Source organism: Coregonus clupeaformis, unplaced genomic scaffold, assembly GCF_020615455.1.
Source record: "Coregonus clupeaformis isolate EN_2021a unplaced genomic scaffold, ASM2061545v1 scaf0276, whole genome shotgun sequence".
NCBI classification, from domain to species: Eukaryota; Metazoa; Chordata; class Actinopteri; order Salmoniformes; family Salmonidae; genus Coregonus; species Coregonus clupeaformis.
In genome coordinates, this window is record NW_025533731.1 from 30,123 (window position 1) to 102,211 (window position 72,089).

The following is a 72,089-nucleotide window of genomic DNA, read 5'->3' on the forward strand; positions in this document are numbered from 1 at the left end:
CTGATGACTTCCTTACCTCCACACACTCCCAGTCTGCCGACTTCCTTACCTCCACACACTCCCAGTCTGCCGACTTCCTTACCTCCACACACTCCCAGAGTCTGCTGACTTCCTTACCTCCACACACTCCCAGAGTCTGACTTCCTTACCTCCACACACTCCCAGAGTCTGCCGACTTCCTTTTGGTCATTCATTTTAAATCAGAGAAATATCCAATAAACCAAACTGTTGCTTTAACTGTGGAATGTACTTTATTGCACACAATCCTCAAATAAAATGGAGCATACATAAAATAAACAATGTATTTACATTGGGTCTAATGTGTGTGTGCGAGTGAGAAAGGGAGGCATGTTTTTCAACTCAGAAAAAATGCACACAGAATTTCCTGTACAAATTAAGCAATACTCTTTTACAATATTATCAATCATACTTTGATTTGATAGATATTTAGAGTAATTATGTAGATATTGATAATGGATATGTAGGCGTAGATATCTCCAATCCTCAAATAAACGGAGCATACATAAAATAAACAATGTATTTACATTGGGGATAATGTGTGTGTGAGAGAGAGTGTGCATGTTGTTTTATTTTTCCTTGTCAGCCACCCCATCTCTGCTTTGTCAGTCTTGATAGGCCCAGTGTATCCACTTCTGGGTGAGGCAGATCTGAAAGAGAGATACACAACGAGACAGTAAGTATACAGCTCAACAACATGTTTGTGTGCTGTATATCTGTTGGTGTGAGTGACTGAGCATATGTGTCTGTAATATCATTCTGAATGACCTGTATCCATCTGGGAATCCTCAAACGTTTCTCCCTTCACGGCCAGTGTAGTAGGAACTGGTGCAGCCGGTGAATGAAATACCACAGCAGAGGACTGCTGTGACTGCAGCTGAACTGCTAGGGGGTGGCAGATCTAAAAGAGAGAGAGGCACCATTTTCTTAACTGACAACAATCATACAACTAAACAGACTGAATGAGTGTAAGGCCTAGATTCAATCAGATCAAGCGTTAACCGGTGATAGCTGACACCCGCATAGCTGATGTTTTGGCGGCGTCCGAGGTGCAGCTGCATTGGACCTGTCAAGTCGGTAAGCAGCTGCTCTTGATCACTGTCATGAAGTTACACCCGTCCTACTGGCGTTACAAGTTCAGAACGAGAAAGTGTCGGCCATCTAGAAAACGTACGCTCAAATTAAAAAAATCATTAAAAACGAAATCATCAGCCTAATCGAGGTGTAGATTACATCATCTCAAATTCCAGTGTTCAAACTTATAAACAACGCTGCATGAGATTTCTGTTAATGCGACTCCGTGCAGCCAATGGCAACGTCCGCTTTAGGTATAACTCCAGGAGCCGCTTGTGGGTTTGACTGCTCTAACTCAGTTCCACCTCTGACCCCGCCAAAACAACAGGCTGAAGCGGATGTGATTGAATAGAGCCCAGAGTGAGGGGGAGTATGCATGTATGTGATTATTACCTGTATCACCTGTCACCGCCGGTGTAGCAGGTGCAGGGGCAGACGAATGCAGCTGTGAGGGCTGTGGTTGAGCTAATAGGGGTGTCAGATCTAAAAGGGGAGAGGAACTTTTCTTAAGTGAAAATAATTGGCAGGAACTAATGGGGATCCATAATAAACCCCAGGAAGAGTAGCTGCTGCCTTGGCAGGAACTAATGGGGATCCATAATAAACCCCAGGAAGAGTAGCTGCTGCCTTGGCAGGAACTAATGGGGGTCCATAATAAACCCCAGGAAGAGTAGCTGCTGCCTTGGCATCAACTAATGGGGATCCATAATAAACCCCAGGAAGAGTAGCTGCTGCCTTGGCATCAACTAATGGGGATCCATAATAAACCCCAGGAAGAGTAGCTGCTGCCTTGGCATCAACTAATGGGGATCCATAATAAACCCCAGGAAGAGTAGCTGCTGCCTTGGCAGGAACTAATGGGGGTCCATAATAAACCCCAGGAAGAGTAGCTGCTGCCTTGACAGGAACTAATGGGGGTCCTTAATAAACCCCAGGAAGAGTAGCTGCTGCCTTGGCATCAACTAATGGGGATCCATAATAAACCCCAGGAAGAGTAGCTGCTGCCTTGGCATCAACTAATGGGGATCCATAATAAACCCCAGGAAGAGTAGCTGCTGCCTTGGCAGGAACTAATGGGGATCCATAATAAACCCCAGGAAGAGTAGCTGCTGCCTTGGCAGGAACTAATGGGGATCCATAATAAACCCCAGGAAGAGTAGCTGCTGCCTTGGCAGGAACTAATGGGGATCCATAATAAACCCCAGGAAGAGTAGCTGCTGCCTTGGCAGGAACTAATGGGGATCCATAATAAACCCCAGGAAGAGTAGCTGCTGCCTTGGCAGGAACTAATGGGGATCCATAATAAACCCCAGGAAGAGTAGCTGCTGCCTTGGCATCAACTAATGGGGATCCATAATAAACCCCAGGAAGAGTAGCTGCTGCCTTGGCAGGAACTAATGGGGATCCATAATAAACCCCAGGAAGAGTAGCTGCTGCCTTGACAGGAACTAATGGGGGTCCTTAATAAACCCCAGGAAGAGTAGCTGCTGCCTTGGCATCAACTAATGGGGATCCATAATAAACCCCAGGAAGAGTAGCTGCTGCCTTGGCATCAACTAATGGGGATCCATAATAAACCCCAGGAAGAGTAGCTGCTGCCTTGGCAGGAACTAATGGGGATCCATAATAAACCCCAGGAAGAGTAGCTGCTGCCTTGGCAGGAACTAATGGGGATCCATAATAAACCCCAGGAAGAGTAGCTGCTGCCTTGGCAGGAACTAATGGGGATCCATAATAAACCCCAGGAAGAGTAGCTGCTGCCTTGGCAGGAACTAATGGGGATCCATAATAAACCCCAGGAAGAGTAGCTGCTGCCTTGGCAGGAACTAATGGGGATCCTTAATAAACCCCAGGAAGAGTAGCTGCTGCCTTGGCAGGAACTAATGGGGATCCATAATAAACCCCAGGAAGAGTAGCTGCTGCCTTGGCAGGAACTAATGGGGATCCATAATAAACCCCAGGAAGAGTAGCTGCTGCCTTGGCATCAACTAATGGGGATCCATAATAAACCCCAGGAAGAGTAGCTGCTGCCTTGGCAGGAACTAATGGGGATCCATAATAAACCCCAGGAAGAGTAGCTGCTGCCTTGGCAGGAACTAATGGGGATCCATAATAAACCCCAGGAAGAGTAGCTGCTGCCTTGGCAGGAACTAATGGGGATCCATAATAAACCCCAGGAAGAGTAGCTGCTGCCTTGGCAGGAACTAATGGGGATCCTTAATAAACCCCAGGAAGAGTAGCTGCTGCCTTGGCAGGAACTAATGGGGATCCATAATAAACCCCAGGAAGAGTAGCTGCTGCCTTGGCAGGAACTAATGGGGATCCATAATAAACCCCAGGAAGAGTAGCTGCTGCCTTGGCATCAACTAATGGGGATCCATAATAAACCCCAGGAAGAGTAGCTGCTGCCTTGGCAGGAACTAATGGGGATCCATAATAAACCCCAGGAAGAGTAGCTGCTGCCTTGGCAGGAACTAATGGGGATCCATAATAAACCCCAGGAAGAGTAGCTGCTGCCTTGGCAGGAACTAATGGGGATCCATAATAAACCCCAGGAAGAGTAGCTGCTGCCTTGGCATCAACTAATGGGGATGGATCCACATAGGAGGTTAGCTAGCGCCATTAATCGTTACCATTAGCCAGCTAGCATCTTAGCTATAAAACTATCTATCCAGCAAGATCGTCGAGGTCAAAAACGAAAGCAACTATGTTAAGCCATGCTGATTTAGTGAGATAAATCCAATCGGACTGAAATAATTAACAGGCTGAAAATACATTTCTGTGGCTCACTAGCTAACTTTGGCTTGCTAGCTCAGTGACTGCTGCTGGGCGAAGAAATATGCACCTCTTCCTGTTTACAGTGTTCCCCAGACTAGCGCTACAAAACCAACCAGTGGCCAGAATTATATTACACCCAGGTTGGTTTAGAAACCCCCTTGACAATGCATGGGAAATGGTTTAGGGCTGTTTAGCCAAAGCGCTGGGGGGCCAGGGGTTGTCGACGTTGGTCTGCGAACCCACAACCTTATGGCCCGCAGCCCTGTGCGCTATCAACATTACCATTTGATGCTTACAGGCCATGTAATCTGTCCAAGAAGTGAGGGTAAACGTTAGCCATGTTCTCTGCTATACACTTTGTTTTCATTATTATATTGGGTATAGGGGAGGAGGGTTCAGGGAGGGTTTAGGTGAAATATGTTTTACTGAAGGGAGGGCCATCCGTTTTCATTTCAGAGAGGTCCGATTTTCTCCATGTAACCCTTACCATGAATAACGTTCACTTCCTAACTGTAACACGAGTCAATGACAAAGTAATGCTGTGTGTGTACGTGATGCTGTGGGGGTGTATGTGTGTGTGTATATACATGATGTTTCAGTTCATTTCAGTACATTCAGTTCTGTCTCCTGTAGTACCCCATCTACAACGTTCAGTTCTGTCTCCTGTAGTACCCCATCTACAACGTTCAGTTCTGTCTCCTGTAGTACCCCATCTACAACGTTCAGTCTCCTGTAGTACCCCATCTACAACGTTCAGTTCTGTCTCCTGTAGTACCCCATCTACAACGTTCAGTTCTGTCTCCTGTAGTACCCCATCTACAACGTTCTGTCTCCTGTAGTACCCCCATCTACAACGTTCTATCTCCTGTAGTACCCCATCTACAACGTTCAGTTCTGTCTCCTGTAGTACCCCATCTACAACGTTCTGTCTCCTGTAGTACCCCATCTACAACGTTCAGTTCTGTCTCCTGTAGTACCCCATCTACAACGTTCAGTTCTGTCTCCTGTAGTACCCCATCTACAACGTTCAGTTCTATCTCCTGTAGTACCCCATCTACAACGTTCAGTTCTGTCTCCTGTAGTATCCCATCTACAACGTTCAGTTCTGTCTCCTGTAGTACCCCATCTACAATGTTCAGTTCTGTCTTCTGTAGTACCCCATCTACAACGTTCAGTTCAGTCTCCTGTAGTACCCCATCTACAACGTTCAGTTCTGTCTCCTGTAGTACCCCATCTACAACATTAAGTTCTGTCTCCTGTAGTACCCCATCTACAACGTTCAGTTCTGTCTCCTGTAGTACCCCATCTACAACGTTCAGTTCTGTCTCCTGTAGTACCCCATCTACAACGTTCAGTTCTGTCTCCTGTAGTACCCCATCTACAACGTTCAGTTCTGTCTCCTGTAGTACCCCATCTACAACGTTCAGTTCTGTCTCCTGTAGTACCCCATCTACAACGTTCAGTTCTGTCTCCTGTAGTACCCCATCTACAACGTTCAGTTCTATCTCCTATAGTACCCCATCTTCAACGTTCAGTTCTGTCTCCTGTAGTACCCCATCTACAACGTTCTGTCTCCTGTAGTACCCCATCTACAACGTTCAGTCTCCTGTAGTACCCCATCTACAACGTTCTGTCTCCTGTAGTACCCCATCTACAACGTTCAGTTCAGTCTCCTGTAGTACCCCATCTACAACGTTCAGTTCTGTCTCCTGTAGTACCCCATCTACAACGTTCAGTTCAGTCTCCTGTAGTACCCCATCTACAACGTTCTGTCTCCTGTAGTACCCCATCTACAACGTTCAGTCTCCTGTAGTACCCCATCTACAACGTTCAGTTCTGTCTCCTGTAGTACCCCATCTACAACGTTCAGTTCAGTCTCCTGTAGTACCCCGTCTACAACGTTCAGTTCTGTCTCCTGTAGTACCCCGTCTACAACGTTCAGTTCTGTCTCCTGTAGTACCCCATCTACAACGTTCTGTCTCCTGTAGTACCCCATCTACAAAGTTCTGTCTCCTGTAGTACCCCATCTACAACGTTCAGTTCTGTCTCCTGTAGTACCCCATCTACAACGTTCAGTTCTGTCTCCTGTAGTACCCCATCTACAACGTTCTGTCTCCTGTAGTACCCCATCTACAACGTTCAGTCTCCTGTAGTACCCCATCTACAACGTTCTGTCTCCTGTAGTACCCCATCTACAACGTTCAGTTCTGTCTCCTGTAGTACCCCATCTACAACGTTCTGTCTCCTGTAGTACCCCATCTACAACGTTCAGTTCTGTCTCCTGTAGTACCCCATCTACAACGTTCAGTTCTATCTCCTGTAGTACCCCATCTACAACGTTCAGTTCTGTCTCCTGTAGTACCCCATCTACAACGTTCAGTTCTATCTCCTATAGTACCCCATCTACAACGTTCAGTTCTGTCTCCTGTAGTACCCCATCTACAACGTTCAGTTCTGTCTCCTGTAGTACCCCATCTACAACGTACAGTTCTGTCTCCTGTAGTACCCCATCTACAACGTTCAGTTCTGTCTCCTGTAGTACCCCATCTACAACGTTCAGTCTCCTGTAGTACCCCATCTACAACGTTCAGTTCTGTCTCCTGTAGTACCCCATCTACAACGTTCAGTTCTTGTCTCCTGTAGTACCCCATCTACAACGTTCAGTTCTGTCTCCTGTAGTACCCCATCTACAACGTTCAGTTCTGTCTCCTGTAGTACCCCATCTACAACGTTCAGTTCTGTCTCCTGTAGTACCCCATCTACAACGTTCAGTTCTGTCTCCTGTAGTACCCCATCTACAACGTTCAGTTCTGTCTCCTGTAGTACCCCATCTACAACGTTCAGTTCAGTCTCCTGTAGTACCCCATCTACAACGTTCAGTTCTGTCTCCTGTAGTACCCCATCTACAACGTTCAGTTCTATCTCCTGTAGTACCCCATCTACAACGTTCAGTTCTGTCTCCTGTAGTACCCCATCTACAACGTTCAGTTCTGTCTCCTGTAGTACCCCATCTACAACGTTCAGTTCTGTCTCCTGTAGTACCCCATCTACAACATTAAGTTCTGTCTCCTGTAGTACCCCATCTACAACGTTCAGTTCTGTCTCCTGTAGTACCCCATCTACAACGTTCAGTTCAGTCTCCTGTAGTACCCCATCTTCAACGTTCAGTTCTGTCTCCTGTAGTACCCCATCTACAACGTTCAGTCTCCTGTAGTACCCCATCTACAACGTTCAGTCTCCTGTAGTACCCCATCTACAACGTTCTGTCTCCTGTAGTACCCCATCTACAACGTTCAGTTCTGTCTCCTGTAGTACCCCATCTACAACGTTCAGTTCTGTCTCCTGTAGTACCCCATCTACAACGTTCTGTCTCCTGTAGTACCCCATCTACAACGTTCTGTCTCCTGTAGTACCCCATCTACAACGTTCTGTCTCCTGTAGTACCCCATCTACAACGTTCTGTCTCCTGTAGTACCCCATCTTCAACGTTCAGTTCTGTCTCCTGTAGTACCCCATCTACAACGTTCAGTTCTGTCTCCTGTAGTACCCCATCTTCAACGTTCAGTTCTGTCTCCTGTAGTACCCCATCTTCAACGTTCACTCCCCTAACTGTAACACGAGTCAATGACAAGGTAATGCTGTGTGGTCCTCTGTAGCTCAGCTGGTAGAGCACGGCGCTTGTAACGCCAAGGTAGTGGGTTCGATCCCCGGGACCACCCATACACAAAAATGTATGCACGCATGACTGTAAGTCGCTTTGGATAAAAGCGTCTGCTAAATGGCATATTATTATTATTTATTATTACATGATGCTGTGTGGGTGTATGTGTGTGTGTACATTCAGTTCTATCTCCTGTAGTACCCCATCTACAACGTTCAGTCTTCTATAGTACCCCATCTACAACGTTCAGTCTCCTGTAGTACCCCATCTACAACGTTCAGTTCTGTCTCCTGTAGTACCCCATCTACAACGTTCAGTTCTGTCTCCCTGTAGTACCCCATCTACAACGTTCAGTTCAGTCTCCTATAGTACCCCATCTACAACGTTCAGTTCAGTCTCCTGTAGTACCCCATCTTCAACGTTCAGTTCTGTCTCATGTAGTACCCCATCTACAACGTTCAGTTCAGTCTCCTGTAGTACCCCATCTACAACGTTCAGTCTCCTGTAGTACCCCATCTACAACGTTCAGTTCAGTCTCCTGTAGTACCCCATCTACAACGTTCAGTCTCCTGTAGTACCCCATCTACAACGTTCAGTTCTGTCTCCTGTAGTACCCCATCTACAACGTTCAGTCTCCTGTAGTACCCCATCTACAACGTTCAGTTCAGTCTCCTGTAGTACCCCATCTACAACGTTAAGTTCTGTCTCCTGTAGTATCCCATCTACAACGTTCAGTTCTGTCTCCTGTAGTACCCCATCTACAATGTTCAGTTCTGTCTTCTGTAGTACCCCATCTACAACGTTCAGTTCAGTCTCCTGTAGTACCCCATCTACAACGTTCAGTTCTGTCTCCTGTAGTACCCCATCTACAACGTTCAGTTCTGTCTCTTGTAGTACCCCATCTACAACGTTCAGTTCAGTCTCCTGTAGTACCCCATCTACAACGTTCAGTTCAGTCTCCTGTAGTACCCCATCTTCAACGTTCAGTTCTGTCTCCTGTAGTACCCCATCTACAACGTTCAGTCTCCTGTAGTACCCCATCTACAACGTTCAGTCTCCTGTAGTACCCCATCTACAACGTTCTGTCTCCTGTAGTACCCCATCTACAACGTTCAGTTCTGTCTCCTGTAGTACCCCATCTACAACGTTCAGTTCTGTCTCCTGTAGTACCCCATCTACAACGTTCTGTCTCCTGTAGTACCCCATCTACAACGTTCTGTCTCCTGTAGTATCCCATCTACAACGTTCTGTCTCCTGTAGTACCCCATCTACAACGTTCTGTCTCCTGTAGTACCCCATCTTCAACGTTCAGTTCTGTCTCCTGTAGTACCCCATCTACAACGTTCAGTTCTGTCTCCTGTAGTACCCCATCTTCAACGTTCAGTTCTGTCTCCTGTAGTACCCCATCTTCAACGTTCACTCCCTAACTGTAACACGAGTCAATGACAAGGTAATGCTGTGTGGTCCTCTGTAGCTCAGCTGGTAGAGCACGGCGCTTGTAACGCCAAGGTAGTGGGTTCGATCCCCGGGACCACCCATACACAAAAATGTATGCACGCATGACTGTAAGTCGCTTTGGATAAAAGCGTCTGCTAAATGGCATATTATTATTATTTATTATTACATGATGCTGTGTGGGTGTATGTGTGTGTGTACATTCAGTTCTATCTCCTGTAGTACCCCATCTACAACGTTCAGTCTTCTATAGTACCCCATCTACAACGTTCAGTCTCCTGTAGTACCCCATCTACAACGTTCAGTTCTGTCTCCTGTAGTACCCCATCTACAACGTTCAGTTCTGTCTCCCTGTAGTACCCCATCTACAACGTTCAGTTCAGTCTCCTATAGTACCCCATCTACAACGTTCAGTTCAGTCTCCTGTAGTACCCCATCTTCAACGTTCAGTTCTGTCTCATGTAGTACCCCATCTACAACGTTCAGTTCAGTCTCCTGTAGTACCCCATCTACAACGTTCAGTCTCCTGTAGTACCCCATCTACAACGTTCAGTTCAGTCTCCTGTAGTACCCCATCTACAACGTTCAGTCTCCTGTAGTACCCCATCTACAACGTTCAGTTCTGTCTCCTGTAGTACCCCATCTACAACGTTCAGTCTCCTGTAGTACCCCATCTACAACGTTCAGTTCAGTCTCCTGTAGTACCCCATCTACAACGTTAAGTTCTGTCTCCTGTAGTATCCCATCTACAACGTTCAGTTCTGTCTCCTGTAGTACCCCATCTACAATGTTCAGTTCTGTCTTCTGTAGTACCCCATCTACAACGTTCAGTTCAGTCTCCTGTAGTACCCCATCTACAACGTTCAGTTCTGTCTCCTGTAGTACCCCATCTACAACGTTCAGTTCTGTCTCTTGTAGTACCCCATCTACAACGTTCAGTTCAGTCTCCTGTAGTACCCCATCTACAACGTTCAGTTCTGTCTCCTGTAGTACCCCATCTACAATGTTCAGTTCTGTCTCCTGTAGTACCCCATCTACAACGTTCTGTCTCCTGTAGTACCCCATCTACAACGTTCAGTTCTGTCTCCTGTAGTACCCCATCTACAACGTTCAGTTCAGTCTCCTGTAGTACCCCATCTACAACGTTCAGTTCTGTCTCCTGTAGTACCCCATCTACAACGTTCAGATCTGTCTCCTGTAGTACCCCATCTACACCGTTCAGTTCTGTCTCCTGTAGTACCCCATCTACAACGTTCAGTTCTGTCTCCTGTAGTACCCCATCTACAACGTTCAGTTCTGTCTCCTGTAGTACCCCATCTACAACGTTCAGTTCTGTCTCCTGTAGTACCCCATCTACAACGTTCAGTTCTGTCTCCTGTAGTACCCCATCTACAACGTTCAGTCTCCTGTAGTACCCCATCTACAACGTTCAGTTCTGTCTCCTGTAGTACCCCATCTACAACGTTCAGTTCTGTCTCCTGTAGTACCCCATCTACAACGTTCTGTCTCCTGTAGTACCCCATCTACAACGTTCTATCTCCTGTAGTACCCCATCTACAACGTTCAGTTCTGTCTCCTGTAGTACCCCATCTACAACGTTCTGTCTCCTGTAGTACCCCATCTACAACGTTCAGTTCTGTCTCCTGTAGTACCCCATCTACAACGTTCAGTTCTGTCTCCTGTAGTACCCCATCTACAACGTTCAGTTCTATCTCCTGTAGTACCCCATCTACAACGTTCAGTTCTGTCTCCTGTAGTATCCCATCTACAACGTTCAGTTCTGTCTCCTGTAGTACCCCATCTACAATGTTCAGTTCTGTCTTCTGTAGTACCCCATCTACAACGTTCAGTTCAGTCTCCTGTAGACCCCATCTACAACGTTCAGTTCTGTCTCCTGTAGTACCCCATCTACAACATTAAGTTCTGTCTCCTGTAGTACCCCATCTACAACGTTCAGTTCTGTCTCCTGTAGTACCCCATCTACAACGTTCAGTTCTGTCTCCTGTAGTACCCCATCTACAACGTTCAGTTCTGTCTCCTGTAGTACCCCATCTACAACGTTCAGTTCTGTCTCCTGTAGTACCCCATCTACAACGTTCAGTTCTGTCTCCTGTAGTACCCCATCTACAACGTTCAGTTCTGTCTCCTGTAGTACCCCATCTACAACGTTCAGTTCTGTCTCCTGTAGTACCCCATCTACAACGTTCAGTTCTGTCTCCTGTAGTACCCCATCTACAACATTAAGTTCTGTCTCCTGTAGTACCCCATCTACAACGTTCAGTTCTGTCTCCTGTAGTACCCCATCTACAACGTTCAGTTCAGTCTCCTGTAGTACCCCATCTTCAACGTTCAGTTCTGTCTCCTGTAGTACCCCATCTACAACGTTCAGTCTCCTGTAGTACCCCATCTACAACGTTCAGTCTCCTGTAGTACCCCATCTACAACGTTCTGTCTCCTGTAGTACCCCATCTACAACGTTCAGTTCTGTCTCCTGTAGTACCCCATCTACAACGTTCAGTTCTGTCTCCTGTAGTACCCCATCTACAACGTTCTGTCTCCTGTAGTACCCCATCTACAACGTTCTGTCTCCTGTAGTACCCCATCTACAACGTTCTGTCTCCTGTAGTACCCCATCTACAACGTTCTGTCTCCTGTAGTACCCCATCTTCAACGTTCAGTTCTGTCTCCTGTAGTACCCCATCTACAACGTTCAGTTCTGTCTCCTGTAGTACCCCATCTTCAACGTTCAGTTCTGTCTCCTGTAGTACCCCATCTTCAACGTTCACTCCCTAACTGTAACACGAGTCAATGACAAGGTAATGCTGTGTGGTCCTCTGTAGCTCAGCTGGTAGAGCACGGCGCTTGTAACGCCAAGGTAGTGGGTTCGATCCCCGGGACCACCCATACACAAAATGTATGCACGCATGACTGTAAGTCGCTTTGGATAAAAGCGTCTGCTAAATGGCATATTATTATTATTTATTATTACATGATGCTGTGTGGGTGTATGTGTGTGTGTACATTCAGTTCTATCTCCTGTAGTACCCCATCTACAACGTTCAGTCTTCTATAGTACCCCATCTACAACGTTCAGTCTCCTGTAGTACCCCATCTACAACGTTCAGTTCTGTCTCCTGTAGTACCCCATCTACAACGTTCAGTTCTGTCTCCTGTAGTACCCCATCTACAACGTTCAGTTCAGTCTCCTATAGTACCCCATCTACAACGTTCAGTTCAGTCTCCTGTAGTACCCCATCTTCAACGTTCAGTTCTGTCTCATGTAGTACCCCATCTACAACGTTCAGTTCAGTCTCCTGTAGTACCCCATCTACAACGTTCAGTCTCCTGTAGTACCCCATCTACAACGTTCAGTTCAGTCTCCTGTAGTACCCCATCTACAACGTTCAGTCTCCTGTAGTACCCCATCTACAACGTTCAGTTCTGTCTCCTGTAGTACCCCATCTACAACGTTCAGTCTCCTGTAGTACCCCATCTACAACGTTCAGTTCAGTCTCCTGTAGTACCCCATCTACAACGTTAAGTTCTGTCTCCTGTAGTACCCCATCTACAACGTTCAGTTCTGTCTCCTGTAGTACCCCATTTACAACGTTCAGTTCTGTCTCCTGTAGTACCCCATCTACAACGTTCAGTTCTGTCTCCTGTAGTATCCCATCTACAACGTTCAGTTCTGTCTCCTGTAGTACCCCATCTACAATGTTCAGTTCTGTCTTCTGTAGTACCCCCATCTACAACGTTCAGTTCAGTCTCCTGTAGTACCCCATCTACAACGTTCAGTTCTGTCTCCTGTAGTACCCCATCTACAACGTTCAGTTCTGTCTCCTGTAGTACCCCATCTACAACGTTCAGTTCAGTCTCCTGTAGTACCCCATCTACAACGTTCAGTTCTGTCTCCTGTAGTACCCCATCTACAATGTTCAGTTCTGTCTCCTGTAGTACCCCATCTACAACGTTCTGTCTCCTGTAGTACCCCATCTACAACGTTCAGTTCTGTCTCCTGTAGTACCCCATCTACAACGTTCAGTTCAGTCTCCTGTAGTACCCCATCTACAACGTTCAGTTCTGTCTCCTGTAGTACCCCATCTACAACGTTCAGATCTGTCTCCTGTAGTACCCCATCTACACCGTTCAGTTCTGTCTCCTGTAGTACCCCATCTACAACGTTCAGTTCTGTCTCCTGTAGTACCCCATCTACAACGTTCAGTTCTGTCTCCTGTAGTACCCCATCTACAACGTTCAGTTCTGTCTCCTGTAGTACCCCATCTACAACGTTCAGTTCTGTCTCCTGTAGTACCCCATCTACAACGTTCAGTCTCCTGTAGTACCCCATCTACAACGTTCAGTTCTGTCTCCTGTAGTACCCCATCTACAACGTTCAGTTCTGTCTCCTGTAGTACCCCATCTACAACGTTCTGTCTCCTGTAGTACCCCATCTACAACGTTCTATCTCCTGTAGTACCCCATCTACAACGTTCAGTTCTGTCTCCTGTAGTACCCCATCTACAACGTTCTGTCTCCTGTAGTACCCCATCTACAACGTTCAGTTCTGTCTCCTGTAGTACCCCATCTACAACGTTCAGTTCTGTCTCCTGTAGTACCCCATCTACAACGTTCAGTTCTATCTCCTGTAGTACCCCATCTACAACGTTCAGTTCTGTCTCCTGTAGTATCCCATCTACAACGTTCAGTTCTGTCTCCTGTAGTACCCCATCTACAATGTTCAGTTCTGTCTTCTGTAGTACCCCATCTACAACGTTCAGTTCAGTCTCCTGTAGTACCCCATCTACAACGTTCAGTTCTGTCTCCTGTAGTACCCCATCTACAACATTAAGTTCTGTCTCCCTGTAGTACCCCATCTACAACGTTCAGTTCTGTCTCCTGTAGTACCCCATCTACAGCGTTCAGTTCTGTCTCCTGTAGTACCCCCATCTACAACGTTCAGTTCTGTCTCCTGTAGTACCCCATCTACAACGTTCAGTTCTGTCTCCTGTAGTACCCCATCTACAACGTTCAGTTCTGTCTCCTGTAGTACCCCATCTACAACGTTCAGTTCTGTCTCCTGTAGTACCCCATCTACAACGTTCAGTTCTATCTCCTATAGTACCCCATCTTCAACGTTCAGTTCTGTCTCCTGTAGTACCCCATCTACAACGTTCTGTCTCCTGTAGTACCCCATCTACAACGTTCAGTCTCCTGTAGTACCCCATCTACAACGTTCTGTCTCCTGTAGTACCCCATCTACAACGTTCAGTTCAGTCTCCTGTAGTACCCCATCTACAACGTTCAGTTCTGTCTCCTGTAGTACCCCATCTACAACGTTCAGTTCAGTCTCCTGTAGTACCCCATCTACAACGTTCTGTCTCCTGTAGTACCCCGTCTACAACGTTCAGTCTCCTGTAGTACCCCATCTACAACGTTCAGTTCTGTCTCCTGTAGTACCCCATCTACAACGTTCAGTTCAGTCTCCTGTAGTACCCCGTCTACAACGTTCAGTTCTGTCTCCTGTAGTACCCCGTCTACAACGTTCAGTTCTGTCTCCTGTAGTACCCCATCTACAACGTTCTGTCTCCTGTAGTACCCCATCTACAAAGTTCTGTCTCCTGTAGTACCCCATCTACAACGTTCAGTTCTGTCTCCTGTAGTACCCCATCTACAACGTTCAGTTCAGTCTCCTATAGTACCCCATCTACAACGTTCAGTTCAGTCTCCTGTAGTACCCCATCTACAACGTTCAGTTCAGTCTCCTGTAGTACCCCATCTTCAACATTCAGTTCTGTCTCCTGTAGTACCCCATCTACAACGTTCAGTCTCCTGTAGTACCCCATCTACAACGTTCAGTCTCCTGTAGTACCCCATCTACAACGTTCTGTCTCCTGTAGTACCCCATCTACAACGTTCAGTTCAGTCTCCTGTAGTACCCCATCTACAACGTTCAGTTCAGTCTCCTGTAGTACCCCATCTACAACGTTCAGTTCAGTCTCCTGTAGTACCCCATCTTCAACATTCAGTTCAGTCTCCTGTAGTACCCCATCTACAACGTTCAGTTCAGTCTACTGTAGTACCCCATCTTCAACATTCAGTTCTGTCTCCTGTAGTACCCCATCTACAACGTTAAGTCTCCTGTAGTACCCCATCTACAACGTTCAGTCTCCTGTAGTACCCCATCTACAACGTTCTGTCTCCTGTAGTACCCCATCTACAACGTTCAGTTCTGTCTCCTGTAGTACCCCATCTACAACGTTCTGTCTCCTGTAGTACCCCATCTACAACGTTCAGTTCTGTCTCCTGTAGTACCCCATCTACAACGTTCAGTTCTATCTCCTGTAGTACCCCATCTACAACGTTCAGTTCTGTCTCCTGTAGTACCCCATCTACAACGTTCAGTTCTATCTCCTATAGTACCCCATCTACAACGTTCAGTTCTGTCTCCTGTAGTACCCCATCTACAACGTTCAGTTCTGTCTCCTGTAGTACCCCATCTACAACGTTCAGTTCTGTCTCCTGTAGTACCCCATCTACAACGTTCAGTTCTGTCTCCTGTAGTACCCCATCTACAACGTTCAGTCTCCTGTAGTACCCCATCTACAACGTTCAGTTCTGTCTCCTGTAGTACCCCATCTACAACGTTCAGTTCTGTCTCCTGTAGTACCCCATCTACAACGTTCAGTTCTATCTCCTATAGTACCCCATCTACAACGTTCAGTTCTGTCTCCTGTAGTACCCCATCTACAACGTTCAGTTCTATCTCCTATAGTACCCCATCTACAACGTTCAGTTCTGTCTCCTGTAGTACCCCATCTACAACGTTCAGTTCTGTCTCCTGTAGTACCCCATCTACAACGTTCAGTTCTGTCTCCTGTAGTATCCCATCTACAACGTTCAGTTCAGTCTCCTGTAGTACCCCATCTACAACGTTCAGTTCTTGTCTCCTGTAGTACCCCATCTACAACGTTCAGTTCTGTCTCCTGTAGTACCCCATCTACAACGTTCAGTTCTGTCTCCTGTAGTACCCCATCTACAACGTTCAGTTCTGTCTCCTGTAGTACCCCATCTACAACGTTCAGTTCTGTCTCCTGTAGTACCCCATCTACAACGTTCAGTTCTGTCTCCTGTAGTACCCCATCTACAACGTTCAGTTCAGTCTCCTGTAGTACCCCATCTACAACGTTCAGTTCTGTCTCCTGTAGTACCCCATCTTCAACGTTCAGTTCTGTCTCCTGTAGTACCCCATCTACAACGTTCAGTCTCCTGTAGTACCCCATCTACAACGTTCAGTCTCCTGTAGTACCCCATCTACAACGTTCTGTCTCCTGTAGTACCCCATCTACAACGTTCAGTTCTGTCTCCTGTAGTACCCCTTCTACAACGTTCAGTTCTGTCTCCTGTAGTACCCCATCTACAACGTTCTGTCTCCTGTAGTACCCCATCTACAACGTTCTGTCTCCTGTAGTACCCCATCTACAACGTTCTGTCTCCTGTAGTACCCCATCTACAACGTTCTGTCTCCTGTAGTACCCCATCTTCAACGTTCAGTTCTGTCTCCTGTAGTACCCCATCTACAACGTTCAGTTCTGTCTCCTGTAGTACCCCATCTTCAACGTTCAGTTCTGTCTCCTGTAGTACCCCATCTTCAACGTTCACTCCCTAACTGTAACACGGAGTCAATGACAAGGTAATGCTGTGTGGTCCTCTGTAGCTCAGCTGGTAGAGCACGGCGCTTGTAACGCCAAGGTAGTGGGTTCGATCCCCGGGACCACCCATACACAAAAATGTATGCACGCATGACTGTAAGTCGCTTTGGATAAAAGCGTCTGCTAAATGGCATATTATTATTATTTATTATTACATGATGCTGTGTGGGTGTATGTGTGTGTGTACATTCAGTTCTATCTCCTGTAGTACCCCATCTACAACGTTCAGTCTTCTATAGTACCCCATCTACAACGTTCAGTCTCCTGTAGTACCCCATCTACAACGTTCAGTTCTGTCTCCTGTAGTACCCCATCTACAACGTTCAGTTCTGTCTCCTGTAGTACCCCATCTACAACGTTCAGTTCAGTCTCCTATAGTACCCCATCTACAACGTTCAGTTCAGTCTCCTGTAGTACCCCATCTTCAACGTTCAGTTCTGTCTCATGTAGTACCCCATCTACAACGTTCAGTTCAGTCTCCTGTAGTACCCCATCTACAACGTTCAGTCTCCTGTAGTACCCCATCTACAACGTTCAGTTCAGTCTCCTGTAGTACCCCATCTACAACGTTCAGTCTCCTGTAGTACCCCATCTACAACGTTCAGTTCTGTCTCCTGTAGTACCCCATCTACAACGTTCAGTCTCCTGTAGTACCCCATCTACAACGTTCAGTTCAGTCTCCTGTAGTACCCCATTTACAACGTTCAGTTCTGTCTCCTGTAGTACCCCATCTACAACGTTCAGTTCTGTCTCCTGTAGTATCCCATCTACAACGTTCAGTTCTGTCTCCTGTAGTACCCCATCTACAATGTTCAGTTCTGTCTTCTGTAGTACCCCATCTACAACGTTCAGTTCAGTCTCCTGTAGTACCCCATCTACAACGTTCAGTTCTGTCTCCTGTAGTACCCCATCTACAACGTTCAGTTCTGTCTCCTGTAGTACCCCATCTACAACGTTCAGTTCAGTCTCCTGTAGTACCCCATCTACAACGTTCAGTTCTGTCTCCTGTAGTACCCCATCTACAATGTTCAGTTCTGTCTCCTGTAGTACCCCATCTACAACGTTCTGTCTCCTGTAGTACCCCATCTACAACGTTCAGTTCTGTCTCCTGTAGTACCCCATCTACAACGTTCAGTTCAGTCTCCTGTAGTACCCCATCTACAACGTTCAGTTCTGTCTCCTGTAGTACCCCATCTACAACGTTCAGATCTGTCTCCTGTAGTACCCCATCTACACCGTTCAGTTCTGTCTCCTGTAGTACCCCATCTACAACGTTCAGTTCTGTCTCCTGTAGTACCCCATCTACAACGTTCAGTTCTGTCTCCTGTAGTACCCCATCTACAACGTTCAGTTCTGTCTCCTGTAGTACCCCATCTACAACGTTCAGTTCTGTCTCCTGTAGTACCCCATCTACAACGTTCAGTCTCCTGTAGTACCCCATCTACAACGTTCAGTTCTGTCTCCTGTAGTACCCCATCTACAACGTTCAGTTCTGTCTCCTGTAGTACCCCATCTACAACGTTCTGTCTCCTGTAGTACCCCATCTACAACGTTCTATCTCCTGTAGTACCCCATCTACAACGTTCAGTTCTGTCTCCTGTAGTACCCCATCTACAACGTTCTGTCTCCTGTAGTACCCCATCTACAACGTTCAGTTCTGTCTCCTGTAGTACCCCATCTACAACGTTCAGTTCTGTCTCCTGTAGTACCCCATCTACAACATTAAGTTCTGTCTCCTGTAGTACCCCATCTACAACGTTCAGTTCTGTCTCCTGTAGTACCCCATCTACAACGTTCAGTTCAGTCTCCTGTAGTACCCCATCTTCAACGTTCAGTTCTGTCTCCTGTAGTACCCCATCTACAACGTTCAGTCTCCTGTAGTACCCCATCTACAACGATCAGTCTCCTGTAGTACCCCATCTACAACGTTCTGTCTCCTGTAGTACCCCATCTACAACGTTCAGTTCTGTCTCCTGTAGTACCCCATCTACAACGTTCAGTTCTGTCTCCTGTAGTACCCCATCTACAACGTTCTGTCTCCTGTAGTACCCCATCTACAACGTTCTGTCTCCTGTAGTACCCCATCTACAACGTTCTGTCTCCTGTAGTACCCCATCTACAACGTTCTGTCTCCTGTAGTACCCCATCTACAACGTTCTGTCTCCTGTAGTACCCCATCTTCAACGTTCAGTTCTGTCTCCTGTAGTACCCCATCTACAACGTTCAGTTCTGTCTCCTGTAGTACCCCATCTTCAACGTTCAGTTCTGTCTCCTGTAGTACCCCATCTTCAACGTTCACTCCCTAACTGTAACACGAGTCAATGACAAGGTAATGCTGTGTGGTCCTCTGTAGCTCAGCTGGTAGAGCACGGCGCTTGTAACGCCAAGGTAGTGGGTTCGATCCCGGGACCACCCATACACAAAAATGTATGCACGCATGACTGTAAGTCGCTTTGGATAAAAGCGTCTGCTAAATGGCATATTATTATTATTTATTATTACATGATGCTGTGTGGGTGTATGTGTGTGTGTACATTCAGTTCTATCTCCTGTAGTACCCCATCTACAACGTTCAGTCTTCTATAGTACCCCATCTACAACGTTCAGTCTCCTGTAGTACCCCATCTACAACGTTCAGTTCTGTCTCCTGTAGTACCCCATCTACAACGTTCAATTCTGTCTCCTGTAGTACCCCATCTACAACGTTCAGTTCAGTCTCCTATAGTACCCCATCTACAACGTTCAGTTCAGTCTCCTGTAGTACCCCATCTTCAACGTTCAGTTCTGTCTCATGTAGTACCCCATCTACAACGTTCAGTTCAGTCTCCTGTAGTACCCCATCTACAACGTTCAGTCTCCTGTAGTACCCCATCTACAACGTTCAGTTCAGTCTCCTGTAGTACCCCATCTACAACGTTCAGTCTGCTGTAGTACCCCATCTACAACGTTCAGTTCTGTCTCCTGTAGTACCCCATCTACAACGTTCAGTCTCCTGTAGTACCCCATCTACAACGTTCAGTTCAGTCTCCTGTAGTACCCCATCTACAACGTTAAGTTCTGTCTCCTGTAGTACCCCATCTACAACGTTCAGTTCTGTCTCCTGTAGTACCCCATCTACAACGTTCAGTTCTGTCTCCTGTAGTACCCCATCTACAACGTTCAGTTCTGTCTCCTGTAGTATCCCATCTACAACGTTCAGTTCTGTCTCCTGTAGTACCCCATCTACAATGTTCAGTTCTGTCTTCTGTAGTACCCCATCTACAACGTTCAGTTCAGTCTCCTGTAGTACCCCATCTACAACGTTCAGTTCTGTCTCCTGTAGTACCCCATCTACAACGTTCAGTTCTGTCTCCTGTAGTACCCCATCTACAACGTTCAGTTCAGTCTCCTGTAGTACCCCATCTACAACGTTCAGTTCTGTCTCCTGTAGTACCCCATCTACAATGTTCAGTTCTGTCTCCTGTAGTACCCCATCTACAACGTTCTGTCTCCTGTAGTACCCCATCTACAACGTTCAGTTCTGTCTCCTGTAGTACCCCATCTACAACGTTCAGTTCAGTCTCCTGTAGTACCCCATCTACAACGTTCAGTTCTGTCTCCTGTAGTACCCCATCTACACCGTTCAGTTCTGTCTCCTGTAGTACCCCATCTACAACGTTCAGTTCTGTCTCCTGTAGTACCCCATCTACAACGTTCAGTTCTGTCTCCTGTAGTACCCCATCTACAACGTTCAGTTCTGTCTCCTGTAGTACCCCATCTACAACGTTCAGTTCTGTCTCCTGTAGTACCCCATCTACAACGTTCAGTCTCCTGTAGTACCCCATCTACAACGTTCAATTCAGTCTCCTGTAGTACCCCATCTTCAACGTTCAGTTCTGTCTCATGTAGTACCCCATCTACAACGTTCAGTTCAGTCTCCTGTAGTACCCCATCTACAACGTTCAGTCTCCTGTAGTACCCCATCTACAACGTTCAGTCTCCTGTAGTACCCCATCTACAACGTTCAGTTCTGTCTCCTGTAGTACCCCATCTACAACGTTCAGTCTCCTGTAGTACCCCATCTACAACGTTCAGTTCAGTCTCCTGTAGTACCCCATCTACAACGTTCAGTTCAGTCTTCTATAGTACCCCATCTACAACTTTCTGTCTCCTGTAGTACCCCATCTACAACGTTCAGTTCTATCTCCTGTAGTACCCCATCTACAACGTTCAGTTCTGTCTCCTGTAGTACCCCATCTACAACGTTCAGTTCTGTCTCCTGTAGTACCCCATCTACAACGTTCAGTTCTGTCTCCTGTAGTACCCCATCTTCAACGTTCAGTTCTGTCTCCTGTAGTACCCCATCTACAATGTTCTGTCTCCTGTAGTACCCCATCTACAACGTTCAGTCTCCTGTAGTACCCCATCTACAACGTTCAGTTCAGTCTCCTGTAGTACCCCATCTACAACGTTCAGTCTCCTGTAGTACCCCATCTACCACGTTCAGTTCTGTCTCCTGTAGTACCCCATCTACAACGTTCAGTTCAGTCTCCTGTAGTACCCCATCTACCACGTTCAGTTCTGTCTCCTGTAGTACCCCATCTTCAACGTTCACTCCCTAACTGTAACACGAGTCAATGACAAGGTAATGCTGTGTGGTCCTCTGTAGCTCAGCTGGTAGAGCACGGCGCTTGTAACGCCAAGGTAGTGGGTTCGATCCCGGGACCACCCATACACAAAAATGTATGCACGCATGACTGTAAGTCGCTTTGGATAAAAGCGTCTGCTAAATGGCATATTATTATTATTTATTATTACATGATGCTGTGTGGGTGTATGTGTGTGTGTACATTCAGTTCTATCTCCTGTAGTACCCCATCTACAACGTTCAGTCTTCTATAGTACCCCATCTACAACGTTCAGTCTCCTGTAGTACCCCATCTACAACGTTCAGTTCTGTCTCCTGTAGTACCCCATCTACAACGTTCAGTTCTGTCTCCTGTAGTACCCCATCTACAACGTTCAGTTCAGTCTCCTATAGTACCCCATCTACAACGTTCAGTTCAGTCTCCTGTAGTACCCCATCTTCAACGTTCAGTTCTGTCTCATGTAGTACCCCATCTACAACGTTCAGTTCAGTCTCCTGTAGTACCCCATCTACAACGTTCAGTCTCCTGTAGTACCCCATCTACAACGTTCAGTTCAGTCTCCTGTAGTACCCCATCTACAACGTTCAGTTCTGTCTCCTGTAGTACCCCATCTACAACGTTCAGTTCTGTCTCCTGTAGTACCCCATCTACAACGTTCAGTTCTGTCTCCCTGTAGTACCCCATCTACAATGTTCAGTTCTGTCTCCTGTAGTACCCCATCTACAACGTTCTGTCTCCTGTAGTACCCCATCTACAACGTTCAGTTCTGTCTCCTGTAGTACCCCATCTACAACGTTCAGTTCTGTCTCCTGTAGTACCCCATCTACAACGTTCAGTTCTGTCTCCTGTAGTACCCCCATCTACAACGTTCAGTCTCCTGTAGTACCCCATCTACAACAGTCAATTCAGTCTCCTGTAGTACCCCATCTTCCAACGTTCAGTTCTGTCTCATGTAGTACCCCATCTACAACGTTCAGTTCAGTCTCCTGTAGTACCCCATCTACAACGTTCAGTCTCCCTGTAGTACCCCATCTACAACGTTCAGTCTCCTGTAGTACCCCATCTACAACGTTCAGTTCTGTCTCCTGTAGTACCCCATCTACAACGTTCAATTCTGTCTCCTGTAGTACCCCATCTACAACGTTCAGTTCAGTCTCCTATAGTACCCCATCTACAACGCTCAGTTCAGTCTCCTGTAGTACCCCATCTTCAACGCTCAGTTCTGTCTCATGTAGTACCCCATCTACAACGTTCAGTTCAGTCTCCTGTAGTACCCCATCTACAACGTTCAGTCTCCTGTAGTACCCCATCTACAACGTTCAGTTCAGTCTCCTGTAGTACCCCATCTACAACGTTCAGTCTGCTGTAGTACCCCATCTACAACGTTCAGTTCTGTCTCCTGTAGTACCCCATCTACAACGTTCAGTTCTCCTGTAGTACCCCATCTACAACGTTCAGTTCAGTCTCCTGTAGTACCCCATCTACAACGTTAAGTTCTGTCTCCTGTAGTACCCCATCTACAACGTTCAGTTCTGTCTCCTGTAGTACCCCATCTACAACGTTCAGTTCTGTCTCCTGTAGTACCCCATCTACAACGTTCAGTTCTGTCTCCTGTAGTATCCCATCTACAACGTTCAGTTCTGTCTCCTGTAGTACCCCATCTACAATGTTCAGTTCTGTCTTCTGTAGTACCCCATCTACAACGTTCAGTTCAGTCTCCTGTAGTACCCCATCTACAACGTTCAGTTCTGTCTCCTGTAGTACCCCATCTACAACGTTCAGTTCTGTCTCCTGTAGTACCCCATCTACAACGTTCAGTTCAGTCTCCTGTAGTACCCCATCTACAACGCTCAGTTCTGTCTCCTGTAGTACCCCATCTACAATGTTCAGTTCTGTCTCCTGTAGTACCCCATCTACAACGTTCTGTCTCCTGTAGTACCCCATCTACAACGTTCAGTTCTGTCTCCTGTAGTACCCCATCTACAACGTTCAGTTCAGTCTCCTGTAGTACCCCATCTACAACGTTCAGTTCTGTCTCCTGTAGTACCCCATCTACACGCGTTCAGTTCTGTCTCCTGTAGTACCCCATCTACAACGTTCAGTTCTGTCTCCTGTAGTACCCCATCTACAACGTTCAGTTCTGTCTCCTGTAGTACCCCATCTACAACGTTCAGTTCTGTCTCCTGTAGTACCCCATCTACAACGTTCAGTTCTGTCTCCTGTAGTACCCCATCTACAACGTTCAGTCTCCTGTAGTACCCCATCTACAACGTTCAATTCAGTCTCCTGTAGTACCCCATCTTCAACGTTCAGTTCTGTCTCATGTAGTACCCCATCTACAACGTTCAGTTCAGTCTCCTGTAGTACCCCATCTACAACGCTCAGTCTCCTGTAGTACCCCATCTACAACGCTCAGTCTCCTGTAGTACCCCATCTACAACGCTCAGTTCTGTCTCCTGTAGTACCCCATCTACAACGCTCAGTCTCCTGTAGTACCCCATCTACAACGTTCAGTTCAGTCTCCTGTAGTACCCCATCTACAACGCTTCAGTTCAGTCTTCTATAGTACCCCATCTACAACTTTCTGTCTCCTGTAGTACCCCATCTACAACGTTCAGTTCTATCTCCTGTAGTACCCCATCTACAACGCTTCAGTTCTGTCTCCTGTAGTACCCCATCTACAACGTTCAGTTCTGTCTCCTGTAGTACCCCATCTACAACGTTCAGTTCTGTCTCCTGTAGTACCCCATCTTCAACGTTCAGTTCTGTCTCCTGTAGTACCCCATCTACAATGTTCTGTCTCCTGTAGTACCCCATCTACAACGTTCAGTCTCCTGTAGTACCCCATCTACAACGCTCAGTTCAGTCTCCTGTAGTACCCCATCTACAACGTTCAGTCTCCTGTAGTACCCCATCTACCACGTTCAGTTCTGTCTCCTGTAGTACCCCATCTACAACGTTCAGTTCAGTCTCCTGTAGTACCCCATCTACCACGTTCAGTTCTGTCTCCTGTAGTACCCCATCTTCAACGTTCACTCCCTAACTGTAACACGAGTCAATGACAAGGTAATGCTGTGTGGTCCTCTGTAGCTCAGCTGGTAGAGCACGGCGCTTGTAACGCCAAGGTAGTGGGTTCGATCCCCGGGACCACCCATACACAAAAATGTATGCACGCATGACTGTAAGTCGCTTTGGATAAAAGCGTCTGCTAAATGGCATATTATTATTATTTATTATTACATGATGCTGTGTGGGTGTATGTGTGTGTGTACATTCAGTTCTATCTCCTGTAGTACCCCATCTACAACGTTCAGTCTTCTATAGTACCCCATCTACAACGTTCAGTCTCCTGTAGTACCCCATCTACAACGTTCAGTTCTGTCTCCTGTAGTACCCCATCTACAACGTTCAGTTCTGTCTCCTGTAGTACCCCATCTACAACGTTCAGTTCAGTCTCCTATAGTACCCCATCTACAACGTTCAGTTCAGTCTCCTGTAGTACCCCATCTTCAACGTTCAGTTCTGTCTCATGTAGTACCCCATCTACAACGTTCAGTTCAGTCTCCTGTAGTACCCCATCTACAACGTTCAGTCTCCTGTAGTACCCCATCTACAACGTTCAGTTCAGTCTCCTGTAGTACCCCATCTACAACGTTCAGTTCTGTCTCCTGTAGTACCCCATCTACAACGTTCAGTTCTGTCTCCTGTAGTACCCCATCTACAACGTTCAGTTCTGTCTCCTGTAGTACCCCATCTACAACGTTCAGTTCTGTCTCCTGTAGTACCCCATCTACAACGTTCTGTCTCCTGTAGTACCCCATCTACAACGTTCAGTTCTGTCTCCTGTAGTACCCCATCTACAACGTTCAGTTCTGTCTCCTGTAGTACCCCATCTACAACGTTCAGTTCTGTCTCCTGTAGTACCCCATCTACAACGTTCAGTCTCCTGTAGTACCCCATCTACAACAGTCAATTCAGTCTCCTGTAGTACCCCATCTTCAACGTTCAGTTCTGTCTCATGTAGTACCCCATCTACAACGTTCAGTTCAGTCTCCTGTAGTACCCCATCTACAACGTTCAGTCTCCTGTAGTACCCCATCTACAACGTTCAGTCTCCTGTAGTACCCCATCTACAACGTTCAGTTCTGTCTCCTGTAGTACCCCATCTACAACGTTCAGTCTCCTGTAGTACCCCATCTACAACGTTCAGTTCAGTCTCCTGTAGTACCCAATCTACAACGTTCAGTTCAGTCTTCTATAGTACCCCATCTACAACGTTCTGTCTCCTGTAGTACCCCATCTACAACGTTCAGTTCTATCTCCTGTAGTACCCCATCTACAACGTTCAGTTCTATCTCCTGTAGTACCCCATCTACAACGTTCAGTTCTGTCTCCTGTAGTACCCCATCTACAACGTTCAGTTCTGTCTCCTGTAGTACCCCATCTACAACGTTCAGTTCTGTCTCCTGTAGTACCCCATCTTCAACGTTCAGTTCTGTCTCCTGTAGTACCACATCTACAACGTTCTGTCTCCTGTAGTACCCCATCTACAACGTTCAGTCTCCTGTAGTACCCCATCTACAACGTTCAGTTCAGTCTCCTGTAGTACCCCATCTACAACGTTCAGTCTCCTGTAGTACCCCATCTACCACGTTCAGTTCTGTCTCCTGTAGTACCCCATCTACAACGTTCAGTTCAGTCTCCTGTAGTACCCCATCTACCACGTTCAGTTCTGTCTCCTGTAGTACCCCATCTACAACGTTCAGTTCTGTCTCCTGTAGTACCCCATCTACAACGTTCAGTTCTGTCTCCTGTAGTACCCCATCTACAACGTTCAGTTCTGTCTCCTGTAGTACCCCATCTACAACGCTCAGTTCTGTCTCCTGTAGTACCCCATCTACAACGTTCAGTTCTGTCTCCTGTAGTACCCCATCTACAACGTTCAGTTCTGTCTCCTGTAGTACCCCATCTACAACGTTCAGTTCTGTCTCCCTGTAGTACCCCATCTACAACGTTCAGTTCAGTCTCCTGTAGTACCCCATCTACAACGTTCAGTTCTGTCTCCTGTAGTACCCCATCTACAACGCTCAGTTCAGTCTCCTGTAGTACCCCATCTACAACGTTCTGTCTCCTGTAGTACCCCATCTACAACGTTCAGTTCTATCTGCTGTAGTACCCCATCTACAACGTTCAGTTCTGTCTCCTGTAGTACCCCATCTACAACGTTCAGTTCTGTCTCCTGTAGTACCCCATCTACAACGTTCAGTTCAGTGTCCTGTAGTACCCCATCTACAACGTTCTGTCTCCTGTAGTACCCCATCTACAACGTTCAGTTCTGTCTCCTGTAGTACCCCATCTACAACGTTCAGTTCTGTCTCCTGTAGTACCCCATCTACAACGTTCAGTTCTGTCTCCTGTAGTACCCCATCTACAACGTTCAGTTCTGTCTCCTGTAGTACCCCATCTACATCGTTCTGTTCTATCTCCTGTAGTACCCCATCTACAACGTTCAGTTCTGTCTCCTGTAGTACCCCATCTACAACGTTCAGTTCTGTCTCCTGTAGTACCCCATCTACAACGTTCAGTTCTGTCTCCTGTAGTACCCCATCTTCAACATTCAGTTCTGTCTCCTGTAGTACCCCATCTACAACGTTCTGTCTCCTGTAGTACCCCATCTAAAACGTTCAGTCTCCTGTAGTACCCCATCTACAACGTTCAGTTCAGTCTCCTGTAGTACCCCATCTACAACGTTCAGTTCTGTCTCCTGTAGTACCCCATCTACAACGTTCAGTTCAGTCTCCTGTAGTACCCCATCTACAACGTTCTGTCTCCTGTAGTACCCCATCTACAACGTTCAGTTCTATCTGCTGTAGTACCCCATCTACAACGTTCAGTTCTGTCTCCTGTAGTACCCCATCTACAACGTTCAGTTCTGTCTCCTGTAGTACCCCATCTACAACGCTCAGTTCAGTCTCCTGTAGTACCCCATCTACAACGTTCTGTCTCCTGTAGTACCCCATCTACAACGTTCAGTTCTATCTCCTGTAGTACCCCATCTACAACGTTCAGTTCTGTCTCCTGTAGTACCCCATCTACAACGTTCAGTTCTGTCTCCTGTAGTACCCCATCTACAACGTTCAGTTCAGTCTCCTGTAGTACCCCATCTACCACGTTCAGTTCTGTCTCCTGTAGTACCCCATCTACAACGTTCAGTTCAGTCTCCTGTAGTACCCCATCTACCACGTTCAGTTCTGTCTCCTGTAGTACCCCATCTACAACGTTCAGTTCTGTCTCCTGTAGTACCCCATCTACAACGCTCAGTTCTGTCTCCTGTAGTACCCCATCTACAACGTTCAGTTCTGTCTCCTGTAGTACCCCATCTACAACGCTCAGTTCTGTCTCCTGTAGTACCCCATCTACAACGCTCAGTTCTGTCTCCTGTAGTACCCCATCTACAACGTTCAGTTCTGTCTCCTGTAGTACCCCATCTACAACGTTCAGTTCTGTCTCCTGTAGTACCCCATCTACAACGTTCATTTCTGTCTCCTGTAGTACCCCATCTACAACGTTCAGTTCAGTCTCCTGTAGTACCCCATCTACAACGTTCAGTTCTGTCTCCTGTAGTACCCCATCTACAACGTTCAGTTCAGTCTCCTGTAGTACCCCATCTACAACGTTCTGTCTCCTGTAGTACCCCATCTACAACGTTCATTTCTATCTGCTGTAGTACCCCATCTACAACGTTCAGTTCTGTCTCCTGTAGTACCCCATCTACAACGTTCAGTTCTGTCTCCTGTAGTACCCCATCTACAACGTTCAGTTCAGTCTCCTGTAGTACCCCATCTACAACGTTCTGTCTCCTGTAGTACCCCATCTACAACGTTCAGTTCTATCTCCTGTAGTACCCCATCTACAACGTTCAGTTCTGTCTCCTGTAGTACCCCATCTACAACGTTCAGTTCTGTCTCCTGTAGTACCCCATCTACAACGTTCAGTTCTGTCTCCTGTAGTACCCCATCTACAACATTCAGTTCTATCTCTTGTAGTACCCCATCTACAACGTTCAGTTCTATCTCCTGTAGTACCCCATCTACTCCCATGTGTTCCGAAAGGACAAAGAGAAATGTGATTTGTAAAAGCATCCGTAGTCATGAGAGTCCAGCTGGGAGTGTTTGTGTGAGTGTGTTTGCCGTTTTGCTTTGACCATTTAATCCCTCACTGTGTCTCAGTCACATCAGGCTGGAGTTGGAAACAGACTGGTTATTCTTCAGGTTGTAAAGCATTCCTAGTCCTGACAACCTACTGGCCCGAAAATTACTGTGTGCGTGTAAAGTGTGTATGTGTGTGTGTAAAGTGTGTATGTGTGTGTGTATGTGTGTGTGTAATATGTGTATGTGTGTGAGTAAGTGTTTGTCGTATTTACCATTTCATTTTCAGCTCTCCAGAATAACATCGCGTCAGGCTGAAGAGCAAAAAATCGAATCAAATCAAATTTTATTTGTCACATGTGCCGAATACAACAGGTGTAGACGTTACCGTGAAATGCTTACAGGCCATGTAATCTGTCCAAGAAGTGAGGGTAAACCGTAAACATCTTCTCTGCTATCCACTTTGTTTTAATTATTATTTTGGGTATAGGGGAGAGTCACTTGTTTTTTTCTAGCGTTCAGGGAGGGTTTAGGTGAAATATACACTGCTCAAAAAAATAAAGGGAACACTTAAACAACACAATGTAACTCCAAGTCAATCACATTTCTGTGAAATCAAACTGTCCACTTAGGAAGCAACACTGATTGACAATACATTTCACATGCTGTTGTGCAAATGGAATAGACAACAGGTGGAAATTATAGGCAATTAGCAAGACACCCCCAATAAAGGACTGGTTTTGCAGGTGGTGACCACAGACCACATCTCAGTTCCTATGCTTCCTGGCTGATGTTTTGGTCACTTTTGAATGCTGGCGGTGCTTTCACTCTAGTGGTAGCATGAGACGGAGTCTACAACCCACACAAGTGGCTCAGGTAGTGCAGCTCATCCAGGATGGCACATCAATGCGAGCTGTGGCAAGAAGGTTTGCTGTGTCTGTCAGCGTAGTGTCCAGAGCATGGAGGCGCTACCAGGAGACAGGCCAGTACATCAGGAGACGTGGAGGAGGCCGTAGGAGGGCAACAACCCAGCAGCAGGAATGCTACCTCCGCCTTTGTGCAAGTAGGAGCAGGAGGAGCACTGCCAGAGCCCTGCAAAATGACCTCCAGCAGGCCACAAATGTGCATGTGTCTGCTCAAACGGTCAGAAACAGACTCCATGAGGGTGGTATGAGGGCCTGACGTCCACAGGTGGGGGTTGTGCTTACAGCTTTTAGTCCAGGTCTGGGAGGAGATCCCTCAGGAGACCATCCGCCACCTCATCAGGAGCATGCCCAGGCGTTGTAGGGAGGTCATACAGGCACGTGGAGGCCACACACACTACTGAGCCTCATTTTGACTTGTTTTAAGGACATTACATCAAAGTTGGATCAGCCTGTAGTGTGGTTTTCCACTTTGATTTTGAGGGTGACTCCAAATCCAGACCTCCATGGGTTGATAAATTTGATTTCCATTGATAATTTTTGTGTGATTTTGTTGTCAGCACATTCAACTATGTCAAGAAAAAAGTATTTAATAAGATTATTTCATTCATTCAGATATCTAGGATGTGTTATTTTAGTGTTCCCTTAATTTTTTTGAGCAGTGTACTTTACTTAAGGGATGTAGTCCAAATGGACTATGGAGACGTCAACGTCCAACACAGAACCAGACAACAGAACACACTGATATCTGAACAACTTTCCCAACATCCTCACTCTGTTCTGTTCTCTCCCCGTGGGTTAAAGGACAACGTTTTATTCTAACACAGACTGATCTGTATCTCTCTCTCTGGACAGACTGAGCTGTATATCTCTCTCTGGACAGACTGATCTGTATCTCTCTCTCTGGACAGACTGAGCTGTATCTCTCTCTCTGGACAGACTGAGCTGTATCTCTCTCTGGACAGACTGAGCTGTATATCTCTCTCTGGACAGACTGAGCTGTATCTCTCTCTCTGGACAGACTGAGCTGTATCTCTCTCTCTGGACAGACTGAGCTGTATCTCTCTCTCTGGACAGACTGAGCTGTATATCTCTCTCTGGACAGACTGAGCTGTATATCTCTCTCTGGACAGACTGAGCTGTATCTCTCTCTCTGGACAGACTGAGCTGTATCTCTCTCTCTGGACAGACTGAGCTGTATCTCTGTCTCTGGACAGACTGAGCTGTATCTCTCTGGACAGACTGATCTGTATCTCTCTCTGTGGACAGACTGATCTGTATCTCTCTCTCTGGACAGACTGATCTGTATCTCTCTCTCTGGACAGACAAACAGATTCCTTTTCAATCCTTCAAATACAGCAAATAACATTCTGATTCATTCATTTCGCTTCCATCTATGGGTAAATCTTACAATACGTCGACATTGTAACTTGTAATGCTGCATTGTATTCATAGCTGATGCTTTATTCATTAGTTATTCATCAGCAGAAAACAATGAGTCTTTAAATCCCAGTACAGACAGTAGTCCACAGAGATGAGTCTTTAAATCCCAGTACAGACAGTAGTCCACAGAGATGAGAAACAATGAGTCTTTAAATCCCAGTAAAGACAGTAGTCCACAGAGATGAGAAACAATGAGTCTTTAAATCCCAGTACAGACAGTAGTCCACAGAGATGAGAAACAATGAGTCTTTAAATCCCAGTACAGACAGTAGTCCACAGAGATGAGAAACAATGAGTCTTTAAATCCCAGTACAGACAGTAGTCCACAGAGATGAGAAACAATGAGTCTTTAAATCCCAGTACAGACAGTAGTCCACAGAGATGAGAAACAATGAGTCTTTAAATCCCAGTACAGACAGTAGTCCACAGAGATGAGAAACAATGAGTCTTTAAATCCCAGTACAGACAGTAGTCCACAGAGATGAGAAACAATGAGTCTTTAAATCCCAGTACAGACAGTAGTCCACAGAGATGAGAAACAATGAGTCTTTAAATCCCAGTACAGACAGTAGTCCACAGAGATGAGAAACAATGAGTCTTTAAATCCCAGTACAGACAGTAGTCCACAGAGATGAGAAACAATGAGTCTTTAAATCCCAGTACAGACAGTAGTCCACAGAGATGAGAAACAATGAGTCTTTAAATCCCAGTAAAGACAGTAGTCCACAGAGATGAGAAACAATGAGTCTTTAAATCCCAGTACAGACAGTAGTCCACAGAGATGAGAAACAATGAGTCTTTAAATCCCAGTACAGACAGTAGTCCACAGAGATGAGAAACAATGAGTCTTTAAATCCCAGTACAGACAGTAGTCCACAGAGATGAGAAACAATGAGTCTTTAAATCCCAGTACAGACAGTAGTCCACATAGATGAGAAACAATGAGTCTTTAAATCCCAGTACAGACAGTAGTCCACAGAGATGAGAAACAATGAGTCTTTAAATCCCAGTACAGACAGTAGTCCACAGAGATGAGAAACAATGAGTCTTTAAATCCCAGTACAGACAGTAGTCCACAGAGATGAGAAACAATGAGTCTTTAAATCACAGTACAGACAGTAGTCCACAGAGATGAGAAACAATGAGTCTTTAAATCCCAGTACAGACAGTAGTCCACAGAGATGAGAAACAATGAGTCTTTAAATCCCAGTACAGACAGTAGTCCACAGAGATGAGAAACAATGAGTCTTTAAATCCCAGTACAGACAGTAGTCCACAGAGATGAGAAACAATGAGTCTTTAAATCCCAGTACAGACAGTAGTCCACAGAGATGAGAAACAATGAGTCTTTAAATCCCAGTACAGACAGTAGTCCACAGAGATGAGAAACAATGAGTCTTTAAATCCCAGTACAGACAGTAGTCCACAGAGATGAGAAACAATGAGTCTTTAAATCCCAGTACAGACAGTAGTCCACAGAGATGAGAAACAATGAGTCTTTAAATCACAGTACAGACAGTAGTCCACAGAGATGAGAAACAATGAGTCTTTAAATCCCAGTACAGACAGTAGTCCACAGAGATGAGAAACAATGAGTCTTTAAATCACAGTACAGACAGTAGTCCACAGAGATGAGAAACAATGAGTCTTTAAATCCCAGTACAGACAGTAGTCCACAGAGATGAGAAACAATGAGTCTTTAAATCACAGTACAGACAGTAGTCCACAGAGATGAGAAACAATGAGTCTTTAAATCCCAGTACAGACAGTAGTCCACAGAGATGAGAAACAATGAGTCTTTAAATCACAGTACAGACAGTAGTCCACAGAGATGAGAAACAATGAGTCTTTAAATCACAGTACAGACAGTAGTCCACAGAGATGAGACGTTTCACACACTAACAGAGACTAGCAGAGTGTCTGGCAGGTTAGGATCCGGGGGGCTGGGTTTAGCGTTAGGGGTTAGGGGTTAAAGGGGTTAGGGGGTTAGGGGTTAGGGGTCAGGGGTCAGGGGTTAGGGGTTAGGGGTCTGGGTTTAGCGTCAGGGGTTAGGAAGGGTTAGGGGGTTTAGCGTCGGGTTGGAGTTAGGGTTAGGGGTTAGGGGTCTGGGTTTAGCGTCGGAGGGTTAGGGGTTAGGGTAGGAGTTAGGGGTCTGGGTTTCAGGGGTTAGGGGTTAGGGGTTAGAGGTTAGGGGTTAGGGGGTTAAGGGGTTAGGGGTTAGGGGTCTGGGGTTAGGGGTTAGGGGTTAGGGGTTAGGGGTCTGGGTTTAGCGTCAGGGGTTAGGGGTTAGGGGTTAGGGGTCTGGGTTTAGCGTCAGGGGTTAGGGGTTAGGGGTTAGGGGTCTGGGTTTAGCGTCAGGGGTTAGGGGTTAGGGGTCTGGGTTTAGCGTCAGGGGTTGGGGTTAGGGGTTAGGGGTTAGGGGTTAGGGGTTAGGTTAGGGTTTTTTAGGGTTAGGGTTAGGGGTCTGGGTTTAAGCGTCAGGGGTTAGGGGTTAGGGGTTAGGGGTTAGGGGTCTGGGTTTAGCGTCAGGGGTTAGGGGTTAGGGGTTAGGGGTTAGGGGTCTGGGTTTAGCGTCAGGGGTTAGGGGTTAGGGGTTAGGGGTTAGGGGTCTGGGTTTAGCGTCAGGGGTTAGGGGTTAGGGGTCAGGGGTTAGGGGTCTGGGTTTAGCGTCAGGGGTTAGGGGGTTAGGGGGTCTGGGTTTAGCGTCTGGGGTTAGGGGTTAGGGGTTAGGGGTCTGGGTTTAGCGTCGGAGTTAGGGGTTAGGAGGTTAGGGTCTGGGTTTTGCGTCAGGGGTTAGGGGTTAGGGGGTTAGGGAGTTAGGGGTTAGGGGTTAGGGTCTGGGTTTAGCGTCAGGGGTTAGGGGTTAGGGGTTAGGGGTTAGGGGTCTGGGTTTAGCGTCAGGGGTTAGGGGTTAGGGGTTAGGGGTTAGGGGTTAGGGGTTAGGGGTTAGGGGTCTGGGTTTAGCGTCTAGAGGGGGTTAGGGATTAGGGGTTAGGGGTCTGGGTTTAGCGCCAGGTTAGGGGTCTGGGGTTAGGGGTCAGGGTTAGGGGTTAGGGGTTAGAGGTTAGGGGTTAGGGGTTAGGGGTCAGGGGTTAGGGGTTAGGGGTTAGGGGTCAGGGGTTAGAGGTTAGGGGTTAGAGGTTAGGGGTCTGGGGTTAGGGGTTAGGGGTTAGGGGTTAGGGGGTTAGGGGTTAGGGTTGGGGTTCAGGGGTTAGGGGTTAGGGGTCTGGGGTTAGGGGTTAGGGGTTAGAGGTTAGAGGTTAGGGGTTAGGGGGTTAGGGGTCTGGGTTTAGCGTCAGGGGTTAGGGGTTAGGGGTTAGGGGTCTGGGTTTAGCGTCAGGGGTTAGGGGTTAGAGGTTAGGGGTTAGAGGTTAGGGGTCAGGGGTTAGGGGTCTGGGGTTAGGGGTCAGGGGTTAGGGGTCTGGGGTTTAGCGTCAGGGTTAGGGGTTAGGGTTAGGGGTTAGGGTCTGGGTTTAGCGTCTGGGGTTAGGGGTTAGGGTTAGGGGTCTGGGGTTTAGCGTCAGGGGTTAGGGGTTAGGGTTAGGGGTTAGGGGTCTGGGTTTAGCGTCAGGGGTTAGGGGTTAGGGGTCAGGGGTTAGGGGTTAGGGGTTAGGGGTCTGGGTTTAGCGCCAGGGTTGGGGGTTAGGGTTAGGGATTAGGGGTTAGGGGTCTGGGTTTAGCGCCAGGGGTTAGGGGTTAGGGGGTCAGGGGTTAGGGGTTAGGGTCAGGGGTTAGGGTTAGGGTTAGGGTCTGGGTTTAGCGTCAGGGGTTGAGGGTTAGGGGTTAGGGATTAGGGGTTAGGGGTCTGGGTTTACGTAGGGTTAGGGGTTAGGGGTCAGGGGTTAGGGTTAGAGGTTAGGGTTAGGGGTTAGGGTAGGGGTTAGGGGTTAGGGGTCAGTTAGAGGTTAGGGGTTAGAGGTTAGGGGTCTGGGTTTAGGGGTTAGGGGTTAGGGGTTAGGGGTTAGGGGTTAGAGGTTAGGGGTTAGGGGTTAGGGGTTAGAGGTTAGGGTTAGGGGTTAGGGTTTGGGGTCTAGGGGGTTAGGGGTTAGAGGGTTAGGGTTAGGGGTTAGGGGTCTGGGTTTAGCTAGGGTTAGGGGGTTAGGGGTTGGGTTAGGAGGGTTAGATAGGGTTAGAGGTTAGGGGTAGTTAGGGGTCTGGGGTTAGGGGTTAGGGGTTAGGGGTTAGGGTCTGGGTTTAGCGTTGGGGTTGAGAGGGTTAGGTTAGAGGTTAGAGGTTAGGGGTTAGGGGTTAGGGGTTAGGGGTCTGGGTTTAGCGTCAGTTAGGGGTTAGGGTTAGGGGTCTGGGGTTTACGAACAGGGGTTAGGGGTTAGGGGTCTGGGGTTTAGCGCTTAGGGTCAGAGGTTGAGGGTTAGGGGTTAGGGGTTAGGGGTCTGGGGTTTAGCGTCAGGGGTTAGGGGTTAGGGGGTTAGGGTTAGGGGTCTGGGTTTAGCGTCAGGGTTGAGGGTTAGGGGTTAGGGGTTTGGGTTAGGGGTTAGGGGTTAGGGGTTAGGGTTAGGGGTTAGGGGTTAGGGGGTTAGGGGTTAGGGGTTAGGGGTTAGGGGTTAGGGTTAGGGGTTAGGGGTTAGGGGTCTGGGTTTAGCGTCAGGGGTTAGGGGTTAGGTTAGGGGTTAGGGTCTGGGTTTAGCGTCAGGGGTTAGGGGTAGGGGTTAGGGGTCAGGGTTAGGGGTTGGGGTTAGGGGTTAGGGGGTTAGGGGTCTGGGGTTAGCGTCAGGGGTTAGGGGTTAGGTTGGGGTTAGGGGTTAGGGGTTAGGGTCTGGGGTTAGGGTTAGGGGTTAGGGGTCTAGGGGTTAGCTCGGGTTAGGGGTCTGGGGTTAGGGGTTAGGGGTTAGGGGTTAGGGGTTAGGGGTTAGGGGTTAGGGGTCTAGGGGGTTAGGGGTTAGGGGTTAGGGGTCTGGGTTTAGCGTCAGGGGTTAGGGGTTAGGGGTTAGGGTTAGGGGTTAGGGTTAGGGGTTAGGGTTAGGGGTTAGGGGTTAGGGGTTAGGGGTTAGGGGTCTGGGTTTAGGGGTTAGGGGTTAGGTTAGGGGTTAGGGGGTTGGGGTTAGGGGTTAGGGGTTAGGGTTAGGGGTTAGGGGTTAGGGGTTAGGGTCTGGGTTTAGCGTCAGGGGTTAGGGGTTAGGGGTTAGGGGTTAGGGGTCTGGGTTTAGCGTCAGGGGTTAGGGGGTTAGGGGTTAGGGGTCTGGGTTAGTAGCGTTAGGGGTTAGAGGGTTAGGTTAGGGTTAGGGGTCTGGGTTTAGCGTCAGGGGTTAGGGGTTAGGGGTTAGGGGGTTAGGGGTCTGGGGTTAGGGTCAGGGGTTAGGGGTTGGGGTCTGGGGTTAGGGTAGGGTTAGGGGTTAGGGGTTAGGGGTCTGGGGTTTAGCGTCAGGGGTTAGGGGTTAGGTTGAGTTAGGGGTTAGGGGTCTGGGGTTAGCGTCAGGGGTTGGTCAGGGGTTAGGGGTTAGGGGTTAGGTTAGGGGTCTGGGGTTAGGGGGTTAGGGGTTAGGGGTTAGGGGTTAGGGGTCTGGGTTTAGCGTCAGGGGTTAGGGTAGGTTAGGGGTTAGGGGTTAGGGTTAGGGGTTAGGGTCTGGGTTTAGGGTTAGGGGGGTTAGGGGTTAAGGGGTTAGGGTTAGGGGTTAGGGGTCTAGAGTTTGAAAGGTCAGGGGTTAGGGGTTAGGGTCTAGGGGTTAGGGAGGTTAGAGGGTTAGAGGTTAGGGGTTAGGGGGGTCTGGGGTTTAGCGTCAGGGGTTAGGGGTTAGAGGGTTAGGGTTAGGGGTTAGGGGGTCAGGTTAGGGGTTAGAGGGTTAGGGGTTAGGGGTTAGGGGTTAGGGGTTAGGGGTCTGGGTTTAGGGTCAGGGGTTAGGGGTTAGGGGTTAGGGGTTAGGGGTTAGGGGTCTGGGTTTAGCGTCCAGGGGTTAGGGGTTAGGGTTAGAGGTTAGGGGTGTTAGGGTTAGGGGTTAGGGTCTAGGGGTTAGGGGTCAGGGTTAGGGTTAGGGTTGGGGTTTAGCGTCTAGGGGTTAGGGTTAGGGTTAGGGGTCTAGAGGTTAGGGGTTAGGGGTTAGGGGTCTGGGGTTAGCGGGTTAGGGGTTAGGGGTTACGTCGGGGTTAGGGTTAGGGGTTAGGGGTTGGGGGGTTAGGGGTTAGGGGTTAGGGGTTAGGGGTTAGGGGGGGTTAGGGGTTAGGGGTTAGGGGTTAGAGGGTTAGGGGTTAGGGGTTAGGGGTTGAGGGGTTAGGGGGTTAGGGGTTAGGGGTTAGGCCGGGGTTAGGGGTTAGGGGTTAGAGGTTAGGGGTTAGGGGTTTAGGGGTTGAGGGTTAGGGGTTAGGGGTTAGGGTCTGGGGTTTAGGGTTAGGGGGTTAGGGGGTTAGGGGTTAGGGGTCTGGGTTTAGCGTCAGGTTAGGGGTTAGGGGTTAGGGGTTAGGAGGTTAGGGGTTAGGGGTCTGGGGTCTGGGGTTAGGGGGTTAGGGGTTAGGGGGGGTCTGGGGTTAGGGGTTAGGGGTTAGGGGTCTGGGGTTAGCGGGTTAGAGGGTTAGGTTAGGGGTTAGGGGTCTGGGGGTTAGGGTTGGGGTTAGGGGTCTGGGTTTAGCGTCAGGGGTTAGGGGTTAGGGGTCTGGGGTTAGGGGTTAGGGGTTAGAGGTTAGGGGTTAGGGGTTAGGGGTTAGGGGTTAGGGGTCTGGGTTTAGCGTCAGGGGTTAGAGGTTAGGGGTTAGGGGTCTGGGTTTAGCGTCAGGGGTTAGGGGTTAGGGGTTAGGGGTTAGGGGTGTTAGGGGTCTGGGTTTAGCAGAGGTTAGGGGTTAGGGGTTAGGGGCAGTTGGGTTAGGGGTTAGGGGTTAGGGGGTCTGGGGTTAGGGGTTAGGGTTAGGGGTCTGGGTTTAGCGTCAGGTTGGGGTTAGGGGGGGTTAGGGGTTAGGGGTTTGGGGTTAAGGGGTTAGGGTTAGGGGTAGGGGTTAGGTGGGTTAGAGGTTAGGGTTAGGGGTTGGGGTTAGAGGTAGGGGTTAGGGTTAGGGGTCTGGGGTTTAGCGTCTGGGGTTAGGGGGTTAGAGAGTTAGGTTAGGGGTTAGGTGGTTAGGGTTAGGGGTTAGAGGTTAGGGGTTAGAGGTTAGGGGTTAGGGGTTAGAGGTCTGGGTTTAGGGTTAGGGGTTAGGGGTTAGGGGTTAGAGGGTTAGGGGTCTGGGTTTAGCGCCAGGGGTTAGGGTTAGGGGGTTAGGGGTCTGGGTTTAGCGCCAGGGGTTAGGGTTAGGGGGTTAGGGGTTAGAGTTGAGGGGTTAGGGTTAGGGTTGGGGTCTGGGTTTAGCGTCAGGGGTTGGGGTTAGGGGTTAGGGGTCTGGGGTTAGGGAGGTTAGGGGTTAGGGGTCAGGGTTAGGGGTTAGGGGTTAGGGAAGGTTAGGGTTAGTGGGGTTGGGGTTGGGGTTAGGGGTCTGGGGTTTAGGCTAGTGGGGTTAGGGTTAGGGTTTGGGGTTAGGGGTCTGGGTTTAGCGTCGAAGTGGGGTTAGGGGTTGGGGTCTGTTAGGGTTAGGTTAGGGTTAGGAGGTTAAGGGTTAGGGGTCTAGGGTTAGTCTGGGGTTTAGCGTCAGGGGTTAGGGGTTGGGGTTAGGGTTGAAGGTTTGGGGTTAGGGTTAGAGGTTAGGGGTTGAGGGTTAGGGGTTAGGGGTCTGGGTTTAGCGTCAGGGGGTTAGAGGTTGGGGTTAGGGGGTTAGGGGTCTGGGTTTAGCGTCAGTTAGGGGTTAGGGGTTAGGGGTCTGGGTTTAGCGTCAGGGGTTAGGGGTTAGGGGTTAGGGGTCTGGGTTTAGCGTCGAGTTAGGGGGTTAGGGGTTAGGAGGTTAGGGGTCTGGGTTTAGCGTCAGGGGTTAGGGGTCAGGGGTCAGGGTTAGGTTAGGGGTTAGGGGTTAGGGGTTAGAAGTTGGGTTAGAGTTAGGGTCTGGGTTTAGCCTGGGGTTAGGGTTGGGGTTAGGGATTAGAGGTTAGGGGTCAGGGGTTAGGGGTTAGGGGTCAGGGAGTTGGGGTTGGGGTCGGGGTTAGGGGTTAGGGGTTAGGGGTCTGGGTTTAGAGTTAGGGGTTAGGGGTTAGGGATTAGGGGTTAGGGGTTAGGGGTTTAAAGGCGTCAGGGTTAGGGGTCTGGGGTTAGGGGTTAGGGGTCAGGGGTTAGGGTTAGGGGTTGGAGGTTGAGGTTAGGGGGTTAGGGGTTAGAGGGTTAGGGGGTTAGGGGTTAGGGGTTGAGGTTAGAGGGTCTGGGGTTTGGGGTTAGGGGTTAGAGGTAGGGGTTAGGGGTTAGGGGTTAGGGGTTGGGTCTGGGGTTAGAGGTTAGGGGTTAGGGGTTAGGGTTTGGGGTTAGGGGTTAGGGGTCTGGGGTTAGGTTGGGGTTAGGGTTAGAGGGTCTGGCGTTTAGCGTCAGGGTTAGGGGTTAGGGGTTAGGGGTCTGGGTTTAGCGTCAGGGGTTAGGGGTTAGGGGTTAGAGGTTAGGGGTTAGAGGTTAGGGGTCAGGGGTTAGGGGTTAGGGTCTGGGGTTAGGGGTTAGGGGTTAGAGGTCTGGGTTTAGCGTCTGGGGTTAGGGGTTAGGGGTTAGGGTTAGAGGTTAGGGGTTAGGGGTAGGTTAGGGGTCTGGGTTTAGCGTCTGGGGTTAGGGGTTAGGGTTAGGGGTCAGTAGGGGTTAGGGGTTAGGGTCTGGGTTTAGCGTCTGGGGTTAGGGTTGGGTTAGGGGTTAGGGGTTAGAGGTTAGGGGTTAGGGGTTAGGGGTCTGGGTTTAGCGTCAGGGGTTAGGAGTTAGGGTTAGGGGTTAGGGGTCTGGGTTTAGCGTCAGAAGAAGGTTAGGGTTAGGGGTTAGGGTTAGGGGTTAGGGTCTGGGTTTAGCGTCAGGGGTTAGGAGTTAGGGGTTAGGGGTTAGGGGTCAGGGTTGGGGTTAGGGGTCTGGGTTTAGCGTCTGGGGTTAGGGGTTAGGTTAGAGGTTAGGGGTTAGGGGTTAGGGAGGTTGGGGGTCTGGGTTTAGGTCTGGGGTTAGGGGTTAGAGGTTAGGTTGGGGTAGAGGTTGGTTGGGGTTGGGGTGGGGGTTAGGGGTTAGGGGTTGGGGTTAGGAGGAAGTTAGAGGTTGTGGGGTTAGGGGGTTAGGGGTTAGGGGTTGGGGTTAGAGGTTAGGGGTCTGGGTTTAGCGTCAGGGGTTAGGGGTTGAGGTGAGGTTAGGGGTCTGGGTTTAGCGTCAGTGGAGGAGAAGGGTTAGGGGTCTGGGTTTAGCGTCAGGGGTTGGGGTTGAGGGTTAGGGGTTAGGGGTTAGAGGGTTAGGGGGTTAGGGGTCTGGGGTCTGGGGTTAGGGGTTAGGGGTTAGGGGTTAGGGGTCTGGGGTTAGGGGTTAGGGGTTAGGGTCTGGGGTTAGCGTCTAGGGGTTAGGGGTTAGGGTTAGGGTCTGGGGTTAGGGGTTAGGTTAGGGTCTGGGTTTAGCCGGTTGAGGGTTAGGGGTTAGGGGTCTAGGGGTTAGGGTTAGAGGTTAGGGTTAGGGGTTAGGGGTTAGGGTTAGGGGTCTGGGTTTAGCGTCAGGGGTGAGGTTAGGTTAGGGGTCTGGGTTTAGCGCCAGGGGTTAGGGTTAGGGGTTAGGGGTCAGGGGTTAGGGTTAGGGGTTAGGGGTCTGGGGTTAGGGGTTAGGGGGTTAGGGGTTAGGGGTCTGGGTTTAGCGTTAGGGGTTAGGAGAGTTAGGGGTTAGAGGTTAGGGGTTAGGGGTTAGGGGTTAGGGGTTAGAGGTTAGGGTTAGGGGTTAGGGGTTAGGGTTAGGGTCTGGGTTTAGCGCAAGAAGAAGTGTTAGGGTCTGGGTTTAGCGCTAGGGTTAGGGTTAGGGGGTTAGGGGTCTGGGTTTAGCGTCAGGTTAGGTTAGGGTTAGGGGTTAGGGGTCTGGGTTTAGCGTCAGGGGTTAGGGGTTAGGGGTTAGGGGTTAGGGGTCTGGGCAGTGACAGGTGATAGCAGCGGCAGCAGCTAGGGAGCAGTAAAGGCAAGTGATGCTGCGAAGCGTTTCAGTGAGACTTCCTCATAACCAACCAATCAGGTCATCAGCCTGCTGCGTCTAGCTGCATGTAGCTCAGGGGAGGAGCCAGGGGAGGAGCCATGGGTGGAGCCAGGGGAGGAGCCGGGGGTGGAGCCAGGGGAGGGGCCAGGGGAGGGGCCGGGGGAGGGGCCAGGGGTGGGGGCAGGGGAGGGGCCAGGGGAAGAGCCAGGGGTGGCGCCAGGGGAGGAGCCAGGGGTGGCGCCAGGGGAGGAGCCAGGGGTGGCACCAAAGACCGACCAGTTAAAGGCTGTCTGGCAGCCCAAACACGTAAAGGCTTCAGCCTCCATGAAAATCACAGGGATCACAATAAAACAGCAATAAGACCATTACACATGTGTTATAACAGATGTTACAATGTGTTATAACAGATGTTACAATGTGTTATAACAGATGTTACAATGTGTTATAACGGATGTTACAACGTGTTATAACGGATGTTACAACGTGTTATAACAGATGTTACAACGTGTTATAACGGATGTTACAACGTGTTATAACAGATGTTACAACGTGTTATAACAGATGTTACAATGTGTTATAACGGTGTTATAGAAGGATGAGAATGATAAAGGATCATGTCCACAGACTGCTCTACCTGAGAAAACCCTTTTACATACATACACTCTTAACTCTCCCATGTCATGCTCATATCATAGACATCATACCACACATGTTAATAGACTGTAGCAGAAACCCAGTGGATTCAGAACCATAGACATGTTAATAGACTGTAGCAGAAACCCAGTGGATTCAGAACCATAGAAATGTTAATAGACTGTAGCAGAAACCCAGTGGATTCAGAACCATAGACATGTTAATAGACTGTAGCAGAAACCCAGTGGATTCAGAACCATAGACATGTTAATAGACTGTAGCAGACAGACAGAGGATTCAGAACCATAGACATGTTAATAGACTGTAGCAGACAGACAGTGGATTCAGAACCATAGACATGTTAATAGACTGTAGCAGACAGACAGTGGATTCAGAACCATATACATGTTAATAGACTGTAGCAGACAGACAGTGGATTCAGAACCATAGACATGTTAATAGACTGTAGCAGAAACCCAGTGGATTCAGAACCATAGACATGTTAACAGACTGTAGCAGAAACCCAGTGGATTCAGAACCATAGACATGTTAATAGACTGTAGCAGAAACCCAGTGGATTCAGAACCATAGACATGTTAATAGACTGTAGCAGAAACCCAGTGGATTCAGAACCATAGACATGTTAATAGACTGTAGCAGACAGACAGTGGATTCAGAACCATAGACATGTTAATAGACTGTAGCAGACAGACAGTGGATTCAGAACCATAGACATGTTAATAGACTGTAGCAGACAGACAGTGGATTCAGAACCATAGACATGTTAATAGACTGTAGCAGAAACCCAGTGGATTCAGAACCATAGACATGTTAATAGACTGTAGCAGAAACCCAGTGGATTCAGAACCATAGACATGTTAATAGACTGTAGCAGAAACCCAGTGGATTCAGAACCATAGACATGTTAATAGACTGTAGCAGACAGACAGTGGATTCAGAACCATAGACATGTTAATAGACTGTAGCAGAAACCCAGTGGATTCAGAACCATAGACATGTTAATAGACTGTAGCAGAAACCCAGTGGATTCAGAACCATAGACATGTTAATAGACTGTAGCAGAAACCCAGTGGATTCAGAACCATAGACATGTTAATAGACTGTAGCAGACAGACAGTGGGTTCAGAACCATAGACATGTTAATAGACTGTAGCAGAAACCCAGTGGATTCAGAACCATAGACATGTTAATAGACTGTAGCAGAAACCCAGTGGATTCAGAACCATAGACATGTTAATAGACTGTAGCAGAAACCCAGTGGATTCAGAACCATAGACATGTTAATAGACTGTAGCAGACAGACAGTGGATTCAGAACCATAGACATGTTAATAGACTGTAGCAGAAACCCAGTGGATTCAGAACCATAGACATGTTAATAGACTGTAGCAGAAACCCAGTGGATTCAGAACCATAGACATGTTAATAGACTGTAGCAGACAGACAGTGGATTCAGAACCATATACATGTTAATAGACTGTAGCAGAAACAGTGGATTCAGATCCATATACGTGGGATCCAGCTGGTGATTCAACACAATGTGAACACACTCCCACTCTCCCTGGAAGTCAGTGCAAGATCTCATCTGTTCCAAAGTACCCACAAATGTTGTAGCTGGAATCAAAGATACTGTATTAGCACCCCAGGTATTGTCCTCTACAACATTGTTGTACTGTTGAACTGTTGATAACGCAGAAAACCCATTCAGACAATCCATATCTGAATGTTTCAATGCAGTTTCAATGCATGTCATCCTCAGAAATGTAACGTCAATAGTTAAACCCCGTTTCCCTCCCCTCCTGTCAGACGAAGGTGTTGGGAGGGTTGGCTCTGATTGATAGTTAAACCCCGTCTCCCTCCCTGCCTGTCAGACGAAGGTGTTGGGAGGGTTGGCTCTGATTGATAGTTAAACCCCGTCTCCCTCCCCTCCTGTCAGACCAAGGTGTTGGGAGGGTTGGCTCTGATTGATAGTTAAACCCCGTTTCCCTCCCCTCCTGTCAGACGAAGGTGTTGGGAGGGTTGGCTCTGATTGATAGTTAAACCCCGTCTCCCTCCCCTCCTGTCAGACGAAGGTGTTGGGAGGGTTGGCTCTGATTGATAGTTAAACCCCGTTCCTCCCCGCCTGTCAGACGAAGGTGTTGGGAGGGTTGGCTCTGATTGATAGTTAAACCCCGTTTCCCTCCCCTCCTGTCAGACGAAGGTGTTGGGAGGGTTGGCTCTGATTGATAGTTAAACCCCGTTTCCCTCCCCGCCTGTCAGACGAAGGTGTTGGGAGGGTTGGCTCTGATTGATAGTTAAACCCCGTTTCCCTCCCCGCCTGTCAGACGAAGGTGTTGGGAGGGTTGGCTCTGATTGATAGTTAAACCCCGTCTCCCTCCCCTCCTGTCAGACGAAGGTGTTGGGAGGGTTGGCTCTGATTGATAGTTAAACCCCGTTTCCCCCCCCGCCTGTCAGACGAAGGTGTTGGGAGGGTTGGCTCTGATTGATAGTTAAACCCCGTCTCCCTCCCCTCCTGTCAGACGAAGGTGTTGGGAGGGTTGGCTCTGATTGATAGTTAAACCCCGTTTCCCTCCCCGCCTGTCAGACGAAGGTGTTGGGAGGGTTGGCTCTGATTGGCCAGGCCAGCTTCTTCTCCTTGGCCTCGCGGTCAAACGTGTCGTAGACTGAGTCGTTGGTGTGCGTCGTCTTGGTCGCCACGGGGATGTCCACCACGCCCACGTAGTTCTTCTTGGCCACGCGGGAGCTGGCGGTGACGGTGTAGGCGTTGCTACGGTAACACTTCATAGAGGACGTGCAGAAGGTCTCCCTCATGCCGCGTCTGAAGTTAGCGTTGTACGCGGAGTAGAGCAAGGGTTTGGAGGCGGTGGCGCTGAACGACACCCAGACCACACAGCAGAACACTAGCGCCCCCTGTCTGCCGGGGCTCGGGGCCTCGCTGGGGTGCCACAGCTGGACCACGTAGAACGGAGTCCAGGTGAGGAGAAACACCACGTTCAGCACGAGAAACATCTTGATGGTCTTCACTTTAGTCCTGGGGACGATGTTGGTGGTTCTCCTGACCGTGTGTCCATCTGCGCCGATCCTCCAGATGTATCGGACCACGCGCCGGTAGAACCACACAATGAGGACACCTGGGACCAGGAACCCCAGGAGCAGGTGGGCGGAACCGTACGCCACGCCGTCCCAGCTTCCCGCCGGCAGGAAGAAGTCACAGTGCCCGCCCCCGTCCGCCGCCGCCGCCGCCTCCGAGCCGTAGAAGAAAAAGCAGGGGGAGACGAAGGCGGCGTCCAACAGCCAGGAGGCCAGGATCATCCGCTTGGCTTTCTCCCGGGACACCTTGAAGCTTAGCGGGTACACGATGGTGTAGAACCGGTCCACACAGATGGACAGCAGGACATACACCTGGACACCGGGACACAGGTGTTGCAGGTAGCGGACAGCCTTACAGGCGACGGCGCTGAGAGGCCAGCCCCCGCAGGTCACCTGGAGGAGGATGAAGGGAGCGCAGCCCAGGGACAGCAACAGGTCAGCGCAGGCCATGGACACCACAAAGTAGTTAGTGGTGGACTGGCTCCTCCTGCTGCGGTGGATCACCACACACACTAGAGCATTACCCAGGATGGAGACCAGCCACAGGAGACTGAACACCAGCCCCAGAACAGCCACCTCCGCTGGGGTGAGTTCATACGACACCTGGGTGGTGTTCCAGAGGCCGGAGGAGGAAGAGGAGGAGGAGAGGGCATCGCGGTTACAGAGGAAGGGTGTGGCTGAGCTGGTGTTGTCCCTGTCTGAGAGGTTAAAGGTCATGGGGAGGGTAAAGGAGGGGGAGAGGAGGGACAGGAGGGAGGGCTTGATGCTGTCTGTTGATTGGGCGTACACCATGGCTGCTATCGGTACTGCACCACAGGAGAGCTGCAGAGACAAACACACAAACAAGATGTTGTGAGAAGGAGGAGACATGGAAAACATACAAAACAGTAGGTCCTAAATAATACCTTAAGCACTGTATATGATATATACCAATATGGAAGAGGACGTTCATGGAAATAAGATACTTACACTGCTTCGGAAAGTATTCACACCCCTTGACTTTTTCCACATTTTGTTGTGTGAATTAAAAATGGATTAAAATGAATTACATCCAGATTTGTGTCACTGGCCTACACACAATTATGTTTTTAGACATTTTTACAAACTAATTAAAAATGAAAATCTGAAATGTCTTGAGTCAATAATTATTCAACCCCTTTGTTATGGCCGAGCCTAAATAAGTTCAGGAGTAAACAATGTTCTTAACAAGTCACATAATAAGTTGCATGGACTCTGTGTGCAATAACAGTGTTTAACATGATTTTTGAATGACTACCTCATCTCTGTACCCACACATACAATTATCTGTAAGGTCCCTCAGTCGAGCAGTGAATTTCAAACACAGATTCAAGCACAAAGACCAGGGAGGTTTTCCAATGCCTCGCAAAGAAGGATGGGTAAAAAATTTCATAAATAAAAAGCAGACATTGAATATCCCTTTGAGCATGGTGAAGTTATTAATTACACGTTGGATGGTGTATCAATACACCCAGTCACTACAAAATAAATAATAATGTTTTATTGTCACATACACCAGAAAGGTGCAGTGAAATGTGTTGTTTTACAAGGTCAGCCACAGGAGCACGGCGCTCCTGGAGCAAATTAGAGTTAAGTGCCTTGCACAAGGGCACATCAACAGATACAGATGCAGGCGTCCTTCCTAACTCAGTTGCCGGAGAGGAAGGAAACTGCTCAGGGATTTCACCATGAGGCCAATGGTGACTTTAAACCAGCTACAGAGTTTAAAGGCCGTGATAGGAGAAAACTGAGGATGGATCAACAGCATTGTAGTTACTCCACAATACTAACCTAAATGACAGTGTGAAAAGAAGGAAGCCTGTACAGAATATTCCAAAACACGCTTCCTGTTTGCATTAAAGCACTAAAGTAAAACTGCAAAAAATAATGTGGCAAAGAAATTAACTTTATGTCCTGGATACAAAGTGTTCTGTTTGGGGCAAATCCAACACATCACATCACTGAGTACCACGCGTCATATTTCCAAGCATGGTGGTGGCTGCATCATGTTATGGGTATGCCTATTATCGGGCAAGGACTAGGGAGTTTTTCAGGATAGAAAGAAACGGAATAGGGTAAAATCCTAGAGGAAAACCTGGTTCAGTCTGCTTTCCAACAGACACCGGGAGACAAATTCACCTTTCAGCAGGACAATAACCTAAAACACAAGGCCAAATGTACACTGGAGTTGCTCACCAAGATTACATTAAATGTTCCTGAGTGGCCTAGTTACAGTTTTGACTTAAATTGTCTTGTAAATCTATGGCAAGACTTGAAAATGGCTGTCTTGCAATGATCAACAACCAATTTGACAGAGCTTGAAGAATAAAAAAATAAAAATAATGTGCAGATATTGTACAATCCAGGTGTGCAAAGCTCTTAGAGACTTACCCAGAAAGACTCACAGCTGTAATCGCTGCCAAAGGGGATTCTAACATGTATTGACTCAGGGGGTTGAACACTTATGTACATTTCAATACATTTGGAAATATTTCTAAAAAACTTGTTTTCACTTTGTCATTATGGGGTATTGTGTGTAGATGGGAGATTTTTATTTATTTAACCCATTTAGAATTCAGGCGCTAACAACAAAATGTGGAATAAGTCAAGGGGTACGAATACTTTCTGAAGGCACTGTAACTCATCTTCCCAGGTTTATAGATTATATTCTAACATTTACATTTACATTTTTAGTCATTTAGCAGACGCTCTTATCCAGAGCCACTTACAGTTAGTGAGTGCATACATTATTTTTTTAACCTGAGGAAGGATCAGTCCTGAACTGCCCTGATCTGAGGACGTCTGTGAGATGCTGTGTGTGTGTGTGTGTTTGTCTGTGTGTGTGTGTGTGTGTGTGTTTGTCTGTGTGTTCGTGTGTGTGTGTGTGTGTTTGTCTGTGTGTGTGCTTGTCTGTGTGTTTGTCTGTGTGTGTGTGTGTGTGTGTGTGTCTGTGTCTCCTTGGAAAGATCAAGATGTGTTTGTAGCAAGAGGAAACCGAGGCGAGCTCCCTACATTTCATAATGGTGAGAAGGAACATCGTCATTATTGACAAGGCCTCAGGAAGAAGAGCAGTCCTTGGGCTCTACGATGGTCTCTCGCTCTCTGTGGTCAAACAGTCAGAACACTCTATATGGTGAGAGGCTCATATTCAAAAACACTCAGTGGTCTGACAATGGCTTTCCTTGGGCCCTACGGTCTCTCTCTGTGCTCCCTGACAAAGAGGAGCTGTGTTGAGGGGATGGCTTAATGGGTGATAGAGGGACTGTGTTGAGGGGATGGCTTAATGGGTGATAGAGGGACTGTGATGGGGGCTTAATGGGTGATAGAGGGACTGTGTTGAGGGGATGGCTTAATGGGTGATAGAGGGACTGTGTTGAGGGGATGGCTTAATGGGTGATAGAGAGACTGTGTTGAGGGGATGGCTTAATGGGTGATAGAGGGACTGTGTTGAGGGGATGGCTTAATGGGTTATAGAGGGACTGTGTTGAGGGGCTTAATGGGTGATAGAGGAGCTGTGTTGAGGGGATGGCTTAATGGGTGATAGAGAGACTGTGTTGAGGGGATGGCTTAATGGGTGATAGAGGGACTGTGTTGAGGGGCTTAATGGGTGATAGAGGGACTGTGTTGAGGGGCTTAATGGGTGATAGAGGGACTGTGTTGAGGGGATGGCTTAATGGGTGATAGAGAGACTGTGTTGAGGGGATGGCTTAATGGGTTATAGAGGGACTGTGTTGAGGGGCTTAATGGGTGATAGAGGAGCTGTGTTGAGGGGATGGCTTAATGGGTGATAGAGAGACTGTGTTGAGGGGATGGCTTAATGGGTGATAGAGGGACTGTGTTGAGGGGCTTAATGGGTGATAGAGGGACTGTGTTGAGGGGCTTAATGGGTGATAGAGGGACTGTGTTGAGGGGATGGCTTAATGGGTGATAGAGGGACTGTGTTGAGGGGCTTAATGGGTGATAGAGGAACTGTGTTGAGGGGATGGCTTAATGGGTGATAGAGGGACTGTGTTGAGGGGCTTAATGGGTGATAAAGGAACTGTGTTGAGGGGATGGCTTAATGGGTTATAGAGGGACTGTGTTGAGGGGATGGCTTAATGGGTGATAGAGGGACTGTGTTGAGGGGATGGCTTAATGGGTGATAGAGGGACTGTGTTGAGGGGATGGCTTAATGGGTGATAGAGAGACTGTGTTGAGGGGATGGCTTAATGGGTGATAGAGGGAATGTGTTGAGGGGATGGCTTAATGGGTGATAGAGGGACCGTGTTGAGGGGCTTAATGGGTGATAGAGGGACTGTGTTGAGGGGCTTAATGGGTGATAGAGGAACTGTGTTGAGGGGATGGCTTAATGGGTGATAGAGGGACTGTGTTGAGGGGCTTAATGGGTGATAAAGGAACTGTGTTGAGGGGGCTGGCTTAATGGGTGATAGAGGGACTGTGTTGAGGGGATGGTTAATGGGTGATAGAGGGACTGTGTTGAGGGGATGGCTTAATGGGTGATAGAGGGACTGTGTTGAGGGGATGGCTTAATGGGTGATAGAGAGACCGTGTTGAGGGATGGCTGAATGGGTGATAGAGGGACTGTGTTGAGGGGATGGCTTAATGGGTGATAGAGGGACTGTGTTGAGGGGGCTTAATGGGTGATAGAGAGACTGTGTTGAGGGGGATGGCTTAATGGGTGATAGAGGAACTGTGTTGAGGGGATGGCTTAATGGGTGATAGAGGGACTGTGTTGAGGGGATGGCTTAATGGGTGATAGAGGGACTGTGTTGAGGGGCTTAATGGGTGATAGAGGACCTGTGTTGAGGGGATGGCTTAATGGGTGATAGAGGGACTGTGTTGAGGGGATGGCTTAATGGGTGATAGAGGGACTGTGTTGAGGGGATGGCTTAATGGGTGATAGAGGAACTGTGTTGAGGGGATGGCTTAATGGGTGATAGAGGAACTGTGTTGAGGGGATGGCTTAATGGGTGATAGAGGGACTGTGTTGAGGGGATGGCTTAATGGGTGATAGAGGACCTGTGTTGAGGGGATGGCTTAATGGGTGATAGAGGAACTGTGTTGAGGGGATGGCTTAATGGGTGATAGAGGGACTGTGTTGAGGGGATGGCTTAATGGGTGATAGAGAGACTGTGTTGAGGGGATGGCTGAATGGGTGATAGAGGGACTGTGTTGAGGGGATGGCTTAATGGGTAATAGAGGGACTGTGTTGAGGGGCTTAATGGGTGATAGAGAGACTGTGTTGAGGGGATGGCTTAATGGGTGATAGAGGAACTGTGTTGAGGGGATGTCTTAATGGGTGATAGAGGGACTGTGTTGAGGGGATGGCTTAATGGGTGATAGAGGGACTGTGTTGAGGGGCTGGCTTAATGGGTGATAGAGGGACTGTGTTGAGGGGATGGCTTAATGGGTGATAGAGGAACTGTGTTGAGGGGATGGCTTAATGGGTGATAGAGGCGCTGTGTTGAGAGGATGGCTTAATGGGTGATAGAGGGACTGTGTTGAGGGGCTTAATGGGTGATAGAGGGACTGTGTTGAGGGGATGGCTTAATGGGTGATAGAGGGACTGTGTTGAGGGGATGGCTTAATGGGTGATAGAGGGACTGTGTTGAGGGGCTTAATGGGTGATAGAGAGACTGTGTTGAGGGGATGGCTTAATGGGTGATAGAGGGACTGTGTTGAGGGGCTTAATGGGTGATAGAGAGACTGTGTTGAGGGGATGGCTTAATGGGTGATAGAGGGACTGTGTTGAGGGGATGGCTTAATGGGTGATAGAGGGACTGTGTTGAGGGGATGGCTTAATGGGTGATAGAGGGACTGTGTTGAGGGGATGGCTTAATGGGTGATAGAGGGACTGTGTTGAGGGGCTTAATGGGTGATAGAGAGACTGTGTTGAGGGGATGGCTTAATGGGTGATCGAGGGACTGTGTTGATGGGATGGCTTAATGGGTGATAGAGGGACTGTGTTGAGGGGCTTCATGGGTGATAGAGAGACTGTGTTGAGGGTATGGCTTAATGGGTGATAGAGGGACTGTGTTGAGGGGATGGCTTAATGGGTGATAGAGGGACTGTGTTGAGGGGATGGCTTAATGGGTGATAGAGGGACTGTGTTGAGGGGATGGCTTAATGGGTGATAGAGGAACTGTGTTGAGGGGCTTAATGGGTGATAGAGGGACTGTGTTGAGGGGATGGCTTAATGGGTGATAGAGGGACTGTGTTGAGGGGATGGCTTAATGGGTGATAGAGGGACTGTGTTGAGGGGCTTAATGGGTGATAGAGGAACTGTGTTGAGGGGATGGCTTAATGGGTGATAGAGGAACTGTGTTGAGGGGATGGCTTAATGGGTGATAGAGGGACTGTGTTGAGGGGATGGCTTAATGGGTGATAGAGGGACTGTGTTGAGGGGATGGCTTAATGTGTGATAGAGGGACTGTGTTGAGGGGATGGCTTAATGGGTGATAGAGGGACTGTGTTGAGGGGATGGCTTAATGGGTGATAGAGGGACTGTGTTGAGGGGCTTAATGGGTGATAGAGAGAATGTGTTGAGGGGATGGCTTAATGGGTGATAGAGGAACTGTGTTGAGGGGATGGCTTAATGGGTGATCGAGGGACTGTGTTGAGGGGATGGCTTAATGGGTGATCGAGGGACTGTGTTGAGGGGATGGCTTAATGGGTGATAGAGGGACTGTGTTGAGGGGCTGGCTTAATGGGTGATAGAGGGACTGTGTTGAGGGGATGGCTTAATGGGTGATAGAGAGACTGTGTTGAGGGGATGGCTGAATGGGTGATAGAGGGACTGTGTTGAGGGGATGGCTTAATGGGTAATAGAGGGACTGTGTTGAGGGGCTTAATGGGTGATAGAGAGACTGTGTTGAGGGGATGGCTTAATGGGTGATAGAGAGACTGTGTTGAGGGGATGGCTTAATGGGTGATAGAGGGACTGTGTTGAGGGGATGGCTTAATGGGTGATAGAGGGACTGTGTTGAGGGGATGGCTTAATGGGTGATAGAGGAACTGTGTTGAGGGGCTTAATGGGTGATAGAGGGACTGTGTTGAGGGGATGGCTTAATGGGTGATAGAGGGACTGTGTTGAGGGGATGGCTTAATGGGTGATAGAGGGACTGTGTTGAGGGGCTTAATGGGTGATAGAGGAACTGTGTTGAGGGGATGGCTTAATGGGTGATAGAGGAACTGTGTTGAGGGGATGGCTTAATGGGTGATAGAGGGACTGTGTTGAGGGGATGGCTTAATGGGTGATAGAGGACCTGTGTTGAGGGGATGGCTTAATGGGTGATAGAGGGACTGTGTTGAGGGGATGGCTTAATGGGTGATAGAGGAACTGTGTTGAGGGGATGGCTTAATGGGTGATAGAGGGACTGTGTTGAGGGGGTGGCTTAATGGGTGATAGAGGGACTGTGTTGAGGGGATGGCTTAATGGGTGATAGAGGGACTGTGTTGAGGGGATGGCTTAATGGGTGATAGAGGGACCGTGTTGAGGGGCTTAATGGGTGATAGAGGGACTGTGTTGAGGGGATGGCTTAATGGGTGATAGAGGGACTGTGTTGAGGGGATGGCTTAATGGGTGATAGAGGGACTGTGTTGAGGGGATGGCTTAATGGGTGATAGAGGAACTGTGTTGAGGGGATGGCTTAATGGGTGATAGAGGCACTGTGTTGAGGGGCTTAATGGGTGATAGAGGGACTGTGTTGAGGGGATGGCTTAATGGGTGATAGAGGGACTGTGTTGAGGGGATGGTTTAATGGGTGATAGAGGGACTGTGTTGAGGGGATGGCTTAATGTGTGATAGAGAGACTGTGTTGAGGGGATGGCTTAATGGTTGATAGAGGGACTGTGTTGAGGGGATGGCTTAATGGGTGATAGAGGAACTGTGTTGAGGGGATGGCTTAATGGGTGATAGAGGGACTGTGTTGAGGGGATGGCTTAATGGGTGATAGAGGACCTGTGTTGAGGGGCTTAATGGGTGATAGAGGGACTGTGTTGAGGGGATGGCTTAATGGGTGATAGAGGGACTGTGTTGAGGGGATGGTTTAATGGGTGATAGAGGGACTGTGTTGAGGGGATGGCTTAATGGGTGATAGAGAGACTGTGTTGAGGGGATGGCTTAATGGTTGATAGAGGGACTGTGTTGAGGGGATGGCTTAATGGGTGATAGAGGACCTGTGTTGAGGGGATGGCTTAATGGGTGATAGAGGGACTGTGTTGAGGGGCTTAATGGGTGATAGAGGACCTGTGTTGAGGGGCTTAATGGGTGATAGAGGGACTGTGTTGAGGGGCTTAATGAGTGATAGAGGGACTGTGTTGAGGGGCTTAATGGGTGATAGAGGGACTGTGTTGAGGGGATGGCTTAATGGGTGATAGAGGGACTGTGTTGAGGGGATGGCTTAATGGGTGATAGAGGGACTGTGTTGAGGGGCTTAATGGGTGATAGAGAGAATGTGTTGAGGGGATGGCTTAATGGGTGATAGAGGAACTGTGTTGAGGGGATGGCTTAATGGGTGATCGAGGGACTGTTTTGAGGGGATGGCTTAATGGGTGATCGAGGGACTGTGTTGAGGGGATGGCTTAATGGGTGATAGAGGGACTGTGTTGAGGGGCTGGCTTAATGGGTGATAGAGGGACTGTGTTGAGGGGATGGCTTAATGGGTGATAGAGGGACTGTGTTGAGGGGATGGCTTAATGGGTGATAGAGAGACTGTGTTGAGGGGATGGCTTAATGGGTGATAGAGGGACTGTGTTGAGGGGATGGCTTAATGGGTGATAGAGGGACTGTGTTGAGGGGATGGCTTAATGGGTGATAGAGGACCTGTGTTGAGGGGATGGCTTAATGGGTGATAGAGGGACTGTGTTGAGGGGATGGCTTAATGGGTGATAGAGGAACTGTGTTGAGGGGGATGGCTTAATGGGTGATAGAGGGACTGTGTTGAGGGGGGTGGCTTAATGGGTGATAGAGGGACTGTGTTGAGGGGGATGGCTTAATGGGTGATAGAGGGACTGTGTTGAGGGGCTTAATGGGTGATAGAGGGACTGTGTTGAGGGGCTTAATGGGTGATAGAGGGACTGTGTTGAGGGGATGGCTTAATGGGTGATAGAGGGACTGTGTTGAGGGGATGGCTTAATGGGTGATAGAGGAACTGTGTTGAGGGGATGGCTTAATGGGTGATAGAGGGACTGTGTTGAGGGGATGGCTTAATGGGTGATAGAGGGACTGTGTTGAGGGGCTTAATGGGTGATAGAGGGACTGTGTTGAGGGGATGGCTTAATGGGTGATAGAGGAACTGTGTTGAGGGGATGGCTTAATGGGTGATAGAGGGACTGTGTTGAGGGGATGGCTTAATGGGTGATAGAGAGACTGTGTTGAGGGGATGGCTTAATGGGTGATAGAGGGACTGTGTTGAGGGGATGGCTTAATGGGTGATAGAGGGACTGTGTTGAGGGGATGGCTTAATGGGTGATAGAGGGACCGTGTTGAGGGGCTTAATGGGTGATAGAGGGACTGTGTTGAGGGGATGGCTTAATGGGTGATAGAGGGACTGTGTTGAGGGGATGGCTTAATGGGTGATAGAGGGACTGTGTTGAGGGGATGGCTTAATGGGTGATAGAGGAACTGTGTTGAGGGGATGGCTTAATGGGTGATAGAGGCACTGTGTTGAGGGGCTTAATGGGTGATAGAGGGACTGTGTTGAGGGGATGGCTTAATGGGTGATAGAGGGACTGTGTTGAGGGGATGGTTTAATGGGTGATAGAGGGACTGTGTTGAGGGGATGGCTTAATGTGTGATAGAGAGACTGTGTTGAGGGGATGGCTTAATGGTTGATAGAGGGACTGTGTTGAGGGGATGGCTTAATGGGTGATAGAGGAACTGTGTTGAGGGGATGGCTTAATGGGTGATAGAGGGACTGTGTTGAGGGGATGGCTTAATGGGTGATAGAGGACCTGTGTTGAGGGGGCTTAATGGGTGAGTAGAGGGACTGTGTTGAGGGGATGGCTTAATGGGTGATAGAGGGACTGTGTTGAGGGGATGGTTTAATGGGTGATAGAGGGACTGTGTTGAGGGGATGGCTTAATGGGTGATAGAGAGACTGTGTTGAGGGGATGGCTTAATGGTTGATAGAGGGACTGTGTTGAGGGGATGGCTTAATGGGTGATAGAGGAACTGTGTTGAGGGGATGGCTTAATGGGTGATAGAGGGACTGTGTTGAGGGGATGGCTTAATGGGTGATAGAGGACCTGTGTTGAGGGGCTTAATGGGTGATAGAGGGACTGTGTTGAGGGGCTTAATGGGTGATAGAGGGACTGTGTTGAGGGGCTTAATGGGTGATAGAGGGACTGTGTTGAGGGGATGGCTTAATGGGTGATAGAGGGACTGTGTTGAGGGGATGGCTTAATGGGTGATAGAGGGACTGTGTTGAGGGGCTTTCTATTCTAATACATCTCTATCTCTACCTCTAATCTAATACATCTCTATCTCCACCTCTAATCTAATAATCTCTATCTCTACCTCTAATCTAATACATCTCTATCTCTACCTCTAATCTAATACATCTCTATCTCTACCTCTAATCTAATACATCTCTATCTCCACCTCTAATCTAATACATCTCTATCTCCACCTCTAATCTAATACATCTATATCTCTACCTCTAATCTAATACATCTCTATCTCTACCTCTAATCTAATACATCTCTAATCTAATACATCTCTATCTCTAATCTAATACATCTCTATCTCTACATCTAATCTAATACATCTCTATCTCTACCTCTATTCTAATACATCTCTATCTCTACTTCTAATCTAATACATCTCTATCTCTACCTCTAATCTAATACATCTCTATCTCTACCTCTAATCTAATACATCTCTATCTCTACCTCTAATCTAATACATCTCTATCTCTGTATTATATCAACAACATGCGCTGAGGAGCTGTGACTGCTCAAGAGACGAAACTATTCATTAGTCACTCCGAGGGACACAGCTGAGCCAAACCACACCAGGGGACAGCAGGGCACACAGAGGCAATAAGCGGGAGTCTGTGGAGTCCAGAGTCTCTCTGGGGATAATCATTAAGGTTCTTTCGAGGCTGAGGTACTCTAGAGGGCAGGTTTACAGTGGGGAAAAAAAGTATTTAGTCAGCCACCAATTGTGCAAATTCTCCCACTTAAAAAGATGAGAGAGGCCTGTAATTTTCATCATAGGTACACGTCAATTATGACAGACAAAATGAGAAAAAAAATTCCAGAAAATCGCATTGTAGGATTTTTAATGAATTTATTTGCAAATTATGGGGGAAAATAAGTATTTGGTCAATAACAAAAGTTTCTCAATACTTTGTTATATACCCTTTGTTGGCAATGACACAGGTCAAATGTTTTCTGTAAGTCTTCACAAGGTTTTTACACACTGTTGCTGGTATTTTGGCCCATTCCTCCATGCAGATCTCCTCTAGAGCAGTGATGTTTTGTGGCTGTCGCTGGGCAACACAGACTTTCAACTCCCTCCAAAGATTTTCTATGGGGTTGAGATCTGGAGACTGGCTAGGCCACTCCAGGACCTTGAAATGTTTCTTACGAAGCCTCTCCTTCATTGCCCGGGCGGTGTGTTTGGGATCATTGTCATGCTGAAAGACCCAGCCACGTTTCATCTTCAATGCACTTGCTGATGGAAGGAGGTTTTCACTCAAAATCTCACGAACATGGCCCCATTCATTCTTTCCTTTACACGGATCAGTCGTCCTGGTCCCTTTGCAGAAAAAACAGCCCCAAAGCATGATGTTTCCACCCCCATGCTCCACAGTAGGTATGGTGTTCTTTGGATGCAACTCAGCATTCTTTGTCCTCCAAACACGACGAGTTGAGTTTTTACCAAAAAGTTATATTTTGGTTTCATCTGACCATATGACATTCTCCCAATCCTCTTCTGGATCATCCAAATGCACTCTAGCAAACTTCAGACGGGCCTGGACATGTACTGGCTTAAGCAGGGGGGACACGTCTTGCACTGCAGGATTTGAGTCCCTGGCAGCGTAGTGTTACTGATGGTAGGCTTTGTTACTTTGGTCCCAGCTCTCTGCAGGTCATTCACTAGGTCCCCCCGTGTGGTTCTGGGATTTTTGCTCACCGTTCTTGTGATCATTTTGACCCACGGGGTGAGATCTTGCGTGGAGCCCCAGATCGAGGGAGATTATCAGTGGTCTTGTATGTCTTCCATTTCCTAATAATTGCTCCCACAGTTGATTTCTTCAAACCAAGCTGCTTACCATTGCAGATTCAGTCTTTCCAGCCTGGTGCAGGTCTACAATTTTGTTTCTGGTGTCCTTTGACAGCTCTTTGGTCTTGGCCATAGTGGAGTTTGGAGTGTGACTGTTTGAGGTTGTGGACAGGTGTCTTTTATACTGATAACAAGTTCAAACAGGTGCCATTAATATAGGTAACGAGTGGAGGACAGAGGAGCCTCTTAAAGAAGAAGTTACAGGTCTGTGAGAGCCAGAAATCTTGCTTGTTTGTAGGTGACCAAATACTTATTTTCCACCATAATTTGCAAATAAATTCATTAAAAATCCTACAATGTCTGTCATAGTTGACGTGTACCTATGATGAAAATTACAAGCCTCTCTCATCTTTTTAAGTGGGAGAACTTGCACAATTGGTGGCTGACTAAATCATTTTTCCCCCCGCTGTCTGTGTAGAGGTTGAGGTGGGCTATAGCCAGCCCAGACCCTGGTTGCTGTCTGTGTAGAGGTTGAGGTGGGTTATAGCCAGCCCAGACCCTGGTTGCTGTCTGTGTAGAGGTTGAGGTGGGTTATAGCCAGCCCATACCCTGGTTGCTGTCTGTGTAGAGGTTGAGGTGGGTTATAGCCAGCCCAGACCCTGGTTGACAGGTTTATCACACATCTCATGTTTACTCCAGTGGCCCTCCTCTCTCTACCTTCATTCTCTATATTCCCTTGGCAACCATAACCTGATTCAGCCCTGCCATCCACACACACACAGCCTGATGAGAGACAAGCCTGAACCTCAACAAGCCAGGTGCTGCTGCTGAAAGATATACAGTTTACAGTGTTTCTGGGCTAGAGAGAGAGCAACACTGTGACAACAACACAACACCGTGACAGACCAGTGTCAACACCACAACACCGTGACAGACCAGTGTCAACACCACAACACCGTGACAGACCAGTGTCAACACCATGACAGACCAGTGTCAACACCATGACAGACCAGTGTCAACACCACAACACCGTGACAGACCAGTGTCAACACCACAACACCGTGACAGACCAGTGTCAACAACACAACACCATGACAGACCAGTGTCAACACCATGACAGACCAGTGTCAACACCACAACACCGTGACAGACCAGTGTCAACACCATGACAGACCAGTGTCAACACCATGACAGACCAGGGTCAACACCATGACAGACCAGGGTCAACACCACGACAGACCAGTGTCAACACCACGACAGACCAGTGTCAACAACACAACACCATGACAGACCAGTGTCAACACCATGACAGACCAGTGTCAACACCACAACACCGTGACAGACCAGTGTCAACACCACAACACCGTGACAGACCAGTGTCAAAACCATGACAGACCAGTGTCAACACCATGACAGACCAGGGTCAACACCATGACAGACCAGGGTCAACACCATGACAGACCAGTGTCAACACCATGACAGACCAGTGTCAACAACACAACACCATGACAGACCAGTGTCAACACCATGACAGACCAGTGTCAACACCACAACACCGTGACAGACCAGTGTCAACACCACAACACCATGACAGACCAGTGTCAACACCATGACAGACCAGGGTCAACACCATGACAGACCAGTGTCAACACCATGACAGACCAGTGTCAACACCACAACACCGTGACAGACCAGTGTCAACACCACAACACCATGACAGACCAGTGTCAACACCATGACAGACCAGTGTCAACACCATGACAGACCAGTGTCAACACCACAACACCGTGACAGACCAGTGTCAACACCATGACAGACCAGTGTCAACACCATGACAGACCAGTGTCAACACCATGACAGACCAGTGTCAACACCATGACAGACCAGTGTCAACACCATGACAGACCAGTGTCAACACCATGACAGACCAGTGTCAACACCGTGACAGACCAGTGTCAACACCGTGACAGACCAGTGTCAACACCGTGACAGACCAGTGTCAACACCATGACAGACCAGTGTCAACACCATGACAGACCAGGGTCAACACCATGACAGACCAGTGTCAACACCACAACACCGTGACAGACCAGTGTCAACACCACAACACCGTGACAGACCAGTGTCGACACCACAACACCATGACAGACCAGTGTCAACACCATGACAGACCAGGGTCAACACCATGACAGACCAGGGTCAACACCACCGGGAGACCCATGGGGCGACCGGGAGACCCATGGGGCGACCGGGAGACCCATGGGGCGACCGGGAGACCCATGGGGCGGAGCACAATTGGCCCAGCGTCGTCCAGGGTAGGGGAGATTTTGGCCGGAGTTGCAACGATGGGACAAGACTGTAGCTACCAATTGGACACCTCGAAATTGGGGAGAAAAAGGGGGTAAAACACCCCCAAAATACACAAAATACAATAAAAATAAGATCTCTCTCTAGTGTCATGACAGGGAATGTAGTGAGAACAGAGGTAGAAAGAATAGTCTATCAACTCTTTGGGAGAGCTGAAGAAGCTTTGTAGGCTAGAGATGACATTAATATCTTAAAACAACAAGATATGTCACCATTATGAGGGACATATAATATGCCATTTAGCAGACGCTTTTATCCATAGCGATTTACAGTCATGCGTGTATACTTTTTTTGTGTATGGGTGGTCCCGGGGATCGAACCCACTACCTTGGCGTTATAAGCGCCGTGCTCTACCAGCTGAGCTACAGAGGACATAACAGAGACTCCTCGCTCTCTATCTGGCTTTACATATTGTACTGAAGTGGTGAGATGGTGAGCTCATATTATGCCTATCAGAGACAGAGAATCATATTAAATTACTGATCTACCCCAAGCCACCGACATCACCATTAGCAGCAGGCAGATGGAAATGTATTGTCCGTCTGGCCTACACGAGTAGTGTTGTTCCCCGGAAGCAGCCTCCACACAGCAGGCGGACAGGAGAACACGTCTCAGAGATTCCGCTTCGGGAATAACAGCCTATCAACATAGAACCTGAATATACCACAGACATACAGGACAACACATGACAAAAAACAACAACAACCTGACAAACACCTGTATGTTTGTAGTGCAAACGTTGTGCGAATGTTCTGTGACTGGATATATATATATATATTTCGCAGATTTTTTATTGATGACCGTTGAATATGAATAACATCTATGAAATTGAGATATCAAATCTAACACTGTCTGGCACAGATGTGCGCACACTGACTCAACACATCCCGTTCTGTTATGGACACATTCATGTGAACAAGGACAACGTTTAGGCAAAATAAAACACATTCTGAATATCCTAATTATTATGGGCTGGGTCTAAAACGCTCATGATGGAGATGAAGGTAAAACGCTCTCCTCCACCGTTCTGCTTTATTACGCTACGGCCGGGTCTACCCGGGTAACGGTTACAATAATAATCAGTCACGTACCTGTCTCACGACAATAACGGTCACATTTTCATTCTTTATCCAACGCCTTATTATTCCATCAATCTAACGGATATTGTGCTTCTGAGGAGCGCCCGGTTCTTCATCTGAATCATGTTCCCGTTCTGTTCGGTTCCAACCGTCACAATAACAGCCTCCTCCTCCTCGCGTCAACTGCTGCATCCCTGGAAAGTGGAAACAGGCTGCTAGGAACGAGACAAAATGTCGCGGAAGGTGAGAGGAGGAGAGAAGGGGAGGGGGGCAATATAATATAATCAATTCCTTTTCGCTCAATGGAGACGGTCACATGGTGTGATGATCACGTGCCCACTATGATAATATAGATAAAAGGTTAAAAACAGGCCTAGTCTGTGAACAACACTGGATCTTTGTCAAATCTCTAAATAAGGATGTCCTCTCCCTTCCTCTCATTCACTACTGATCTGACAGAAGTGACCAGGTGAAAGCAACCCTAATGATGATCTTCCACCATATTCATTTCACCTGTCGAGTCTCTTCCAATCAGTGAAGATGAAGGGGTTGAGGAGAGGATTTGGAAGAACCCTGCTCCACTTCCATCCACCGACAGAAAAGCTGCCCCCAGGGCTCTACCCAAAAGCTGCCCCCAGGGCCCTACCCAAAAGCTGCCCCCAGGGCCCTACCCAAAAGCTGCCCCCAGGGCCCTACCCAAAAGCTGCCCCCAGGGCCCTACCCAAAAGCTGCCCCCAGGGCCCTACCCAAAAGCTGCCCCCAGGGCTCTACCCAAAAGCTGCCCCCAGGGCCCTACCCAAAAGCTGCCCCCAGGGCTCTACCCAAAAGGCCTATCCGGTGCTGATGCTAACAATCTGGTTCATGTTCTTTAACTGTGAGAATAATTGACCAGATATAAATGTTTCCCATCTCCATAATGATAAAAAACTGTTTTGTTGGCAATCACGTTGTTAGTGAAGAGGGCCTGTGACGGTTTCTGCCTGTGATGGCTCCACTCCAGCATTTATGAATACATTAATTCACATAAAACTGAACATCATTTCAAGGCTGTCAGACTCATTATGTGACTCACAGCCATAACGCTACTCTGAGTTAACAGATATAAAAAAGCAGTCATAGCCATAACTCTACTCTGAGTCAACAGATATGAAAAGCAGTCATAGCCATAACTCTACTCTGAGTCAACAGATATGAAAAGCAGTCATAGCCATAACTCTACTCTGTCAACAGATATGAAAAGCAGTCATAGCCATAACTCTACTCTGAGTTAACAGATATGAAAAACAGTCATAGCCATACATCTACTCTGTCAACAGATATGAAAAGCAGTCATAGCCATAACTCTACTCTGAGTCAACAGATATGAAAAGCAGTCATAGCCATAACTCTACTCTGTCAACAGATATGAAAAGCAGTCATAGCCATAACTCTACTCTGAGTTAACAGATATGAAAAGCAGTCATAGCCATAACTCTACTCTGAGTTAACAGATATGAAAAGCAGTCATAGCCATAACTCTACTCTGAGTTAACAGATATGAAAAGCAGTCATAGCCATAACTCTACTCTGAGTTAACAGATATGAAAAGCAGTCATAGCCATAACTCTACTCTGAGTTAACAGATATGAAAAGCAGTCATAGCCATAACTCTACTCTGAGTTAACAGATATGAAAAGCAGTCATAGCCATAACTCTACTCTGAGTTAACAGATATGAAAAGCAGTCATAGCCATAACTCTACTCTGAGTTAACAGATATGAAAAGCAGTCATAGCCATAACTCTACTCTGAGTTAACAGATATGAAAAGCAGTCATAGCCATAACTCTACTCTGTCAACAGATATGAAAAGCAGTCATAGCCATAACTCTACTCTGAGTTAACAGATATGAAAAGCAGTCATAGCCATAACTCTACTCTGAGTTAACAGATATGAAAAGCAGTCATAGCCATAACTCTACTCTGAGTTAACAGATATGAAAAGCAGTCATAGCATAACTATACTCTGAGTTAACAGATATTAAAGCAATCATAGCCATAACTCTACTCTGAGTTAACAGATATGAAAAGCAGTCATAGCCATAACTCTACTCTGTCAACAGATATGAAAAGCAGTCATAGCCATAACTCTACTCTGAGTTAACAGATATGAAAAGCAGTCATAGCCATAACTCTACTCTGAGTTAACAGATATGAAAAGCAGTCATAGCCATAACTCTACTCTGAGTTAACAGATATGAAAAGCAGTCATAGCCATAACTCTACTCTGAGTTAACAGATATGAAAAGCAGTCATAGCCATAACTCTACTCTGTCAACAGATATGAAAAGCAGTCATAGCCATAACTCTACTCTGAGTTAACAGATATGAAAAGCAGTCATAGCCATAACTCTACTCTGAGTTAACAGATATGAAAAGCAGTCATAGCCATAACTCTACTCTGAGTTAACAGATATGAAAAGCAGTCATAGCCATAACTCTACTCTGTCAACAGATATGAAAAGCAGTCATAGCCATAACTCTACTCTGAGTTAACAGATATGAAAAGCAGTCATAGCCATAACTCTACTCTGTCAACAGATATGAAAAGCAGTCATAGCCATAACTCTACTCTGTTAACAGATATGAAAAGCAGTCATAGCCATAACTCTACTCTGAGTTAACAGATATGAAAAGCAGTCATAGCCATAACTCTACTCTGAGTCAACAGATATGAAAAGCAGTCATAGCCATAACTCTACTCTGAGTTAACAGATATGAAAAGCAGTCATAGCATAACTATACTCTGAGTTAACAGATATGAAAGCAATCATAGCCATAACTCTACTCTGAGTTAACAGATATGAAAAGCAGTCATAGCCATAACTCTACTCTGAGTCAACAGATATGAAAAGCAGTCATAGCCATAACTCTACTCTGTCAACAGATATGAAAAGCAGTCATAGCCATAACTACTCTGAGTTAACAGATATGAAAAGCAGTCATAGCCATAACTCTACTCTGTCAACAGATATGAAAAGCAGTCATAGCCATAACTCTACTCTGAGTTAACAGATATGAAAAGCAGTCATAGCCATAACTCTACTCTGTCAACAGATATGAAAAGCAGTCATAGCCATAACTCTACTCTGTCAACAGATATGAAAAGCAGTCATAGCCATACCTCTACTCTGAGTTAACAGATATGAAAAGCAGTCATAGCCATAACTCTACTCTGTTAACAGATATGAAAAGCAGTCATAGCCATAACTCTACTCTGAGTTAACAGATATGAAAAGCAGTCATAGCCATAACTCTACTCTGAGTCAACAGATATGAAAAGCAGTCATAGCCATAACTCTACTCTGAGTTAACAGATATGAAAAGCAGTCATAGCATAACTATACTCTGAGTTAACAGATATGAAAGCAATCATAGCCATAACTCTACTCTGAGTTAACAGATATGAAAAGCAGTCATAGCCATAACTCTACTCTGTCAACAGATATGAAAAGCAGTCATAGCCATAACTCTACTCTGAGTTAACAGATATGAAAAGCAGTCATAGCCATACCTCTACTCTGAGTTAACAGATATGAAAAGCAGTCATAGCCATAACTCTACTCTGTCAACAGATATGAAAAGCAGTCATAGCCATAACTCTACTCTGAGTTAACAGATATGAAAAGCAGTCATAGCCATAACTCTACTCTGTCAACAGATATGAAAAGCAGTCATAGCCATAACTCTACTCTGAGTTAACAGATATGAAAAGCAGTCATAGCCATAACCCTACGCTGTCAACATATATGAAAAGCAGTCATAGCCATAACTCTACTCTGAGTCAACAGATATGAAAAGCAGTCATAGCCATACCTCTACTCTGAGTTAACAGATATGAAAAGCAGTCATAGCCATACATCTACTCTGAGTTAACAGATATGAAAAGCAGTCATAGCCATAACTCTACTCTGAGTCAACAGATATGAAAAGCAGTCATAACCATAACTCTACTCTGAGTTAACAGATATGAAAAGCAGTCATAGCCATAACTCTACTCTGAGTCAACAGATGAAAAGCAGTCATAGCCATAACTCTACTCTGAGTCAACAGATGAAAAGCAGTCATTTAAGTAGATGTTGACTCATGGATGTTAGAAGCAGATGTGGCTCCATCTGTCTGATAGATGCAGTGCCATTTCCTCATCGTTCATCCACACCCAATATTTTAATAAAACTCATTATCAGCCTACATGACATCACACCACTACCCTCACTCTGTCAAGGGGTCCGGGCCTTAGGAGGTAGAGTCCTAGCCCTGTTGCATCAGAGTTGCTGGTTCAATTTGTACATTTTACATTTACGTCATTTAGCAGACGCTCTTATCCAGAGCGACTTACAAATTGGTGCATTCACCTTATGATAGCCAGTGGGACAACCACTTTACAATATATATATATATATATAATTTTTATTATATATATATTTTTTCTTTGGGGTGGGGTAAGCGGGGGTAGAAGGATTACTTTATCCTATCCCAGGTATTCCTTAAAGAGGTGGGGTTTCAAATGTCTCCGGAAGGTGGTGAGTGACTCCGCTGTCCTGGCGTCGTGAGGGAGCTTGTTCCACCATTGGGGTGCCAGAGCAGCGAACAGTACATCTACTCTGTTCAATGTCTCCCCCCATCATTGGCTACAATAGACCACTACTGAGTAACTGCTTTAACAGAGCCGTAGTAGCAGAGCAGCTCTGCCTCAGCCCTTGATGCCTCCATGTAGATTAAAACATGGCTGAAGTAACTGCTTTAACAGAACCATAGTAGCAGAGCAGCTCTGCCTCAGCCCTTGATGCTTAACAGAACCATAGTAGCAGAGCAGCTCTGCCTCAGCCCTTGATGCTTAACAGAACCGTAGTAGCAGAGCAGCTCTGCCTCAGCCCTTGATGCTTAACAGAACCGTAGTAGCAGAGCAGCTCTGCCTCAGCCCTTGATGCTTAACAGAACCGTAGTAGCAGAGCAGCTCTGCCTCAGCCCTTGATGCTTAACAGAGCCGTAGTAGCAGAGCAGCTCTGCCTCAGCCCTTGATGCCTCCATGTAGATTAAAACATGGCTGAAGACCATTGGCTCCTGAGTTCTATGTTCCACTAATGTAAAGTCAACTTCTCCCTCTACTGGACAGACACAGTACTGTATCTGATCCAGACGGATCCACGGTATGGTTCTGTGTCCCACCACAATCACATTCACATTATATAGGTGCTGCATGGTTCTGTGTCCCGCCACAATCACATTCACATTATATAGGTGCTGTATGGTTCTGTGTCCCACCACAATCACATTATATAGGTGCTGTATGGTTCTGTGTCCCGCCACAATCACATTCACCCTCTGTAGTGCCTTGCGGTCGGAGGCCGAGCAGTTGCCATACCAGGCGGTGATGCAACCAGTCAGGATGCTCTCGATGGTGCAGCTGTAGAACATTTTGAGGATCTGAGGACCCATGCCAAATCTTTTCAGTCTCCTGAGGGGGAATAGGCTTTGTGGTGGCCTCTTCACGACTGGTACAGCCCAACAGTGCAGTGGTCAGGCAAGGTAGTATGGCTACTGAAGCAGCTGGATGAACAACAGGCTGTCCAATACATTATCCCTATATTAACATGATCAACATGCTGTCCAATACATTATCCCTATATTATCATGAACAACATGCTGTCCAACACATTATCCCTCTATTAACATGAACAACATGCTGTCCAATACATTATCCCTATATTAACATGAACAACATGCTGTCCAACACATTATCCCTATATTAACATGAACAACATGCTGTCCAATACATTATCCCTATATTAACATGAACAACATGCTGTCCAACACATTATCCCTATATTAACATGAACAACATGCTGTCCAACACATTATCCCTATATTAACATGAACAACATGCTGTCCAATACATTATCCCTATATTAACATGAACAACATGCTGTCCAATACATTATCCCTCTATTAACATGAACAACATGCTGTCCAATACATCATCCCTATATTAACATGAACAACATGCTGTCCAACACATTATCCCTATATTATCATGAACAACATGCTGTCCAATACATTATCCCTCTATTAACATGAACAACATGCTGTCCAATACATCATCCCTATATTAACATGAACAACATGCTGTCCAACACATTATCCCTATATTAACATGAACGACATGCTGTCCAACACATTATCCCTATATTAACATGATCAACATGCTGTCCAATACATTATCCCTCTATTAACATGAACAACACGCTGTCCAACACATTATCCCTATATTAACATGAACAACATGCTGTCCAACACATTATCCCTCTATTAACATGAACAACATGCAGTCCAACACATTATCCCTATATTAACATGATCAACATGCTGTCCAACACATTATCCCTATATTATCATGAACAACATGCTGTCCAATACATTATCCCTCTATTAACATGAACAACATGCTGTCCAACACATTATCCCTATATTAACATGAACAACATGCTGTCCAACACATTATCCCTATATTAACATGAACAACATGCTGTCCAACACATTATCCCTATATTAACATGAACAACATGCTGTCCAACACATTATCCCTATATTAACATGAACAACATGCTGTCCAATACATTATCCCTCTATTAACATGAACAACATGCTGTCCAACACATTATCCCTATATTAACATGAACAACATGCTGTCCAATACATTATCCCTATATTAACATGAACAACATGCTGTCCAATACATTATCCCTCTATTAACATGAACAACATGCTGTCCAATACATTATCCCTATATTAACACGAACAACATGCTGTCCAATACATTATCCCTCTATTAACATGAACAACATGCTGTCCAATACATTATCCCTATATTAACATGAACAACATGCTGTCCAATACATTATCCCTCTATTAACATGAACAACATGCTGTCCAATACATTATCCCTATATTAACATGAACAACATGCTGTCCAACACATTATCCCTATATTAACATGAACAACATGCTGTCCAACACATTATCCCTATATTAACACGAACAACATGCTGTCCAATACATTATCCCTCTATTAACATGAGCAACATGCAGTCCAACACATTATCCCTATATTAACATGAACAACATGCTGTCCAATACATTATCCCTCTATTAACATGAACAACATGCTGTCCAATACATTATCCCTGTATTCCCATGGACAACATGCTGTCCAATACATTATCCCTCTATTAACATGAACAACATGCTGTCCAATACATTATCCCTATATTAACACGAACAACATGCTGTCCAATACATTATCCCTATATTAACATGAACAACATGCTGTCCAATACATTATCCCTCTATTAACATGAACAACATGCTGTCCAATACATTATCCCTATATTAACATGAACAACATGCTGTCCAACACATTATCCCTATATTAACATGAACAACATGCTGTCCAATACATTATCCCTATATTAACATGAACAACATGCTGTCCAACACATTATCCCTATATTAACATGAACAACATGCTGTCCAACACATTATCCCTATATTAACACGAACAACATGCTGTCCAATACATTATCCCTATATTAACATGAACAACATGCTGTCCCAATACATTATCCCTATATTAACATGAACAACATGCTGTCCAATACATTATCCCTATATTAACATGAACAACATGCTGTCCAATACATTATCCCTATATTAACATGAACAACATGCTGTCCAACACATTATCCCTATATTAACATGAACAACATGCTGTCAAATACATTATCCCTATATTAACATGAACAACATGCTGTCCAACACATTATCCCTATATTAACATGAACAACATGCTGTCCAATACATTATCCCTATATTCCCATGAACAACATGCTGTCCAACACATTATCCTTATATTAACATGAACAACATGCTGTCCAACACATTATCCCTATATTAACATGAACAACATGCTGTCCAACACATTATCCCTATATTAACATGAACAACATGCTGTCCAATACATTATCCCTATATTAACATGAACAACATGCTGTCCAATACATTATCCCTCTATTAACATGAACAACATGCTGTCCAACACATTATCCCTATATTAACATGAACAACATGCTGTCCAATACATTATCCCTCTATTAACATTAACAACATGCTGTCCAACACATTATCCCTATATTAACATGAGCAACATGCTGTCAAATACATTATCCCTATATTAACATGAACAACATGCTGTCCAACACATTATCCCTATATTAACATGAACAACATGCTGTCCAACACATTATCCCTATATTAACATGAACAACATGCTGTCCAATACATTATCCCTCTATTAACATGAACAACATGCTGTCCAACACATTATCCCTATATTAACATGAACAACATGCTGTCAAATACATTATCCCTATATTAACATGAACAACATGCTGTCCAACACATTATCCCTATATTAACATGAACAACATGCTGTCCAACACATTATCCTTATATTAACATGAACAACATGCTGTCCAATACATTATCCCTATATTAACATGAACAACATGCTGTCCAATACATTATCCCTATATTCCCATGAACAACATGCTGTCCAACACATTATCCTTATATTAACATGAACAACATGCTGTCCAATACATTATCCCTGTATTAACATGAACAACATGCTGTCCAATACATTATCCCTATATTAACATGAACAACATGCTGTCCAACACATTATCCCTATATTCCCATGAACAACATGCTGTCCAACACATTATCCCTATATTAACATGAACAACATGCTGTCCAATACATTATCCCTATATTAACATGAACAACATGCTGTCCAATACATTATCCCTATATTAACATGAACAACATGCTGTCCAACACATTATCCCTATATTCACATGAACAACATGCTGTCCAACACATTATCCCTATATTAACATGAACAACATGCTGTCCAACACATTATCCCTATATTAACATGAACAACATGCTGTCCAACACATTATCCCTATATTAACATGAACATCATGCAGTCCAACACATTATCCCTATATTAACATGAACAACATGCTGTCCAACACATTATCCCTATATTAACATGAACAACATGCTGTCCAACACATTATCCCTATATTAACATGAACAACATGCAGTCCAACACATTATCCCTATATTAACATGAACAACATGCAGTCCAACACATTATCCCTATATTAACATGAACAACATGCTGTCCAACACATTATCCCTATATTAACATGAACAACATGCAGTCCAACACATTATCCCTATATTAACATGGACAACATGCAGTCCAACACATTATCCCTATATTAACATGAACAACATGCTGTCCAACACATTATCCCTATATAACATGAACAACATGCAGTCCAACACATTATCCCTATATTAACATGAACAACATGCAGTCCAATACATTATCCCTATATTAACATGAACAACATGCTGTCCAACACATTATCCCTATATTAACATGAACAACATGCTGTCCAACACATTATCCCTATATTAACATGAACAACATGCTGTCCAACACATTATCCCTATATTAACATGAACAACATGCTGTCCAACACATTATCCCTATATTAACATGAACAACATGCAGTCCAACACATTATCCCTATATTAACATGAACAACATGCTGTCCAATACATTATCCCTATATTAACATGATCAACATGCTGTCCAACACATTATCCCTATATTAACATGAACAACATGCTGTCCAATACATTATCCCTTTATTAACATGAACAACATGCAGTCCAATACATTATCCTATATTAACATGAACAACATGCTGTCCAACACATTATCCCTATATTAACATAAACAACATGCTGTCCAATACATTATCCCTATATTAACATGAACAACATGCTGTCCAACACATTATCCCTATATTAACATGAACAACATGCTGTCCAACACATTATCCCTATATTAACATGAACAACATGCTGTCCAACACATTATCCCTATATTAACATGAACAACATGCTGTCCAACACATTATCCCTATATTAACATGAACAACATGCTGTCCAACACATTATCCCTATATTAACATGAACAACATGCTGTCAAACACATTATCCCTATATTAACATGAACAACATGCTGTCCAACACATTATCCCTATATTAACATGAACAACATGCTGTCCAACACATTATCCCTTATATTAACATGAACAACATGCTGTCCAATACATTATCCCTATATTAACATGAACAACATGCTGTCCAATACATTATCCCTATATTAACATGAACAACATGCTGTCCAACACATTATCCTATATTAACATGAACAACATGCTGTCCAACACATTATCCCTATATTAACATGAACAACATGCTGTCCAACACATTATCCCTATATTAACATGAACAACATGCTGTCCAATACATTATCCCTATATTAACATGAACAACATGCTGTCCAATACATTATCCCTATATTAACATGAACAACATGCTGTCCAACACATTATCCCTATATTAACATGAACAACATGCTGTCCAACACATTATCCCTATATTAACATGAACAACATGCTGTCAAATACATTATCCCCAAATTAACATGAACAACATGCTGTCCAACACATTATCCCTATATTAACATGAACAACATGCTGTCCAGCGCATTATCCTTATATTAACATGAACAACATGCTGTCCAATACATTATCCCTATATTAACATGAACAACATGCTGTCCAATACATTATCCCTATATTCCCATGAACAACATGCTGTTCAACACATTATCCTTATATTAACATGAACAACATGCTGTCCAATACATTATCCCTGTATTAACATGAACAACATGCTGTCCAATACATTATCCCTATATTAACATGAACAACATGCTGTCCAACACATTATCCCTATATTCCATGAACAACATGCTGTCCAACACATTATCCCTATATTAACATGAACAACATGCTGTCCAATACATTATCCCTATATTAACATGAACAACATGCTGTCCAATACATTATCCCTATATTAACATGAACAACATGCTGTCCAACACATTATCCCTATATTCCCATGAACAACATGCTGTCCAACACATTATCCCTATATTAACATGAACAACATGCTGTCCAACACATTATCCCTATATTAACATGAACAACATGCTGTCCAACACATTATCCCTATATTAACATGAACATCATGCAGTCCAACACATTATCCCTATATTAACATGAACAACATGCTGTCCAACACATTATCCCTATATTAACATGAACAACATGCTGTCCAACACATTATCCCTATATTAACATGAACAACATGCAGTCCAACACATTATCCCTATATTAACATGAACAACATGCAGTCCAACACATTATCCCTATATTAACATGAACAACATGCTGTCCAACACATTATCCCTATATTAACATGAACAACATGCAGTCCAACACATTATCCCTATATTAACATGAACAACATGCAGTCCAACACATTATCCCTATATTAACATGAACAACATGCTGTCCAACACATTATCCCTATATTAACATGAACAACATGCAGTCCAACACATTATCCCTATATTAACATGAACAACATGCAGTCCAATACATTATCCCTATATTAACATGAACAACATGCTGTCCAACACATTATCCCTATATTAACATGAACAACATGCTGTCCAACACATTATCCCTATATTAACATGAACAACATGCTGTCCAACACATTATCCCTATATTAACATGAACA

General features: G+C 46.5%; 1 protein-coding gene across 3 annotated transcripts; it reads right to left on the minus strand.

Annotated features, from left to right (window-relative positions):
- Window positions 1-516: 516 nt before the first annotated feature.
- On the minus strand, window positions 517-60,530 carry LOC121564831 (probable G-protein coupled receptor 19). Of its 3 annotated transcripts, none has more exons than XR_006658499.1 (3): window positions 60,266-60,530; window positions 787-919; window positions 517-668 (listed from the first exon to the last, which is right to left on the minus strand). XR_006658499.1 is itself a non-coding variant. In XM_045214545.1 (2 exons), the coding sequence occupies exon 2, from the start codon at window positions 45,347-45,349 to the stop codon at window positions 44,048-44,050; it is 1,302 nt and encodes a 433-aa protein (XP_045070480.1). In that variant the 5' UTR covers window positions 45,350-45,379; window positions 60,266-60,530; the 3' UTR covers window positions 43,690-44,047. The 3 variants fall into 3 exon arrangements, 1 of the variants encoding a protein (XP_045070480.1); XR_006000289.2 differs by lacking the exon at window positions 60,266-60,530 and adding an exon at window positions 1,486-1,686; XM_045214545.1 differs by lacking the exons at window positions 517-668; window positions 787-919 and adding an exon at window positions 43,690-45,379.
- Between the last annotated feature and the right edge of the window lie 11,559 nt (window positions 60,531-72,089).

Bases quoted from the DNA above. Each gene is read 5' to 3' on its own strand.
- LOC121564831 (XM_045214545.1), bottom strand. From the start codon at position 45,349: ATGGTGTACGCCCAATCAACAGACAGCATCAAGCCCTCCCTCCTGTCC.